This window comes from Onychostoma macrolepis, chromosome 22, assembly GCF_012432095.1.
Source record: "Onychostoma macrolepis isolate SWU-2019 chromosome 22, ASM1243209v1, whole genome shotgun sequence".
In the NCBI taxonomy this organism is placed as follows: Eukaryota; Metazoa; Chordata; class Actinopteri; order Cypriniformes; family Cyprinidae; genus Onychostoma; species Onychostoma macrolepis.
Genome location: NC_081176.1, coordinates 29,251,320 through 29,323,408, shown reverse-complemented (window position 1 = coordinate 29,323,408; position 72,089 = coordinate 29,251,320). Strand labels below are relative to the sequence as shown.

General features: G+C 35.4%; 1 long non-coding RNA gene across 1 annotated transcript; it reads right to left on the bottom strand.

Annotated features, from left to right (window-relative positions):
• Positions 1–45,728: 45,728 nt before the first annotated feature.
• LOC131530668 (uncharacterized) lies at positions 45,729–68,419 on the bottom strand. The gene is made up of 4 exons (XR_009268449.1): positions 67,637–68,419; positions 46,545–46,618; positions 46,341–46,448; positions 45,729–46,241 (listed from the first exon to the last, which is right to left on the bottom strand). It is a non-coding gene; the product is annotated as an uncharacterized LOC131530668 (long non-coding RNA).
• Positions 68,420–72,089: the final 3,670 nt, after the last annotated feature.

Below are 72,089 nucleotides of genomic sequence, written 5' to 3'. Positions count from 1 at the left end.
AAAGAAAAATGTTACATTGATTTTACTGGGGGGGAAAAAAGTTAAATTTTAGGTGTCCGGTCACTTTTGACCATGAAGATCACAAGTGTGACACCCAAATAAGGAGCACCAGAGGGTTAAACAGGTGAAGGAGCCTTTTTCCCTGCACTAGGAAAGAAAAGATCCAAGCTTCAGCAGGTCCAAATATGTTCCAAGCTTCTATCCATAGGCCTACTAAATTCACGCCGTAGATACTTCTAACTGCCGGTGAATCAGAATGTGTTTGTTCGAGAGAGGAACATTGATGTGTGGGTGCTGAATTTATGTCTTTAACATATGGAAGCAAACTTTATATTTGTTTTGTTTTGTCTTGTTTATTTTTTCAGGAAACCGAATGCACGTTGATGTACATAAAAATGATCCATTATACAACTGATGCTCCTCTGCACAGGATATCAGTTTATGAACAGTAAAATGTGAGGGTTTGATTCATGAATATTCATGAGGTGACTAAATGTTCCAGGAAGATTACCTAGCATTGTCAGTGCAAAACGAATTAATATTTATGAGCTCAGTTTTCTATATAAAGTGACATCACGACCCACCACAACACAGCAGAATAATCGAATAGAAACGTTTGCAAGAACATTGAATTTATAACTTATTCAAAATAATAGCAGGTACTCTGTGCAAAGTTTACCTGAGTTTCAGGATTATTGCAGTTACCTAAAACCATACAATGTTATTGCCAGTTGAAATAAACCTATTAAAATAAAATAAACTTATATAACCAAAACAACATTTCTCAGTTCAATTAGTTTAACTTGATGTACTAAAATCACTGAAAAAAATAAAATAAATAATTTAAAATGAAAATGGAAAATACTGTATATTAAATGTAAAACAATATTTCAGAACTTCATATGACAATTTTTCTACATATTTAATTCTTCATTGATTCTTTAAAACTTCCCTTTTGGTTTATTAATGCCACATTTGTTGGCAACAATTTTGTACACATTCACAGGTTCTAAGGACTTTTTTGGGGGGTGGTTGTGATATATACATTTGATCTTCCTACTCGTTTTTGGGACTAGGACTGGTGCCTTAGGAAATATGATTCATTACCCACAATACATTGCAAGTGGGTTATAAGCCTGGCCACCTTCACCACAGCAAACCATGCAGATTCATTCTTGCTTCAGGGTGGATCCAGGATCAGGATTTTCCTTTAATGCATCGCAGAACCTTTATATCACATAACACAAGTGAACCAAGCATGGGTGAGGATGCCTTGAGAGAAAAGCCTTAGGACAGCAGAAGGTCCTTTATGGCAAGTTCTCTGATGCTACACTCAGGTGGCCCTGTCTTGAAACGGAAGACAAGCATTCAGGGAAGTACGTGTGCTATTTTAATATAGTTATCTTCCTCTAGGAGACTTCCAGTGAATGGAAATGTGTGGAAGCTTGTTTCCACCACTGAATAAAAATAAATAAATAAATAAATTAACTATAACTTTTGAATATCACAGTTCTTGTTTTTTCCCCCCACAATTTAAACTTTTATCGCAAATCTGACAATTCTGGAAAAAAAAGAAAAAAAGGGAAATTAAATGAAAACTTGTAACTGCAAGGAAAAATGTCAGAAAATATTTTCTTCTGAAAATCTGAGAAGGAAAGTCTGAATTGTAAGATATAAATTCACAATTTTGAGAAAAGAGTCGTTATTACCTTTTTTCTTCTGTGGTGTAAAAAAACTGAATTGCAAGAAAAAGAAAGTCAGAAGTGTGAAATTTAAACTACAAATCGTGAGATGTAAAGTCAGAATTATGAGTTTATATCTCACAATTTCAACTTTTTCTAGGAAATTCTGAGAGACAAAGTCTGAATTGTGAAATAAAAAGTTGCAATTAAGATTTTATTTATTATTTATTTATTTTTGTGGGGGGGGGGACGGAAATGAACTGAATTGTGAGAAGTAAACTCAGAATTCTCAGAAACTTGCACATTATAAACAGAATTGTGAGGAACAAAAGTCAGAATTATAAATGTATGTCTCAGAATTTAGATTTTGATTTATTTTTTCTCAGAATTGTGAGAGACAAAGTCTGAATTGTGAGATAAAAAGTCGCAAGTATAGCTTAAAATAATTATGAGCTGGGCTTCCCTACAAATTATGAACAAATAAATAAATAAATAACACAAAACAATAACCAAAAAAAAAAAAAAAAAAAAAGTATGTATCTGCAAAGATATCTCATTTGTGAGTTTTCTTTCCTAATTGGCCCAGATGCAACAATTATTCTTTTTGTAAAATAGCTGCGTTTGTCTTTGGTTTGAATTTCTCATGGATTTCCGAAGTGTCACATCTTACTGGTTTTGTCATTTACAGAAATAAAATATCAGAGATTGGACATGCTCAATTTTGCAACTGTTGGCAGGCCTGCGGAATTGTTCACGCCAGTAGCTCTTTTCATCCAAACAATGTTCATGGATCACTGCATTTCAGAAAAAAAGGAGGAGGGAAAAAATATGGAACTGGCACAGAACGTGAAAAAAACCTTGAATGTGCTTAAAGCTATTTGAATTTGAAAATGTTTTTAATCGAATGCATTGACTCATTGACTGTGTGTTTATGCTAAAGCAGCTGCGGCCAGAATGCGAGTGGATCTTAGCATTGTGTGGGTGTTGCTGTGTTTGGCTTTTAAATTTTGCGTTTAAAATGCTGAAAAGTTGTGCCAAGCCTGGGATTCAAGACCTTGTTCCTGCACCAACTGTGTTCACAATGACAGCGACTGAATTGCTAGGTCGCCAATCGTATAATTGGTCACTAGAAGGCGTTCCTGCTAAACGTAATGGACTGGAGTGGTGTGGATTATTGTGATGTTTTTATTAGCTGTTTGGACTCTCATTCTGACGGCACCCATTTACTGCAGAGCATCCATTGGTGAGCAAGTGATGATCATTTTTAGGGATGTTGGATTTAAGAACTGGTTTTACAGTTACATAAATCTGGTTGTACAGTTTGATGGACTTAAAAGCAGTGCAGGATCAGGCCACAGTAAGCGTCTACAGGCTGCCAGTTTAGAGAGCAGAGTTAGAACATTATGTAAGAGAATTTTAAGAGGTTAAATCAAAGTCAAGCGGAAGAGTTTGGAAGTGCTAGAGGAGATGTGCAACAGATGTTCTTTTTTTTTCTTATTTTTGTTGAAACATTCACATTACTCTAACCATGTAATGACCACGGAATAGGGAAGGAAGAAGCTTTCACTCTGTAGATATTGAGGATATCTCGGAATGGATAGAAATAATTCATTCAGCCCAGCCTTTTAACTCCAATCTGAGTGCTGTGGGACTGTGTGGGAAAAACATTTGAGGTCAATTGGGAGAACTGCTTCAAAGAGTCAGCCATGTAGAAATATAGCATATTTTGGAATATTTGTATTATTATTTTATATTATTTAATTATTATTTGAAGTTAAAACATATATATTTGTGAAACAACATAATCATTTAAAATTATGTTTAGAGTCCAGATATATGAAAGTTTGATTTGATCAAATTTATAAAAGTAAACATTTACACTTCCATATATTTTACAAGAATGTGAAAGTCTTTCTACTTCAAAAATGTCATGTTATTCAACATTACTTGCTATTTATTTGTAATTAACTATTCTTTTCTACATTTTTGAAGTAATTCCTGTACTATTTATTTATTTATTTATTTTGTCTGTGTATTATTATTATTAATAATAATAATAATAATAACAATAATATTGTTATTATTAAAGTTTTCATAATATTTTTAAGAAACTACACACACGCATATTATTTATATATACGGTATATATATATATATATATATATATATATATATATATATATATATATATATATATATATATATATATATATATATATATATATATATATATATATGTGTGTATATGTGTATGTATATATATATATAGCCATGGCCAAAAATATCGGCACCCTTGGTAAATATGATCAAAGAAGGCTGTGAAAATTAAACTGCATTGTTAATCCTTTTGATCTTTTATTTAAAAATAAATAAATCACATTAATAATCTCACTACATATTAAATTATATAATTACCATAAATATGAATGAATTTAATCAAAGTAAATATTACTTATATTAAATATTATTTAATTCATATGTAATAATATTATTCATTTAAATTATATAACAAATATATTGATAACCTTTAACAAACATTTTTTGCTCAAATGTTTGAAATTCATTCACAACAATACATTTCCTTAACACAGAGTTTACATGTGTCAGGGTGCATGAGTAATCGGTTACTAAAATTGGTTTATTTTAAAATATATATATATATATATATTTTAAAATATATAATATAGAAATGATAAAATATTTAAATAATTCAACTCACAATTATTACTTTTTTTCTCAGAACTGCGAGACATAAACCCACTATTGCGAGTTATATAGTCAGGATTTAGATTTTTAAATGTTTTTATTATACATGTTATTAATTACTTATTTAAATAATTTTAACTTATTGTAAATTATTGCAATTTAGTTATTTTTTAGTTATTTTAATTATTTTACTAAATTAACAATTACAGTTAGTTAAATTGGCAGCCCTACCATCAGAATTTTTTTCAGTTCTTTAACACATTTCATGAATTCTTTCTACACCTTTACATGGTATTACTATGATGCATTCACTGTACCATGGTGCCAGCACAATGTTTTTGCTGAAATTGCTGACAGTCGTGAAACCTTGTTTCTGACAGTAATTTCTATATGCAATGATGTGAATGTTATTCATGAAACTGGTCTGATGCCACAGACACTTCCTGAGCCATGAAGTGTAGAAATATGCCGCATCATAAACTAACAATGCATGAAAATATCACTTCCAGCTGCATATTTGCACAATCGTGAAGGATTTTTACCACTGTGGCAATGAAGTGTCAACAAGTGTGTCTCTGTATGTGAGAGAGACGTGTGTGAGACTCTGGGAGCTGAAGCCACCTGCCTGGCCCGGAGGCGATGCTGAGCAAAGGACTTGCGCTAATCAATCACAGTGAGCGCAGCTGGGCTTGGCAGGAGTCAAAATGACTGTGGATATTGGATCTGGTCCATATTGCCTGGGAATTTATGGAAATGGTGGATGAGGGAGCTGGCAGGTCACAGGTGTTTAGTGGGTCGAAAGGGGATGCTTGAGTTCTCAGCTCTGGATCTGGCATGTACAGCATCCTAAAATGAAAATTATGTCGTGACAAAAACCTGTATGACTGGCTTTATTCTTTGGGACAGAAAAGTAGAAGTTTGGTGAAAGTATAAAGTGACCAGTGGCTGTCAAGCTACAAAAAAAGCACCATAAGGCCAGTTCACACAGAATGTATTACTGCAGTTTACACATTTATATATACAGTATATATATATATATATATATATATATATATATATATATATATATATATATATATATATATATATATATATATATATATATATATATATATATATTTTTTTTTTTTATTTTTATTTTTTTTTTTTATTGTTATTTTTTCGTGTTTACATAGAGATACCATGGAAGCTTGTTTCTGCCACTGAATTAAAATCAAAAGGCAATTGTGACTTTTTGTCTTGCAATTCTGGCTTTTTTCTCGTAATTGCGAGTTTACATCTTGCAATCCTTTTTTTTTCTCAGAATTGCGTGACAAACTTTTTATTTTTATTTTTTTATTTTTCCTCAGAATTGTGAGATATCAATTTGTGATCGTTTTTTGAGTATTTTCCCTTTAGAATTTAACTTTATAACGCACACTTGCAAGTTTATATCTCACAATTGCGAGTTTATATCAAGTCATGTCAAGTCACTTTTATTTATATAGCGCTTTTAACAATACAGATTGTGTCAAAGAAACTTTCCAATATCAAAATAGAAAAATAGTTTGTCAATAATGTAAAATGACAAGATTAAACACTCAATTGTCAGTTAAAGGCATTTCATTATTGAATTCATGTCATCGTTCCGCTCAGTTCAGTTTAAATAGTATCTGTGCAAACAAGTTGACGATATCGCTGGAAATTAAGTGTCCCCAACTAAGCAAGCCAGAGGCAACAGCGGCAAGGAACCAAAACTCCATCGGTGACAGAATGGAGAAAAAACCTTGCAGGCTCAGTCGGGGGGCCAGTTCTCCTCTGACCAGACGAACCAGCAGTTCAATTCCAACTGCAGCAAAGTCAGATTGTGTGAAGGACTCATCTGGTTCCCGAGGTCTTGTCCCGATGGCCGTTTAGGAGACAAGGTCTTCACTGGGGATCTGTCTCTGGGGCTCATCTAGGTGTCCCGATGTCCGCTGACGTTCAGGGCTGTAGAGGTCGTCTCTAGGTGCTGATCCACCATTTGATCTAGATACGGACATCCGGGTGACTGCAGTAACCAACTGATCTGGATACGTACTGGATCAAATGGCTACAGTGATCTCGGAATAAGAAAGAGACAGGCTAATATTAGCATAGATGCCATTCTTCTTACAATGTAACAAGTACACCGGGTGTTATGGGACGTGTTCCCGGTTCTGGTTGACCTAATTAATGCAGCCTAACAATCCTTTAACGGATTTGAATATTAGAAGCTTATTACTGTATTATGTGTACGCCAGGTTAAAGAGATGGGTCTTTAATTTAGATTTAAACTGACAGAGTGTGTCTGCCTCCTGAACAGTGTTAGATAGATTGTTCCAGAGTTTGGGGGCTATATAGGAAAAGGATCTGCCGCCCGCAGTTGGTGGAGGACTATAATGCGATAAGAACTCGCTCAAGTACTGAGGAGCTAAACCATTCAGGGCTTTATAAGTAATTAACAAGATTTTAAAATATATTTGATGTTTAACAGGGAGCCAGTGCAATGTTGACAGAACCGGGCTAATGTGGTCATACTTCCTGGTTCTAGTAAGAACTCTAGCTGCTGCATTTTGGACCATCTGGAGTTTGTTTATTAACGTGCAGAACATCCACCAATAAAGCATTACAATAATCTAGCCTGCATTTGACTTTTAGAGCATAGGTCTCAATTTAGATATATTTTTAAGATGAAAAAATGCAGTTTTACAAATGCTAGAAACATGGCTGTCAAAAGAAAGATTGCTATCAAATAGCACAACTAGGTTCCTAACTGATGACGAAGAATTTACAGAGCAGCCATCAAGTGTTAGACAGTGTTCTAAGTTATTACATGTGGGGGTTTTAGGAACGATAATAAACACCTCTGTTTTTTCAGAATTAGCAGTAAGAAATTACTCATCCAGTTTTATATCGACTATGCATTCCGTTAGTTTCTCAATTTGTTGTGTTTCGCCGGGCTGCGAAGAAATATAGAGCTGAGTATCATCAGCATAACAGTGAAAGCTAACACCATCTCTCCTGATAATATCTCCCAAGGGTAACATGTAAAGCGTGAAAAGTAATGACCCTAGTACTGAGCCTTGAGGTACTCCATGCTGCACTTGTGATCGATATGATACCTCTTCATTCACTGCTATGAACTGATGGCAGTCAGATAAGTAAGATTTGAACCATGCTAATGCACTTCCACTAATGCCAACAGTGTTTTCTAGTTTATTCAAAAGAATGTTGTGGTCAATAGTGTCGAACGCAGCGCTAAGATCCAGTAGCATTAATAGAGAGATACAACCACGATCAAATGATAAGAGCAGGTAATTTGTAGGGGTGTCCCCGAATAGTCGACGATTCGATGCTTCGATTCGAGGAGGCTGATTCGACTCCAAATCTCACAGTTGAATATTCGCAGGGTGTTATGATCATGCCATTTTGGCTATACAGTTGTGCTCAGTGTCTGATTTCGCATAGAACTACTAGCAGTTTTCTCCCAATAAGTTAATATACAGCCTATTATGATAATGCTGTAAATAAGAATCTTAAAAGAAAAAAGCTTTAAATAAATATTTTAACGTGCGTGAATAAATCCAACTTCCCCTATAGATTAAAGTTTCGCTTTCTAATCCGTCACCGACAGAGGAGCATTTTGGCGGCAGGGATTTAAATTTTTAACAAGACTCAAATTCACACAGGCAGAGTGGAAGAATTCATTTTTTTTCGATCAGTAGCGTACAACAAGTGATTTCAAAACGTTTCAGTCGGTTTATTTATATCATGTATATGTTATTTATCTCGTATAAGATGCATTTGGTTGAGTTACACTACAGTAAAGCGCTTCACTGTAGTACTATACGGTGATCTCTTCAGCGCGCGGTGCAAGCAGAACAACAATGCAGAATATTAATAACTATGACTGTCACATAGCATTATAATGAGAACAGTATTATAATAAAACGCTGTGATTTTTTTTAGTGTTTAGTTGTGTTTCTGCATGTTATTGCGTGAAGAAGAACGCGTCCACAAAAGGAGTTCATTCGGAGCCGCGCAGACGCGTTCATGTGCATTCTGGGCATTTTGTGCAGATAGCCTATAAGTTGTAATATTAACGTTATGTTATATAAATAACGAAGCGTATTCTATGTGAGATAAATTAGTTAAATCCCATTGATTAAAAACCTGCTATCATATGCTTCATTCTACTGGTCATCTTCAGCGCGCGCAGCTCAAAGCAGAAATGCATAACGTTATAACTACAATCATATACATAATGTTATATTGAGAGCACTATTGTAAAAAAAAAAAAAAATGTTGTGAATTTTTAAGGGTTTCGCTGACATTTATTGTTAACTATCTTTTAATCAAAACATAAAACATTATTTACCCCGTTTGTATCTGCAAGGTGTCCATTACACATTTTCCCTGTGTATTTATGATTGTCAAATGACAGACTTGACTCTTGGTAATGTATTTTGCCCCGCTCCCAAATATACGATTCGACTATCAGTCGACTATCGGCATGATTCGAAAATTCCGATTCGACTATGAAAATCCTTAGTCGGGGACACCCCTAGTAATTTGTAACTCTAATGAGAGCAGTGTCAGTACTATGATATGATCTAAATCCTGACTGGAATTCCTCACAGATATCATTTTTCTCTAAGAAGTAATATAATTGTGAGGATACTACCTTTTCTAGTATCTTTGACAGAAAAGGGAGATTTGAGATCGGTCTGTAATTAACTAGATCTTTGAGGTCAAGTTGTGTTTTTTTTTTTGATGAGAGGCTTAATAACAGCCAATTTGAAGGTCTTGGGGACATATCCGAATGGCAATGACAAATTAATAATAGCCAAAAGAGGATCTATGACTTCTGGAAACACCTCTTTTAGTAGTTTAGATGGAATAGGGTCTAACATACATGTTGTTGGTTTAGATGATTTAACAAGTTTTTACAATTCTTCCTCTCCTATAGTAGAGAATAAGTGGAATTGTTCCTCAGGGGATCTATAGTGCACTGATGCAATACTGTAGCTGATGGCTGCAAGGATACAATTTTATCTCTAATAGTATCGATCTTGGAAGTAAAATAGTTAATAAAGTCATTACTGCTGTGCTGTTGGGAAATGTCAACAGCTGCTGATGCTTTATTTTTTGTTAATTTAGCCACTGTATTGAATAAGTTATGTTTGTTTTCTTCTAAAAGAGACGAAAAGTAATCAGATCTAGCCGTTTTTAATGCTTTTCTGTAGGATGGGGTACTTTCCCACCAAGCAATACGAATACCTCTAATTTTGTTTTCCTCCAGCTGCGCTCCATTTTCCGGGCTGCTCTCTTTAGGGCGCGAGTGTGCTCATTATACCACAGTGTTGGACTCTTTTCCTTAATCTTCCTTAAGCGTAAAGGAGCAACCGTATCTAAAGAAAAGAGATTTATCATTAACACTTGTTTCTCTAGATAATGTTATATGAAACACCTTTACTTCAAAGGAGTTATACTTAAAGCCTGCCCTCTGAGAAATACTGAGAATATTTCTATAAATTGTAGGAACACCTCCCCCTTTGCCATTTGGACGCGGTTAATTTTTATAACAGAAATTTTGGCCAGGTTTCTGTCAAACAGAGCACATCTAGGTTATGATCGGTGATCATATCATTTACAAAAAGCACTTTCGTAGAAAGGGACTTAATATTCAGTAAGCCAAGCTTTATCATTTGTTTCTCTGTATTATATATATTTTTTTATTTGTTGAACATCATTTAAATTGTTACTCTTAAATTGGTTTGGACGTTTTTTGTATTTTCTAGTTCGGGGAACAGACACAGTCTCTATAGTGTGATATCTAGGTGAAAGAGTCTCTGTGTGCTGAAAATTAACTGACTTCTGTGATGTGAGGCGGCTAGCAGACGGTTGCTTTAGCCAGTCTGTCTGCTTCCTGACTTGGGCCCCAGTTAGTCAAGTACAAACTCTAAGTCTATGAGAGAAGAGCGGCACCACCCCAGGAGGGATGAACACCATCTTTTTTCAACAGGTGAGGTCTGCCCAAAAAAACTCATCCAACTGTCTATAAAACCCATGTTATTCTGCGGGCACCACTTAGACATCCAGCCATTGAGTGACGACAGTCTGCTATGAATCTCATCACCCCGGTAAGCATTATCTGTTATATCTTGCAGTTCTGACTTTATTTCTCACAATTGCGAGTTAATTTTTTTTGCAATTGCAAATTCTTATCTCACAAATGTCACTATTTCTCACAATTGCAAATTTATATCTCACAATTCTGACTTTGTTTCTCATAATTGCAAGTTTATTTGCAATTCTGACTTTATAACTCACAATTGCAAGTTTATATCCCTCAATTATGACTTTTTCTCGCAATTGCAAGTTTATATCCCACAATTCCAAAATAGTTTCTCGCAATTGCGAGTTTATGTCTCTCAATTCTGAGAGAAAAAATAAAATAAATCAGAATTGCGAGATGTAAAGAAAAAAAAATCAGATTGAGAGAAAAGTCACAATTACCACTTTGTATTTTATTTTTTTTATTCAGTTGTGGAAACTGGCCTCCATAACAAATCAATGGAAAAGTATTGCAGTGGAATGGAACATTCACTTATTGTACCATCCATGTGCAAATTTGTGCGCAAAGTCAGTGTACAGATTTCATTATAATAAGTATAAGCATACTCTGGGTTGCTTTGCTGCATAAACATGTTAATGTAAAATTGTATACATGCATACTGCATCTTAAATGGATTTCAACATATCTTTATATATGTGGGTTATAGCGTGAGAATGCAGGGTTGTGTGGAAAGCCCTTACATGGAGATGGTTTTGGTGTGTTTTACACAAATTACACACATTGGCTTATTTAGAATACTCCAAGTTCATTAACATAAGAATGAAGCTTAGAACAAATCTGTGTGCAAACCTACACAATTTTTTCATGAGAAGTTCTCCTGTGTGTTTCTCCATATGACTATGAATAGGCCAATATTATTATTGAATGAGACCCAATATTTGCTGAAAATCTGTGAAATATACATTTGTGTGAAACTGAAGATGTAACCTTTATCACTGTTATAGGGTATTTCTGCTGGTGAATAAATAAATAAAATATTAGGTTATATTGGATTATACAAAGTAGGCTAATTATCATTTACTGTGAGGCCTGCCCAATTTTTTATATGATTGAGGAAAGAAAATTTTTTTTTACTTTCACCCTGAAAGCAGAAGTCATTGCCACTGCATTGAAGCTCTGCAGCGTCTTGTACGCTTGTCTCTGCCAAGTGAATCAAACTGTCCGGCGCTTCACTTTAGTCAGAAGTTGAATGAGCTCTTTTGGTCAGTCAGCAGATTTCTGGGATGAAATGCCATGTCAAAGCTTTGTCTGTTCAGGAGAAAGAGGTTGACACAAGATAACAGTCTGACCTGATCCCGCTTCAGACATACACGCTTCAGTGAATATCCCGCTCAAGAATACTTTAACCGTTATTGTATTTTTTAAAACACTCTTACCTCATATTAAGTCTCAAGTATTATAGAACATCATATTTCTGAGCTGGAACATGCATGTAAGGTCTCTCTCACATAAATTTTTAGTTTTAATCAAACCAGGCGCCATCGAATTGTCAGATAAAGAAAGGCCACAGATAATGGGATTTTCGGAAGATGGTTTGCATAAATATGCCACCACGTTTCAACCTCGGCACGGATAAGAGCCGTTAATTGGAATGAGAACCAGGCCATTATCATAATATACCTTCCATCTACTCCCAACGGTTCCCGTGGGATCTGTTACAGGGGAGGTCAGTTGATATTTCACCCGGTTGCTCGCTTCCAGGCCTGCCATATTTACAGGTATGCCAGCTTCATGTTTTGTTGCTTGCCGCATTATAAAATCTGAGTAATCAAGATGTGGAGATGCGCGTGCCTGTCTGTCCTTGATAGATGTAGGGGAACCTTTGGGAATGATTGTGTGCGCATAGATGCTGGAGATATGAAAAGATAACACATGGCCTGGACAAAATATACAGTTCTGGTTTTATTGATGCAGGAAAAAGACATTCACAGATTTAAAAAATAAAATAAAATAAAAATGCACCTACATGCAGCTCAACAGAAAGAAATCAGCGTTCAGACATCAGAAGTCCCCGATTAGAGATTCAGCTCACAAAAAGATTTACACATACGTGCAAATCAGTGCTAGAATGCATCAGCGTTTCATAAATGCACGATCGTGAATTTATGAAAATATCTCATAAAAGCCTGTTTGATATCGATTCAGTTGAATTTCAGTTTCATCTTTGTTCATCATTTGCTAGCTTTGCTTAATTGGTAACCTATCGTTATGCAGTTTGGCAATTAACAAATGAAAAAAAAATGAAGAAGAAAAAAAAAAAGACTGGCCTTGAATTAATTCTAATGTGTCATCTGTTAATGCTCAGAATTATCTGCAAATAAGCCTTTATGTCAGTGATGGCATACAGAATGAAATATTCACTGAATTCTCTTTTCAAGCTTTTTAAATTTATTGTGCATATTGACATACTCAAGTATGAAATGTTTCAGCAGTTAGTTTTATGAAAATGTATTAAAATGTCCAGTATAGAACAAACAGTGCCATAAAATAAAATAAAAATATCCAAAAACTTAGTGGCCATACAAAGTGTTAGGCTCGCTTTAAATTCATTAGTTTAATTTTTATTTAAATTTTATGTAAATAAACTCACTTTACTACCAACGTAGTCATGTCAATCCAATTAATAATATTGTTCTGAGCATATGAACATTCAGCAGTCTTTCTGACTTGCACACCAACATGGCATTTAAAGAACTGGCTTTCCATCACATATAAATATAAACAACAGGATTGGCAGGCCTTGCTTCTGTTTGCCCATAGAGGGCATCTTTGGTGTGATTGATCTCTTTTTCATAAATAGTCTCCCTTTATTTTATTTATTTATTTATTATATATATTTTTATTTTTTTCTGGTTTGTGTTATGATTTCTGAATCCTGATGGATGTCCAGCTCAGGAAATGAATGAAATAATTTATCTAGGGAGACAGCTGGACCAGTCAAACATTGATTCCTCATAATAAACCCATCTAAACTCAGAGAATACTGAAAGATAAAATAGAGGAATCACAAAATGTCTGTCATAGAACATTTTAACGAGTCCTCCAGGAAGTGACATTATTTTCAGCCCATTTCTGCCATGGAATTTAAAAAAAAAAAAAATGAATTTGAATTTTTATCTCACAATGCTTACTGTCTTTTTTTTTTTCCTCTCAGTTTATGTCTCACAATTCTGAGAAAATGTCAGAATTGCGAATTTAATTTTCTTTACAATTCAATCTAGTTAGAATTTTGAGAAATTGTAAGGAAAAGGTTGCAATTACTTTTAATTCCATGGCAGAAACTGCATTCAGTATAAGTACTAGCACTGAATTTCACACATTCTGTGATTTTTCTAATATCAGCTGCTTTGTCTCACTCAAAAACATTTTGTCTGTTTGCAGCACTGAGTATGATCACAAACATGTGAAAAGATCGCTAAACTCTCAAAATTAACATTACAATAACAGCTAATCTCAGTCCATCACTGAGTAATTGCTAGATTTATCTCTGCTTATTTCCTGTTAATTTTATAATTAGATTATATTACTGTGTACTTATTAAATCTAAAAATATTATGCTTTCTGAAAGCTTTGATCATGACTGTTATAAAAATGAAACATCTCTGCTCTCTGTGGCTGGAAACAGCCATCTGACCAGACTATAACTACCGGATTGGGAGCAAGAACCTGCTAGATTCATATACTGGCTGCAGTGAGCTACATATGGTGAAGTGCCGACAGCCCAACACATTGCCCTCACAATGTCTTTACAGTGTTTATGATTAAAACTAAACTATTCCTCCTACATAGATGTTGCAAAAAGGTTGGCGGAACTGTGAAAAGATTCAGCAGTCTAGCTGCAAGAAGCACAGATTCAGATGCATTGTGGGATTGATTGCATAAATGAGACGTTTCTAGAACCTTAGCACATTGCAAGACAGTACCTTGCTGTTTTAATCTTTTAAAGTCAGTAGTTAGGTTTCCATCTAAAAGTTGCAAATTTAACTTATCGGCAAAATTGGAATTTTGCATAAAACATTTGCGAATAAGCACAGTTTCCATCCAACGAGACAAAGAGAACAAAATTGTTACTTACTGGTAAACTGGCACTAAATATCAGTAAGATATATCATCTATATATAATAAATTGCGTCTCAGAGTGAACAGACGAAACACCATAAATGCACTGTAAAAAAATTTTTCGTAAAATTTACGTTAAAAAAACGGCAGCTGTGGTTGCCGGAATTCTGCCGTAAAAAATATGGTAGCAACATTTTAGGTTTTAACTTAAATTTACAGTTAAATACCGTAATTTCAGTATTTAACTGTATCTGTTTTGTACCTTTGTAATGCACTGATAACCACCAAATGCAGGTGGTGATGAGAAAGTCACATGATAAACCAAAGCCTATCACAAGCAGCTTTTAAATGATAACATATATAGAAGGTGCACAGTGTCATTCACACAAACACTAAACACCATGATGGTGAGAGTCATTAAACTGAAATATGCAATAAACATTAATTTAACAACATTATATGTAACATACAACCCTAATAAACATAACTGATAAGAAAAAACAAGAAGAAACATAGTTATTTCAAAGAAAAAACATCCAATTTGAAATGCAACGCAGGAAATTCTGGGAACGTCAATTTACGGTTTTTCCCTGTAAATTTTACATTCTTTTTCACTTCCAAAAATAGTATTTCACCCTAGAATTGTCTGAAACGTCTATTACAGTTTTTCACCGTATATATTAGGGGTACTTACCGTTAACCATTTAACAGGTTTTTACTGTTATGAAGAACGTATGGTCACAATATTAGAATACTCTAAATAAAATCACTTGTCGACTTTTTAAATGGTTACAGAAGAAAAAAAGTGGACATCATATGACTAAACGACTGAGGATCACACTCTACTAGTCGTTCAGGTCATTCAGAATACTCAACTGGCTCAAAATATCAAACATGTTTGATATACTCTTACTCAGTAATTCAAAGTCTGTGCCTATCATACATTATGCAATTTTATATGAAATATGTCATCTCGAATCTGCAGGGTGGCTCTTACTTCTCAACTCGTCGACACCATCAGACTGTGAATTAAGGCAAATATCTTGGCAAAAGTCATGTAGTGTATCCTATTCCTTACCTAGTCTTTGATTAGTTGTAAAAATGTCTACTGTAGAGTCAACGAATGATGTGATTGAACTACTTGAACTATAGCCAACCTTAATAACATTAGTCCCATGGTGACTTCATCATTTACATCTTAAGTGTCTCAGCAGACACTTAAAGTGACTTACATGAAGTGCACTAATCAGGTGAATGTCAATTACCATGATAGACTATTGAGAGTACGTCACAGGCTAAAAGTGGGCCCCAAAAGCCTGTTTTTTTTTTTTATCTGAATGTTTGAAAAAGTCGGCACAATTTGAGGAATCGTTCATGTCAATAACACAAATGATGTGGAATGAATTATGCTGTAAAATTGAATGATTATGGACCACTAATACAATTGTGGGGTGGTTTCTAAGAGGGTCTATGTACTTAATAGCTGATTGATGCATTATGGAGCAAAATATGCATAAAAAAATAAAAATAATTCACTGATTTTAGCTGGCAATTATTATCTACAGATAAAATTATCTACAGAGTTTGGTGGTTTCATTTTGGTTTGCTAAAGCTGCAAAACTTGTTCAGAGATCCACTTAAATACTTGTAATAAAAATATGATGGAAAGTGCTTTGAATACCGTTTTAAATAAATATGAGAATAGGAGTGCAGTACATAGCAGTGAAGAATTATTCCTCTGTTTCTCTGAGACCATGAGGGATTAGACTCACATATTAAAAATGTCACACCACTGTAAATCTCGACTTTATTGTACCTGGCTACATGATGTGTATATGAGGGTGCTTATGTAATATAGATATTTTTACTGCTTCAGTGAGCTTTGCAAATACAGTGATGATAATCTGTCTTTATATACAGCGGGAATAGATAACAGACTATGTAGTTGTTTAATCAAACTTTGGAATCAGAATTGAGGACACAACCATGCTCAACTTTAAACATTTTGCTAACTATAAGTAACTTTGCAACTAAACTCTCATTATAGTTTTAGTAGACTGTTAGGCTAGGGTTAGTAGAATAAGGGTTATTTGACATGTACTTGCAAAATTACTTATAGTTGAATGTCCAAAGTAGACTTTCAAAATATCGTAGTAGTGAAGACTGGAATATGGATACAAGGCAGTAACTCTGCAACTCGAGTAACTTCAGTTTAAAATTTTGAATCAAAGGAACCGTGGAAGTACCAAGGCCATGTTGTGTCGGACCAATTACAGTTTGAAGCCGGCACATCTGTGGCAGCACTTGACCAGGAATCGTGTCCTTGTAAGTCTAGTCTGTTCATTTTTCAAAAGACACGGAAAGAAGTAACTCAAGTCCACCAGGACTGTGCTACTCAGTTCCTAAGCTTAAATAGATTATAAACAATCCACACTTTTAGTAAAAATGCCACTATGAAATGTTATATGAACTCACAGAGTGATTGAAAGGGCAAGGAATTGTTAGATGTTGCTCACTGAAATTATGCATTTTACAGCAATTAAAGAAGCTGAAGTTGTAGTTGCATGATAATTCACAAGGATTTTATTTATTTATTTATTTATTTTTGTTCTGTTCTGGAAAAGATACTAGCAACATCAACTACAGGGGAACATGCATTCCAATTGAGGCCTTGATTTGGAGGCAAGAAATGCTTGAGGATGTAAAATCTGTGCAAGACTCAAGCTGTCAAAGCTGTAAATTAAATAAAGTCTTGACCAAAGGAATCACATCTGTTCCACATATAATAAAGTGGACAGTGAACATGTGCAATGCTTGTTACATTATGATGTCAGATGGTTGTCATGGGGAATGTTTTTAATTTCATAAACAACACTCCAAGGTACAGATGATTTTGTGTGTGTGTGTGTGTGTGTGTGTGCAGGTGCTACCCTTGGCAGGTCTGTTTGTAATCCAGCAGACAAAATGAGCCAAGTTGGATGATAAATTCTCACATTCTCATTATAGGGGTCTCTCTTTCACATCTTTGTTGTGCGTGATAAAATTACAGCTGTGAAAAATAAACTTTTTGTCATTGACGCCAAGGCAAGTAACATCTCTGCTTCCTTAAATCCTTCCTGAAAATATATATTGTGCTTGATTCTGCCATCAAAGACACTCAGACACCTTTTGTCGTTAGATGAACTTCAAGACATCAGGTACTTTCTACTAGAGGCCAAACCCAAGGGAAACCCAGACATCTTTGTCTTGATGTAAAATGAAATACCTAAAGATCTTTTTGTTCAACATGAGAAGATGGAAGAGCTATGAGGTTCCTTTTACCAACCTTTGTGAGAAAGGTTTCTCTACTCCCACTGCAGCCAAGAAAGCAGATCTGATATCAAGCCAGATGTTTGAGAGATGCTCTGACCTTGTCCTTGACATTGCACAGCTTTGCTTGGCTAAACAAGTTCCAGACTCTTCCAATGAAATGCAAGGGTGCCCTAACCCTAGCTTTAAGTGGCACCTTCTACTCATTTCAAAGGGAAATTGCTACTTGTTTGAGGACACATTCTTGGAGAAAGGGCACATTAAGATGGCCTGCAAGGAAAAATTGGTTCATCTAAAGATCAATGCTCACAATACAATCAATATTCAGTTTTGGTGAGTAACCTTCAGAGATTTTGATGTGTTTAGTCCTTCACAACAAAGAGCAACTAGACTGGACCAAGGGGTCAATATGTTTTGTAGATGTCGCAACTATACATTCTGTGGCCAAAAGTAGTCATGGCGAATATGGTTTGCGATAGTATTGTGGCTGAATGCATTTTTGTTATCTTCTTCAGGTATTATAGACTGACGTGACTGGGCCTACTGTCACTTGTCACCAACTTACTGAAGCACCATGTCGATTTACACCACTTACTTTCATGAAGGTCCCTAAAGACTTTAATGTGAAACATCTTATGAAAATGTGTTCCTTCTTCACTATTAATGGTAAAGTAAAGGCTTCCATCCCTCATCAACATACTACTTTTACTAGTATAAAAATAAATAAATAAATAAATACAAAAATACATATATATATATGAAAACAATGTTTTGATGCAATTCACTGCAGCTTCAAACTGAAATGAACACTTGAGGCAGTAAAACACAAATTCGTTTTTTTCACAGCTCCTTGTATAAACTGTGTTATGACCTCAAAACACGTACATTTTGATGTTTACATCACACAATCAGCTCATTATGCATTTTTTTTTCTAATGTAGTAAACTTGCTCATTAGCACACCTGGGGTGTGTTTCCCAAAAGCATCGTTAGCTAATTATGGTCGTTAGTTCCATTGAACTCAATTGGTAACGACAGAACTTGCGACCATAGTTTCTTTTGGGAAACGCACCCCTGGTAAGCAAATGCTCATGTATGCTTGTTAATACGGTCCCACTTTATATTAAGTGGCCTTAACTACAATGTACGTACATTTAAATTAATCATTTGATACAATGCACTTATTGTGTACATGTTTTTACATTGTACTTATATTTTTTAAAAATACCTGTATGTAGTTACATCTGTAATTAATTTCTGTAATTACATTTATAATTACTCTGTTGACCCATCCCTTACACCTTAACCCACCCTTAAACCTACCCATACCACCAAACCTGTCCCTAACCTTACCCATATCCCACCTCAATAGCAGCAAAAGTGTTTTGCAATACAAGTACATTGTACTTATTTTTTGATGTAAGTACATAGTAGTTAAGGCCACCTAATATAAAGTGTGACCGTTAATACTATAATTTAGGTTTAGGGTAGGGTGTAGTGTGGGTGGTACATTGTTTTCTAAATGTTATGGAGCATTAACCATTTCATTTCCGAACTGTCAAAATATGTACAAAAACCATTGTAATAAAATGTTGCCAGATTCACCTGTTTCAGGTAAAACTGAACATGTGTTCAGAACCACTCACTGGACATTTGACATGTTGCAAAATGTGCAAGAAGCAATGCAGTATAATTTTTTACAGAAATAGCACCACAGAGAATTGTTTTTTCCCCCCAATTTTGCTCTTTTTGGCTGCAATGGCACTGTTGGTCAAATAGGCTTTTAATGGATTAGTCAAAACTGCAACTAGGACTGAAACAACGAAACTTTATAATGAATGGCTCTAACTGCTAATTAATGCAGCTTCAAAGTTAGTCTTAGAGCTGGTTTGGTGAGCAACTAAAGGATAAGGCTGTGATAACTTGGGTTAGATCAACATAGACTTTGGTCTATAAATTCCTGTGTGGTGATCAATATTGCTTGTGATGTTTTCTCTTCATGCAGCAATACAAACACCGATACTTTCCCAGCACTTAGCCATTTAGTGCACTCTCTGCACAGATGGGCACCTTTATTGCACGATTAAAACTGTACCCATCAATGAGACATTTACAGTGAAAAGATACAATTTTCAATGTGATAATTACTGATTGTTTTCGAAACATCTTTTTTCTCTCCTCCCCATTCGAACCCCAGAACAGCTGGATCTGTAAAAGGACCTCAGGGAAGCCTTCAGTTCTTGGCATCGACACGGAATCTGAGATAAAACCTGCTTAGACAAAGACATCAAATGTACATTTAGATGGTCTTAATGATGGTTCAAAGAAGTCTGCGTCGATTAATGGTTGGATTGAAAATATGGTTGGTTTTTATTTTATGTGCTGGGGGTGATGTCAAGGTTTTATACTCTCGAACAGACGCTTTGTAGACCAGGCAGTGTCTCTTTGTATAGGGCTCTATGGACAAGCCAGATGGGTTATGCGGCGCGCTGCTGCAGATGCAGCCTTCCTGTTTATAGTAAAAGTCCTCCGTGGCATTGCTTGTAAAAGCACAGGGGGTGGAATTATTCAAACAGTTTCATCCTCAAAGGCTGCTCACTGCTTGACTTATTATTCTACAAAAGACATGAAGAAACATGTTGGAGGAAAGTTTGCTTTAAAGCTGCTGTAAGCAGTTTTTTCAATACCATGCATAAAATGTCCCTACTACCTGATAGATAGCTCAGAGTTAGTTGTCCTGAAAAATAACACTTGTGTCGGTGTCAATCCTAGAGCCTGTAAACTGCAGAAAAAAATCTGTTAGCCAATCAGAAAGCTTGGAAATAACTCCAATGGTGTGAGTTTGGGGTAGGGACTACCTATTTCTCATTTGAACAATCAAGACTCATGGGCACTTCTTTAAGTTAGAAATATGTTCTATTATGTTCAGTTTAAAATAATATGTTCTATATAGTATGAATGTGTGAAGTATGAACATAATCCGGACGTGCTACATTCATTTTGTTGTCATTGTCATGTGACCTACCAGCGACAGCGTCAGTTGCGTCACTTCACTGTCATTCACAAATTCTCTCCTGTGGCCTCATGGGATAGTAAAGTGTCTACTGGATGTGCATTTTCATATCTTTCCAGAAATAGTAAGTCACCCTGGCACTTTTTGTCTACTGCTGTATGAATACTGTCAATTCATATATACTACTCTTTTCACATACAGTTTTTCGCCTACTGTACAGTAGGGAATGATGCGATTTTGAACGCAGCCGAAGTTTAGGTTTGTCCATTTAGCCCCTTTTTATGGTGGCCGAGAGAGCTCAACGCACTGCAAATAGAAAAAAAAAAAAAACACCTTCAAAAACAACTTTGTCAATTTTACAACACACGTGCTGCAAATGCTCACAACACAACCAAATAAAGATACGCACTGCGAATAGAAATAAAAACACCTGCAAATTAAGAAAACAACTTCATCAATTTGACAATACGCGCTGCAAATGCTCACAACACAACCAAATAAAGAAACACTCTGCAAATAATATTATTTATTTGGTTGTGTTGTGAGCATTTGTAGCACCTGCTGTCAAACTGATGGAGATATTTTCTTGATTTTCTATTTGCATGTGTTTTCTGAAGTTGCAGCGCTTTGAGCTCTCTCGGCCACCGTACCTTTCTGGTAGATGATAACTACACTTTTAACATTGACTGCCATTCAAAAATAACCATGTATTCAAACAAGATAAAACATATCCATTTTTTGCCACTTTGTTTTTCCACTATGCAAACTACGATGGATGCTAAGATGTATTAATTATAACTCGAACATACAGTTTGGACCTATAGTAAAAGAAAAAACATGTTGCCACAGGAACGTTTCCCCAATGATCCTGGGTTGAAATACAGCTTAATGAAATTTCTTCAAAATATCTCCTTTTGTGTGTTAGCGATTCATATATTGGACACTGATAATTAGATATTTGATAAATAATATATTTTTCATATTTTTTTCTTTTTCTTTTTAATCATTTGTTAATGAATTTAATTTTTATTTAATTAATTATTTATTTTTAATCTACAAAAATCAACTCCAGAGAGACCAACATCTGTCTGGTTAATTTTGGCATCATTAAACCATTATATTATGGTAAATGTTTTACCAGTGCCTAATTGTTTAGAGACTTGGGACTACTAACAAATGTATTTCGGCATGTATATTACAGCTCCTTGATTACAGCAGTTAATCCCACAGACTTTAATGAAATTAATTTTAGTTTGGTGAAAGCACATTTAACACTGAAGGATTTCATTTCCATCTGATTAATTCTCTGTAAAGTCAGAATGCCAAAATGTCCATATGAAAGGCAAAGACTATTAGATTCACAGTACAGAACGTCAAATCAGGTTCTTCTATTTTTAAAATTGGGCACATTTTCATGCAGTTAAATACTTAAATGCTCCATCACACCACAATGATCTAAAATAATGATCTTTCTGTAACAAAGCCCATCTTTTTAAATAGTTTGTCACAGGCACTGATAATTACAGAGGGTGCTATAGTGACGACGGTCACAATTACATTTACTAATGAGATAACAGCAGATGTTGGAAACAATGCAAAAAAACATCTGTGTACCATCTGACCCAAAACTGGAGGCTGACAACACAAAAATAGACATTTTGAGCAATTACAAGTGTATACATTATGCAGTAATGTGTTTGGTTCATTGCAGTACAGCCAACATGATTTACTAACAATTCCTAACAACTATTGTACTGAAATTGCTTATCATACTCGGAAATGCTAAATAGATGAACATTAATTAGTTAACATGGTGTCCAACTCAAGCTCTTTAGGGGATGCTTCACAAGGATCTTGCTTTAAAATCTCTACAACCAGTTACAAGTGACAGCCTTTTCCATCAACCTCAACAGTTATTGGCTCAAGGCCTGTTGTATCAAACAAAATGACTCTTTATGTACCATAAATGTGTAGTGTGTAATTAATTTGATGTTAAAATACTTTACCTCATTTTATAATCCAGAGACAACTACAAGTAAGCCATTTGTTGTTCAACATAGTGTAAACACTGTGGTGCTTTCAAAACATTGCTCTGTTTTCTCTGTTGAGCCTCTTAATTTGCCTGACGACAGCAACACTGGCTCAACCAATGGCTTAATTTGGGGGGCGTGGCTATGTGTTTATTTGACCAATGGTAGATGGGGAGTGTTTGAGGAAACCTGTTTGAAACATGGTGATTATTTTTGCAGTTACTTTTGGTGTTGTGTAATCGCCTTGGCGACAACAAGCAGAGTAAGTTTTGTACATTTTGAAGCAAGTAAATGGGTTAATTTGGATTTTAATATAGACTTTAACTTTTCACCTCAGTCTTTCATCTACTTTTACTCCTGTTTCATGCTTCATGTTTGCTGGACTGTTGTACACTTTCCAATTGATGTGTAATTAATTGCTTTTTGTAGATGCCTTTTTCAGCCCTTCTTCTTTCTAAAACCTCTGAGACACAATTTCACACTCTTCTAGCTAGGCGAAAGGGGATAAAACTCCTAAATAGATAAGGCTCCTAAAGTTTGAGCATATTTCACCACCGATAAGAAGAGTCCACACTTAGTGACTCAGTTTCAGCCATAATGATGCTAGCTGCTCTGCGCACCGCTAACTTTGATGAGAGAATAGCAAATAGCTTGGGGAAAAAAGGCGCTTTTCTTGGAAATTCTTATTTTATAGATTTTAAGTTGTTTATTTGAGTTTCTATGGTATCTTTCTTGTAGTAAGTGTCAGTGAAGTTTAAAATAAAACAACAAGTATTGCGACAATGTCCCTGCTGAAAAAAACAATAGAACCCTGCCCAAAACACAATAGAAAATGTAATGGTTTTAATGGAATTGTATTGGTTTTAATGGAAACTATAATGGTGTCTACTGGTATGTGATGGATTGTATTGGTGGGATGTTAAATCCTATTGGAAAAATGCCCAAAACACACTACAAAAAGGAATTTTGTAATGGTTTTACTGGAAAAAGCTAATGGTTTATAATGGTATTTTAATGGAAACCATTGGAATTTCTGTGATGGTTTCTATTGGACTTCTATTGTTTTTTTTTTTTTTTTTTTTTGTTTTGTTTTAGCAGGGGTGTGCTAATGATTTTAGCATGGTTGTAAAAAAAAACTAATAAAAAAAACTGTGGTAAAATCATGGAAATGAACAGCATTGAGTGGCTTCTTACGCAATATGATGGTCAATTTAAAGTAACAAATTTGAATCATAACTGCATTAAAATAAACCCCATAATTCCAAATATAACACCTAAAATTGCTAAAAAAAAAAAAAAAAACAAGTTACAATAACTAAATTATTATTTTAGCTAAAATATTACTCCAGAATAGCATGTGTTTTTTATTTATTTATTTTTTCATTATTTTTATTAGTCACTGAAGACTTTTAAAAACAAGATGTTGTGTTAACAATGTAAATATTGTAATAATAAATTCTTTGTCTTCAAACCAATAGAGAGTTGGACACATTAATACACTTCTTTGCCAGTCTTAATTAAATTTCTTTTTAATTAAAATCTGCTTCACCTATTTTCTTTCTATCTGCTTCTTGAGATCTCACTGATTACCTCCAAAAAGGTAATTAACTTGGCTGTAAATATCTTTAGCCATGCCTCAACACGGTGCCGTATGTTTCCAATATTTTTGGACATTGATTTTCCTGTCCTGTGTCCTATTGTAATAGCACCGAGAGCTTGGGTTGCTGCACTGTCAAGCAGATACTTCCAACGGTGGATGGGAATCCAAGCGCTTTGATCGCCTTCCTGCGGTACTTGTGGTCCAAGATCAATTGGACAAAGACGAGAGTAAAGTGGACCCTAAGAGGGGCAACCAGACGATGGACGCCACTTCGAGGAGAAAAGCAATTGTTGGTATAGTAATGCATTTCATCTGACCTTTGCTCTTTTTAGATGTGGACTGCAGGGGCTTAAATGTCTGGTATTTGCCATGTTCTCCTCCTCTCCAAGAAATAGCTCATTCCGAAATGAAAGTTCTGTCAGTATTTACTTACCCTCATGTTGTTTCAGACCTGCATATTTTTCCTGATATACATAAAATTAAAGTGCTTAGATAATCTTTATGCATGCTTTTATAGCAGTTTACAGTGAACATGTCTGTTAAGCAACAGAAATTGACGAATATGAAAAAAAAAAAAAAATTAAATAAATATTGTATCATAGATGTAATTCATGGCTTTGTATCTTTATTAATCTAATTTAAAATATAACATATGCAAACCATATTTTTAAAGAATTATGCAGTTTGTATTGCAGTGACAGTCTAATATATGTCAAGCTTCATTATAAATGTAGTTCATGATATTATTTACATCTCTCTCTCTCTCTCTCTCTCTCTCTCTATATATATATATATATATATATATATTTAGTTTTTTGGCAATTTAAGAGTGCTGAAATGTTAAATTTAACATAATTTCATTATTATAATATAATATAATAACCAAATATAAACATTTTTTTTTCATTTTCATTCTCCCTTATGTTGCTAAAACCATATAAGTTTTCAAAGATTTTTTTCTGCATTTTTTTTTTTGTAGTAAATGTTAAAAATGAACATTTGGAACTCCAAAAAGAACAAAATTAACCAATTAACTAAATATATAAATAAATAAAATGAAAATAATAATAATAATAATAAGCATTGTTGTTCCAAAATAAATAAACAAACAAACAAACAAACAAATAACTACATACATACACACATACATACATAAGTAACAAATTTCATGACTTTGTATTGTTTTTCTTTAAATGATCCCCCCTCTAATTTTTAAGAGTGTTGAAACGTTAAATTGGCCAGATTCATATTATATTATATTATATTATATTATATTATATTATATTATATTATATTATATTATATTATATTATATTATATTATATTATATTATATTATATTATATTATATTATATAATTTTGAGAGAATTATGATTATGGCAGTTTGCCAGTCACTTATTTTCATCCCTGCCGGGACAACAAGTGGATGATTTTGTTAATTAAAAATAAATGTACTCAGACAGGCTCTGCCACATTTCATGGCAATATAAACAAACATGGTTGCGTCGTGCTAATGACTTAGATGTTTCATAGTCTAGTGAAGAATTAAAATAAATAAATAAATAAATAAATCTGGTTCCATCTAGTTCATGAACATCTGACATTTCATGCCTTTTTTCCCTTGCTGTTTGGATGAATGTCATACTTGACATTAATAGTTTTTATCCTGAGACTCAGCAAACCAGTGACAGTATTTTTATTTGTTTAAAGCATTTTAAATGGCCTCTTCAACATCCATCAGTGACTTCCCTCATTGTCACTTCTGTCTTTTTCTGAGAAAACACACAAGGAGGTGGAAAGGCTCTCCGGCAGATGCTTAGTTAAATACATATCACATTGCTATAGAGCTGAGGAGACACCAAGGGTATTTAGAAAGTCATTGGTTTTCGTTGAGGCCTGAAATTAAATTGAGAAACAAAAATGACGGAAGCCTTTGGAGTGGAGAAAAAAAGTGCCCTAAAAGTGGAGCATGGCATGCATTCAGCTCAGTCTCTGGAGAAATGAGCGTTCATCTGGAATCCAAAACTGCTACCTTAGGACTGTTTTACATTTCTAAGAACCACGTCCCTTTTATGCTCCCAAAAAAACTTAAACTTTGAATGACAACGCATATGACCTACATATATACAGCACCTTCCCATTTGCTACAAGTTATAATCACTCCATTATATTGACTTTTTTCAGTAATATTATGTAAAACAGGATTTTCCTATTATTCATACCATGTAAGCACACTTGAACTAGAACTTTCTGCTAAGTAAGGCTTAGTCAAATTAGACATATACCTACTATTATAACAAAGATAATTTACATTTAGTACAGGTACAGTAGCAAAAACAGCTGTTTGATTGTAGAGATCAGGAAAAGGGAGCAAATGCTTACATGAAACTAACTGACTGCACAATTTGATGAACAAAATCATATTGCTATTATATATATAAATATGACTATAATATAATAATAATAATAATAATAGTAATAATAATGATAATAATTTAATTGTATAGTACAACTGTAAAATTACTATACTAATATTTATTTCTTAATTTATTCTTTTTTTTTTTTTTTAAAGAGCGTCAGATTTGCCCTGTTTTTATTTATTATTATTATTATTATAAATTAAAATCTATTGTATACTAAAATAAGCAATGTATTTCTGTTGTAAATACTACTATAAAAATATAAAAGACTATAATAATAATAATAATAATATTAAAACATTAAATGTTATTATTATTATTATTATTATTACTATTATTATTTTAAAACATTAAATAAATGGTATTGTAATTATACTATTTTACCGAAAAACAACAACAACCAAAAAAAAAAAAAAAAAAAAAAATATATATATATATATATAATAATAGTTCAGTACAACTGTAAAATTACTTTACTAATATTTCTTAATTTTCAAACATAAAAAAAGTTTTTCTTTTGGTGGAAAACCAACACTATTTAATTGTTTAGTTATGCAAATATCTATGGAAATAATAAATATTTAAATAAATACATTTGAAAAAAATATTAATTTATTTTTCGTTATTCCAAAATAATTGTTTAATTTAAGTCAGCTTAATTTCATTTTCCCCCGCACAGTGGAAGTTAGTGGAGTCCAGTGTTGTTTGGTCCCAATGTTCTTCAAAAATATGATCTTTTGTGCTCCATAAAGTCACACATATTTGAAGTGATTTTAGAGGTGATCTGTCCATTTAATTTAGTAGCACTGCTGCTTTTACTGAGTTGCACCCCAACATTTCTGTGTATTATCTCTTACTAATATATCACTTTAACCTGGTTATAGTGACACATCAAAAATGCTGAAACTGAACATTTCCTAATAGTGTTGAGGGGAGAGACCACCTCCCCACTTCTCTGATGGATAGCCAGTGCTGCTTCAGCACAACTCAGGAAGGAGGCCATCATTTGATTCTTGAACATCAGCCCTAAAGTTCAATCTCTGGATCCTACAGCAGTAATAAAGAGACAGAGTCTTTTCATTTGTTCCGGAGCAGAATAGTCCTGTGAGGGCTTTGGTGCACCTCTCGACACAAACGACACTAAAACCGAAAAGATTATGCCCAAAGATAGCGTTGTTGATTTTCATTAGTTACTACATTTTAGAGTGTTTCATTTAATGGTAACACTTTACAATAAGGTGTCATTTGTTAACATTAGTTAATGTATTAACTACCATGAACAAACAATTAACAATACATGTATTACACTATTTATTAATCTTTGTTAATGTTAGTTAATGAAAATACAGTTGTTCGTTGTTTATTCATGTTAGTTCACAGTGCATTAACTAATGTTAACAAACACAACTTGTGATTTTAATAATGCATTAGTAAATGCTGAAATTAACATTAACTAAGATTAATAAATGCTGTAGAAGTATTGTTCATTCTTAGTTCATGTTTACTAATGTTGTTAACTAATATTAACTAATGAACCTTATTGTAAAGTGTTACCCATTTAATTTATTAGTTCATATGACATGTATTGTATGAAAATATATTTTTTTATTAGAAATAAGTAAGAATGAAAATCTACCCCTGAACATAAACATCACTGCAGCGTAAGTAGATCGAACGGTAATGTGAAAATGAGATTGTACAAATTCATACTAATTAATCACAAGACATAAAATGGTTACAAACTGCCATACAATTGTGTTGTTTATTTCTATTTTATTATTTCTATTCAGTTTAGGTTTATTTTTGTAGTTTTAGTTTTCTAGTTTCAGTTTATTTCATTTTTATTTAGTTTTGTTATTTTAGGGCTGTCAAAGTTAATATGTTAACTAATAGCATTTAAGATATATATATATATATATATATATATATTTTTTTTATGCTTAGCAGACTGGTTGTAATGTTTTATAATGTACTACAAATATACATCATATACACATGTAATTAATTTGTGGACATTTTTGTTACAAAAAAATTATTTTAATTTAGTTTAAATAGCTTAAATAATTATGTTATTTTTTATTTCAACCCAATATCAAAACGTAACTATTCTAAAAGGTGGCAATTTTGTATGATTTTTTTTACAGTGTGAACTGTAAGAAAATGTATGATTTTTCCCGCTAAGTAGTAAGCATGAAGATCCACCATTAAACATAACCATTAGTGGGTCATAAGTAGATCATATGAAAACATACGAATGAAATTGTACAAATTGTTCACTTTTATTTTATCTACATTGTGTTTCTTTTTAATTTTGTTTCATTTTTTTAGTTTTAGTTTGTTTATTTAATTTTCATTCAGTTTCAGTATTTTAGGCCTGCCAAAGTTAATAATGTTAACTGATCTAAACAAATAATTCATAAAAATAAAAAATAAATAAATAATAATAATAATATTTTATATGCTTGCTTCAGATGGGTTGTAAAAATTTATAATATACAATAAATAATATATACTTAAAGTAAATTTGTGGATTTTTTTTTTCATTAAGTTGTATTTTAATTTAGTCAAATGTTTTCCCATTTATGTTAGTTTTTATTTCAGTGCAATCTCATGGGAAAACGTAAGTATTGGCAATTATGTCAAAAAAAATAAATAATTATAAATAAGCATGAAGGTCCATCCTCAAATCTAACCATCAGAGGGTCATAAGCAGATAGTAGAAACATCAAATGATATCGCAGAAACTCATACGAATTAGCTACCAACTCGCCAAAATGAAAAATAGTTACGAATTGCTATAAGTCTGGGTTATTCGATGTTATATATCTATAAGAATGTTTCTTTTAACTTAGTTTATTCTCGTAGTTTTAGTTCTCAAGAGTTTAAATTTCATCTTTATTTCGTTTTAGTATTTTAGGGCTTCCAAAGGTAATGTATTAACTAGTATTATTTAAAAAAAAAAAAATAGTTTTATAATTACTGCGGAGATATTTTAAAGTGTTCACCACTGATTTACCAAAACTAGAGCTGTCAAAGTTAACACGTTAATGCAAATTCATTTTAAGGGCTCTAATTTTATTAATGCGCAATTAATGCAGCGCACATTTTCTGTTTGACCCATGGCCTAGCCCGTAGTTGGAGAAATGGAGATGCACAGTACTGCCAACATAGCGACTTTGCAGACCCCTTTAGTGATTCAACCCCCCCCCCCCCCTTAAAAAACATACAAAAAATTGTTGAGCCAACTTAAAATTTTAAGGCAACCAGCTTCAGCAGATTTTTGAGTTTTTTCAACTTGTCGTTTTAAGTTTATACAACAAAAAATTGAGAATCTCCCACAAAAATAAGTTGAGCAAACTCAAAAATCTGCTGAAGCTGGTAAAAATAACTTTTTTTTTTTTTACAGTGTGAGACTCGCTGGTACTGCTGCACGAGAACAAGGTCTTGCCTTCCCAGCGTGCGCACATACCTCCCTCTCTCTGTGCGTCTGCTCTGTTCAGCGAGCGGTTGAGAGGAGGAGCACTTTACATGTAAGTATAGCCGAAATCACAGCACAGCTATTGTCTTTATCTTATGTGTATTTGATTTCATCAGACGACGACTCGATTGTCAGGATGTTTGTGCAGATTAACATCTTGGAAAGGAGAGCTATGTGTCATGTCTTAATGGGTCACGTTTCAACCACTATTCCATATTAATTCCATTGTCTGACAACAGAAACAGTAAAATATATAAATGAAAACAGTTTTATTGAGAATTTAGCAGCATCAAAATACAGTATGTGGACACAGAGAGGCAAACAAATGTAATAATAAATAATAAATGTACATTTTACATGTTCAGAAGAAGAGCTGCCCTGTCCTGTAAAAATGTAAACAGGTTTGTGCCAGTAAATTGCTCAGTGCAAAGAAAGAGAAGTAATGGGAACCTGGTATTTCTTTTTTCATGTGTCTAATAGACATGAACAAGTTATTTGAAAAACATCTATGACCTTTGAAACATGTCTAGTCTTCATGATCTATGTTGACTATGGTTTCAATAATAATAAACATACATTTGCATGAAGCATCCATATGTATCCATGCCCATGTTGATTAGAGTATTAAAAACATGAAAAGTATTAATTTAAGGTACATTCACAACAAATAAAAATGTGTGGTTGAGTTGCGATTAATCACGAGTTAACTCGTGACAATCATGAGATTAATCGCGATTGAATATTTTTAATCGATTGACAGCCCTAACCAAAACATAAAATAGTTTGCAACTACTCAATTAGATTGTGTTATTATAGTTTCATTTCAGCTTTTTCTTTTTTTTTTCTCTTTTCATTTATTAATTTCATTCACATTTTAAACTTCTTGTTCAAATGAATGGGAATGGAAAGCATAAGTACATTCTTCAAAAAAAAAATCTCCATTTGTGTTTCACAGATGCAAGTAAGTCTTATCAGTTTATATGATATGAGGGTGAGTACATGATGACAGTTTTCATATTTTGGGTAAACTATTTATTTTAGGATTGGATGACTCATCTAAATTTACACATACACACACAAAAAAACAACAACAACAAAAAAATAAAAACTGATAAACTAATGTGCAACAGTATATAACTTTTTATTGCATCTGTCAAGAACCCAAACCACATTCAGAAATCTGACACTGCACTTCAAACGGACCATAACTTCTGTGGTTTCTCAGAAACAAATTAAGCCTCATCCTTGAAAGTGAACCATTTTAGGAGAACCACCATTGATCATAATGACTAAGTCTAAGATAAAACTAATTTGTGTCACTGACTTTCTCATATGTACAGAAAGTTTTGGAGCAGAAAGGAGGTTAATTTGAAGACTGTACGCAGTCAAATATGCACTGAGGGGAATTTAATGAGAGATGCTGCGGTCACAAAAAAAACCAATTGAGCTCTCGCGGGGCCTTCAGGGAACTTCTAGTACTTTTTTTAAATTTGCTTTTTTGCTGTAATCTCAAGAACAGCTGAAGAAGTCTGTTTTCACATTAAATTATATTACTGAAACATGACTATTCTGCTAAATATATACTCTGAACTTAAAGAGGTCATATATATACCTCATCAGTAAATCGTATGAAGTGAAAAGCTGTTGATAGCACTTTATTTTACAGTACGTGTACTTCCCTGGTACATACATGGTAAATATCTTGTACCTGATGGCAAATGAGTGGTAACACAAGGTACTTATCTGAAGTATACGTACATGGTAACAAATACGAAAGACGGCTGTACTTGTTGTACATGCATGGTAATTAGTTTGTACATGCAGACAAGTGTGGCTAAGAACGGTCACTTACAGGTAGTGCCCGTAAATGGTAACTAATTAGATACGTTACTGTACTTACTAATGTATATACATGGTAAATATGCAGTACTTAATACTGTAGTAAATATATGTACATGGTAAATGTGTAGCACCTACGGAAAAATGTGGTAACAAACAAGACACATACTGTACTTGGTAAGTCCTAAAGAGGACTGTTAATACTAAATTGCTCTCCACAACAGTGCTTACAAAGTTTGAAGAACTGGTAATTCCTGTGTAATGTTTATGTAAAATGGTGCACTTTATTTTACAGTCCTATTTCCATATACTTACTATGTATGTACTGGTGTATATACCTATTAGTTAATGTACAGAATAAGTTATGCGGTACTCAAGTTGGGGGGTATACATGGACCAAGGTACTTATTGAGTAATTACTTAATAATGATTTCTCACTAGAAATAACTTCAGACACCATCTTTATTTTGCTCAACCACACATGATTGTGGGTATCAAGGCAGAGAAGGATACTTCTATTCTGCCTTTAATTATCGACCAAGTGAAGGTATCTCAGGAGGCAGGAAGTAAGGCTATAACATTGCATTCGGCATGACTTGATGCCATCCTTCCTCAAAAAAGCAGCATTTTCCAGTTCGGATGCAGCCTTCATTTCAGCGTTGATTCTGCTCCGGTATCAGACACACTTGTTCTGTCTAGTCGTATTGGAAACATGCTTGTTCTTAAGCTCTTGGTTGTATTGGAAACATGCTTGTTCTTAAGCTCTTGGTTGTATTGGGAACATGCTTGTTCTGAAGCTGTAGTCATATTGGGGACATGCTTGTTCTAAAGCTGTAGTCGTATTGGGAATATGCTTGTTCTTAAGTTGCAGCTGTATTGTTGGGAACATGCTTGTTCCAGAGAAATCCGGTCGTTATTTCAGAACGTGCTTGTTCTTAAAGCCGTAGTTGAATTGGAAACATGTTTTTCTTAAGCCTATCTGGTGTTATTGAGAACATGCTGCTTAAGCTTAAAAATATTGGCAATATATTCATTAGGCCATCTGTTGAAGGCAACATGCTTGTTGCTATAGGTTATGTGGGTTTTGCCAAAATATTTGTTTTGGTCATTGGTTAAGGGCATATTTTTTGTTGCTTAAGGCTTTGAGATTTTGCTATCAGTTTGTGTTGGGGGATATCAGCATATGGTTTTGTTTTGGGGGGGTTATCGCTGCTCTCCCTGCTCTCATCCATGCTAGGCTGCATGGATGCGCAGGGAGTTCTTGCCCAGAATGGAACCATACCGCCAATCCAAACTGTATGCTAATTGTCAATCATCTTTGACGATAATGGTCCTGACAGAAATCAAGCGTAGCGTTAGATCTGGCAGGTCACGTTAGTCAAGCTTGCATCAGCTGACTCTCAGCTGATGCCCATCTACCTGTAGGGAAACGGCACCTATCTAATCTTCCATATATAAGGTCCTTCAGTATTATCAGCAGTTTTCACATTGCTCAATAGCTAATTACCCACCTCCATCCCCAACTCCTCCTCTGTCAGTCAGGATCCAGCCTTCTGATTCTCTTTTGAATCAGACTAATTCTAAAATGTGTACATAAAATTACTGAACTTTAACAATATCTGCAAAACTTTTGTTGGTTCTGTTCTGTTTACCCTGGGGGTTATCGCTGCTCTCCCTGCTCTCATCCATGCTAGGCTGCATGGATGCGCAGAGAGTTCTTGCCCAGAACGGAACCATTCCACCAATCCAAACTGTATGCTAATTGTCAATCATCTTTGACAATAGTGGTCCTGACAGAAATGCAGCTTTTCTCTTTACAAGATGTTTACTGATGGACTGGAGTGGTGTGGATTACTTGTGGATTATTGTGATGTTTTTGTCAGCTGTTTGGACTCTCATTCTGATGGCACCCATTCACTGCAGATGATCTGTTGGTGAGCAAGTGATGTAATGCTACATTTCTCCAAATCTGATGAAGAAACAAACACATCTACATCTTAGATGGCCTGAAGATGAGTACATTTTCAGGAAATTTTCATTTATGGGTGAACTATTCCTTTAAGACTCGTATAAACAGTCTCTGTTATGATTGGCTAATGCAACTGCATGCAAAATTACTCATCCTGGGGTGCGTTTCCCAAAAGCATCATTGGTAATTTGCTAAAAATTATGGTCGCAAGTTCCGTCGTTATCAGCATAGTTCAACGATTCGGTGTTTCCCGAAACCATAGTTCAAACGAACGTTCGCAATCAGCGTCACAAACTTACGTGGTTGGAACTGTAGCTCTCGACCTGTGGTTAGAAGCATAGTTTCTTGTTAATAAGATATATGGGTTTAAATAAATATGCTCTTGGGCACAACACGCAAGCTAACATGCAGTACTATCTGTATCTTCCATTCTATCTAAATATAAAATGCATTTTAATTATGTATTTTTGCGCGTCCTTTGTAATCACCATTTCTGAAAAGTGTGCATGTGCATAAATACCTAAGGCAACCCCGGAGTATGACATATGAGGGAACCTGCGATTAATCAAACATCAAATAAAGCACAATGACAGGGAACAAAAAATAGTAAATTAGTCAGTAGGTGCCATGTTCAATACAGCAGCATCTTAGAGATCTTTAATCAGTTAAATAGCAGAAGTTATTCCTCCAACACATGCGTGTGACGTCATTAACAATGGTCCTATGTTGCTGAACCAATGTGGTTCAAACGACGGAGATGCGACTTTGTTCGGGAAACAGTCGTGACTTGCTAGTTCGTTTCCAAAACAATGCATCGTACTATGGTGGTTAATCAGCGAGTTACCGCGTTGTTCGGGAAATGCACCCCAGTATAGTTTGTACTGCTTCATCCCTCAATAAAAGCCTGTATGTGACATTATTTTGTGGCAGGATCAAAAAACAATCTTTTTCTTTTTAATTTTAAACATTAATATTACTTGAAAAGATCAAGGACATTTTTTAAATTATTTTTTCCCCCCATGGATGACCCCTTTTAATGCTGATTAGTTAGTGCTTCCTTGCAAGTGAGACTTTATTTGCATCTTGAAGAATTGTGTCCTGCCATTTAGAGCAGATAGGAGTACTAATCAATTTGCTAATTAAGCACGTCTTGGTTTAATCACAAGGGCCTACCTTGAAATACCTTCAAGCACTCCTTAAAAAATTTGTCATGTTCAGATGAAGACTGATGGAGGACAAAAGAGAAAAAAAAGAGAATTTCTAGAGAGAATACAGTGCATACTTCTAGTGTGTGTCTAGTGTATGTCACCTCATTTTTCAAATGAAACTTTGCTACAAAACTATAAACTACCATTCAAAAGTTTGGGGTCTTTAAGATATATATATATATATATATATATATATATATATATATTTATATTTATTGTATTTTTATAATTTGTTTGCTCACCAAGGCTGCATCTATTTGATTAAAAATACAGTAAAAACAGTAATATTGGGAAATATTTTTTACAATTTAAAATGACTGTTCTCTATTTATAATATATTTTACATTATAATTTACTCCTGTGATGTAAAGCTGAATTTTCAGCATCATTACTCCAGTCTTCAGCGTCACATGATCCTTTTTCCTGATGGTGATCTTAGCAGGTCATTACTAACTCTGTCATGTTTTACAAATGACTTTTCTCCTTTGACCCGCAACAGAGGCTTTCAAGGTAATCTATATGAATGAAGGTCTGGATATCCAGGCATCACAGGGGACCCTGTTGCAGATCTGTCGCTAGCTCATTAGCAGTGCTACCCTTTTTGCTAGCACACCACCTGCAGGATTACTGTCAGTGATGAATGTTGTTATTGCTTTTTGCTGGGGAACTTGAGCTTTTCTGGTTTGCCATGTTGAATGTAAATTTTGCCCTATAAACATGCAGTTTGAGGAGGCATATGGTTTGACATGGTTTTCATATTCAAGAGAAATTGCTTTTTACGGTTTAAACCACTTGTCTCATGTCTCACGCATGTCTCAACAGGATTTGTCTTTCTGATGTCATTATCAGCTGTTTGGACTCTCATTCTGACGGCACCCATTCACTGCAGATGATCTGTTGGTGAGCAAGTGATGTAATGCTACATTTCTCCAAATCTGATGAAGAAACAAACTCATCTACATCTTGGATGGCTTCAGGGTGAGAATTTTCAGCAAACATTATTTTTTGTGCCAATTTTTTTTTTTTTTTTTTCAAAAAAAGACTTCTCTGTGACTTATTTTCGGTTGTGGAACAAAACATTTAGATGTTTAGTTGAATGCCTGAGCTTCTCTTTTCCATACAATGATTATCAACAGAAGCTATAAACACCAAAAGCACCAAAAAAAAAAAAAAAAAAAAACAACAACAAACAAACACCTTAAATGTATCATAAAATTGGTCTATACTTGTGCACTATTTTCCAAGTCATCTGAAGTCATAAAATATATATTTATATTTTGTTGCACTGTATTTGAAGCTGTCCTTGTTCCATTGTACTTATAAATTTAAGTACTGAGTAATATTACTACGTAATATGTACTTACTATATGGTTAGGTTGAGGATTAGGGTTACTTTATGTAATTATGCAAAATTTATTGTTATTATAATAGTAAGTTCATGTCATTTGTGTAACAAGGACACCTTAAAATAAACTGTTACCTGCTTTTTTTATTATTTGTCTTTCTCTTAGTACTCAACTCTAGGGATCTGTAATTTAGCAAATCATATCTTAAATTTACTTGTAATACAACCGATTTTATTTTTTAGTGTTTAGGTTAAACTTTATTTTAAGGTGTTATTACATTGTAATTACACAAGTGATGAGAAATATTAACTAACAACATGAACTTCCTATAGGTTTAGTTTTTTTGAGAAAAGCAACGCCTTCCCCTGGACACTCTCCCACAGCTTTTCTGGTTTGAGTCAGCAAAAGGATGCAGAAATGCACTGGCTGACACATGTTTTGGATGGGGCTGTTCCACTTATATTCATGGGTTATTATTAGTAGGGTTGAATTAAGCCTTAATACTCTGTTAGGGTTAGGTTTTAGGTTTAAGATTAGGTACAGGGCTAGAGTTCCTTATATTTGCCCCTGTTGGGGTTAGGTTTAGATTTAGGATTAGGTACAGGGCTAGACTTCCCTTTATCAGAGCTATTATTTAAGCTTTACTCCCTTGTCTGGGCCTTGGTTCAAGGCTAAACTTTGCTATTCTCCCAAAGAAATCTTTTATTTTTATTTTTACAATTTTTTTCCAGAGAAATGCCTAAGACACACATCGTCAGTAGTGTTCCTCAAATGCATCAAATAAGGACTATACACCCTCCTCCGAGGTGGCCCACTTAGGGAGATCAATCTTAGGTGTCTGTCTCACTCCCTATAGACCCGCAAATGCAATGTCATTGCGGTCCAATTCCTGCCATCCTTCCTTTAATAAAAAAAAAAAAAAGCATAACGTATAACACCAACATTCTCTTTATTATATACCATTTTTGAATCCACATGAACTCTTTTCTTTTAATCCTCTTGGGAAAATCATCCCTAGCTTTTTAATCCAGTACCACTCCCTCTTTTATCTTTCACCTTTTCCCCAACTTAGATTATGCTGCAATCCACATACCCTTATACTTTGTACTCCTTGTCTGTGAAAATGTGGTACCAAATGTCCCTTTTCTGCAATTTCCCTCTAATTGCATACCTATGAGCTGACATTATTGTTTGAATTGTATTTCCCATTTCCCCCACAAATCTCCTTCCACATCTTGCACACTTTATAAGGTAAACACAGTTCTTCCTATTCAAAGGTACTCTTGGCTTTATTCCATACACCTTCACTCCTTCTCCTGTCATCATGCTCTCATAAAATCCATGAGATTTTTTCAGATTTGTAGGCCTAAGACCACTGTGTACTACCATGTCTTTAAGGTTTTTGTCCCTCTTAAATGCTGCTTTGTTCCCTCAGTTTATCCCCCCATGTCCATTTCTCAAAATTCCTCTGAACATCATTTATTATTCGTTTCGTCATTTCAGAATATTTCATTATCAAGGGTAAGACCTTCCTCTTCACCATCGCTCTCCCCAAATTCTTTTTGACCCCTCTTTCCTCCTTCTCCACCAGTCTCAATAATCTTCTGGAGTACCCCCTTTTTTTAAGGCCTGGAAAAGTATTCTTATTGCCTCTTCCCTGGTAAATTGTTCCCTTTAAATTCGTCTGAACCTCAATAACTGTGCCTTAACTATCCCCCTGAACACATTTATCATGATAGCGTCTATGATGCAACAGCACACGGGTATCCGTAGTTTAAAAAAAAAAAAACAACAACTTCACATCTAGTTTTCCTGTTTTCCCAAATCCTGGCCCCTTATACGTGATCGTATCCAAGAAGCTAATTTCATGCTCCTTCAGTTCCCATTTTACCCTCATCGAGGAACAGTGCTGATTCAAGTCTTTCAACTCCCTCAACTCCTTCTCTGTACCTTCCCATATTCCCCACACATCATCCAAATACCTCCAATATTGCATTGGTAACTTCCTACATTTTGGAAATACTGTCTCTTCCCAATACACTCTATATATGTTTGCATAGGCCAGAGCGAAACTCTTGCCCATGGCTGTGCCCTTAACTTGTAGGTAGAATTTTCCATCAAACTCAAAGTCATTATTGGTAAGACTCAATTCCAATAGCCTTAAAACTGCCTTCTCTGGTCTATCTTTATCCAGGTATTTTTTCAAAACACTTCATTACTGCCGCTAGACCCCTTTCTGTTTCAATATTAGTATACAGACTTTCAATATGCATAGAAACAAAAAAAGCTTTGCTTCCTTTAACTTTATCCCTTTCACTTTTTCCAAGAAATCATATGTAGACAAGAGTGGGTTTAGATAAAAGTCAATAAACTAGTTTTTAAAATCTCCAAGCCCCCAAACAACCAATTTCTGACATTACCATGTAACTTCCAACTGCCATAGTCGGGGCTGCTGGCATCATCACAGAACCCAGCCATCTCGCCACTTGTTGCAGAGACCTCGGCCCTGGATTCTCCTCCCTGTTCCTAAGGTTTCTAAGAAGATGGACTACCTTGATATATTTGTGCATCAATCTGATCATTGTCTTAAATTCTGTATCCTTCACCATTTTGTAACCTATAATAACAAATAAGTTTATATTAGTTACCTATACCTCTCCAATCGATTAACCTCTGGAAATCAACAGTTACCTTAGCTAATCCACCCACCAATTCCATACCCCATGATTAGATTGAACCCAGTGAGAAGAGTGACACAAGGGAGGGCGGCGGGAGTTTGTCGGCCTCCCCCAGGTGCCTAGCTTGGCTTCCTTTTCACTCTCTCACTCGATTCCCACCCGGTCCAAAAACAGAGTGCAGCAGTAATTAAAGAAATTCAACACTCAAATTTTTCACAGCTCTCCCAGGTTTGAAGGCATGTTAACTTTTTTTTTTTTTTTTTTTTTTCATTTAATTTTGCAACCTATATTAACATAGAAACTTCCATTAGTCAGGTTTTTTTAAAAGAAAAGAAACGCCTTCCCTGGACAGCCTCCCACAGCTATTAGGATTTACGTTGAAACTATTCTTACTCAGAAATTACTAGTAAAAAAAAAAAACCTCAGGTAACACACTGAATTAAACGTGAAATTTTGAAGTCGAAAGACTGAAAAAAGTATTTTCTTGCAAAACGTATCTCACAGCTTTGTAACTTCGGAAAATCTTCTTTTTTTTTTTCTTTTTTTTTTACAATGTATTTCTTTACCTACAATTACACTTGATCAGTTATCAGGATGGTTTCACACTTTTCCTTCTAAAACATTTTTTTCCACACCAGAGCCTTATTATGTGGACTGAACCAAGGAACCATCTTCCATCTGCTTCCAATCTGTCCTCCTGGAAGATCAAAGCCTGGTCCGACTGTACTTTTCAACCCAACAGGAAAATCAACAATATCCGTCTCTTATCACAGCCTTTGTTCTATTTTGTATAGGCGCCTGTGACGCTTTGCAGAATGTATCTGCCGCCTCCGAAACCTGGAGTCTGAGAGAGAAAAGAGGGGATTGTAGAGTAAGACCACGGTGAAGATTAAAAGCTGAAGCAAACAGCTATTGAAGCGAAAGACGGACAAAGAAGACGCTTGGCAGAGGCTGAAGAAAAGCCAGTCTTTCATCAACAGCAATGATGAGGCCAAATGACATTTCTAATGATTGTGCACTTCAAAGTCCTTCCTCTGAGAGCAGGGAGCATGACTGCAGAGGAAACTCAAGTAAAGTATATGTCAGACATCTCTATTTCAATTGATTTCTTTTATATAAAGGATTGTGGGATTTCACCAAAGGAATCCAAACTTTTTCAATAGATTATTTGATGTAGTAAACCTCGCCTTTTATCACCGCCACATTATGTTTTTAATTGGTAATCAAGAGACGGGTAATGCTTATTAGCTGTGTTTACTAAGGCAAGCGACTGATTATTACACATACTTAAGGTTAAAGTTGGCACGAAATGAAAATTTTAAATGCATGTTATAGATTGGTGAAAATGAAAACTGCTCTCTCGTAACATATGCAGGATTTCTCTATTCATTTAGTTGCAATACTAACTTTTTCCTCAGAATTGTGATTTAGAGTTTATATCTCTGCAAGTTAACCTTGCAATTCTGAGTTTACAGAATTATGAGGAACAATAGTCAGAATTGGCCACTTCATTAGGTGCACCTTGCTAGTACAGGGTTGGACCCCCTTTTGCCTTAAGAACTGCCTCAATTCTTCATGTCATTGATTCAGCAAGGTGCTGGAAACAAACTTCAGAGATTTTGGTCCATATTGACATGATAGCATCATGCAGTTGCTGCAGATTTGTCGGCTGCACATTCATGATGTGAATCTCTCGTCCCACCACATCCCAAAGGGGATCTATTGGATTGAGATCTGGTGACTGTGGAGGCCATTTGAGGATAGTGAACTCATTGTCATGTTTAGGAAGCCGGTATGAGATGATTTGAGCTTTGTGAATGATGCTCAATTGGTACTAAGGGGCCCAAAGTTTCGCAAGAAAATACCCCCATGTCATTACACCACCGCATTCTAAACTGTTGATACAAGGCAGGATGGATCCATGCTTTCATGTTGTTTACGCCAAATTCTGAGCCTACCTTCCAAATGTCGCAACAGAAATCGAGACTCATCAGACCAGGTAACCTTTTTCTATTCTTTAATTGTCCAATTTTGGTGAGCCTGTGTGAATTACAGCCTCAGTTTCCTGTTCTTAGCTGACAAGAGTGGCACCCGGTGTGGTCTTCTGCTGCTGTAGCTGTGCTTTAAGGTTTGACATGTTGTGTGTTCAAAGATGCTCTTCTGCATACAGTATCTGGATTGTAACGAGTGGTTATTTGAGTTACTGTTTCCTTTCTATCAGTTCTAACAGAACTAGTCTGGCGATTATCATCTGACCATTTTCAAGGCATTTTCGCCCACAGAACTGCTGCTGGTTATTTTCTATTTTTCTGACATTTTCTGTAAATCCTAGACATGGTTGTGTGTGAAGATCCCAATAGATCAGCAGTTTTTTAGTTTTTTTTAAAATACTCAGACCAGCCCGTCTGGCACCAACAACAATTTCACATTAAAGTCGCTTAAATCACCTTTTTACCCTATTCTGATGCTTGGTTTGAAATTCAGCAGATCGTCTTGAACACATTGTCTCGTCTTGCTGCCATGTGATTGGTTGATTAAATATTTGCATTAACAAGCAGTTGAACAGGTGTACCTATAAAGCAACCAGTGAATGCATACATTCTAAATTGCAAGAAACAAGTCTAAATTGCATGAAAAGTCCCAATTACCTTTGCTATTTTATTTAATTTTTTTTATCCCATGGCGGAAACAAGCTTCCATAGAAAACAAAGGGAAGTATACTTTCAGCTTAAGCATGGCATTAGACAAAAAGCCAGCTCACTAGGTTTTGGAAAATAGCCATCAAGTTCATTTAGGAAACACTGAGAGCAGAAACAAGTTGAAACTTCATTATTATCACACAGAGGTGTAGGATTCTTGTAGTTTGACAGTTAGCGTGGGAACTGTGTTGTCAAAAAAAAGTCAAATGCGATACCAGTCAATTTAGAAACACTGTCTAACTAATTATTTGGCAGATCTCAGAAATTATTCAAGACTATTTAAATCATCATTCCTCAAGGCTTTTGCAGACATGATTTGTTTCTCAAGCTGTTTTTTTTTCTGCACGACTTAGTAGTGCCACACACTTTAATCGTGGGGTTGGGATTTCAGACCCTTTATGCTGTAATTACATGTTGTTGTTTTTTTGTTTTTGTCATTTTAAATAGGTCTTTTAGAGAAAATCAGTGGGACAGGTCAGATGACAAGAGTTTTTTTTATCCCTGAATGAATCGCTTGTGGAGAGGGAGGATACGTTTAAACAATACAACGCCATTTGTTATATTGGAAAGTGTTGAAAAGCGCTGTGGGACATTGTCTCCTGTGATGCCTGGGCTCTGGGCCAAGCTGAAAACTGGCAAAATTTCTTAGATGGCCATTGAGAAATATACATCTGCTCATTGCGCTCCAATTGAGAGAGAGAGAGAAAGATAAAATTCATTTAACTGAGTTTCTCTTGCTTGGAACAACAATTGGTGATTGCAGTGCATCTGTTATGAGTGACCCGATTTTGTTTTTGTGAGTGGCTGGGTTTCATAAAATAAACAAAACAAAACAAAAAAGGAAAAAAAGAAAATGTCATGTGTATGGTGGTTACACTCCTTAAACAAGAATGCAGATGCTTTCTTGCACAAATTCAGATTCACACAATTCATTCAGCAATGAAACACTAAGTTAGCTGTTTTCATTCACATAAGACATAAACGACGTGAAAGACAAATCATTTTCGCGCACTGTCTGAAACGCGTCTGTCGGTGTGTTCCAAACGGGATATATCGCCCTCTGAAGGGCACTTCGGAGTGAAAACAATCATGGCCGCCTTATTGAAGGGTCGTTCCAAACCAGAGTGCTCAAAACTTGCCACTTCAAAGGGGCCCTTCGGAATGAAGGATTTTGAAGGGTACAACTGATGGACACTTCGGACCCCCATGATCCTTTGCACAGATTCTTTCCATGATGACGGCGCCTCTGTGTGGGCACAGGATGAAGACGCAGAAGGGCACTTCAAGAAACAGTTGTTTGGTCCCCTACACCCTTCAACCCTTCAAAGCTCTCACTCCGGAGAGTAAACCCTTTGAAGGGATTAGGGCATAGGGATGAGTCCTTCTGAATGGAACACAGGGTGTGTGTATGTGTGTGAATGAGACTGTGTGCGGCTGTGCGCACAGAAAACAGTGCGCAAGTAATGTTACCGAATTATTTCACCTCTTCTCATAATGGAATTGTTTAAAATTGCTTGAGTGTGTGTAAACTAGCAAGACAAAACGCATACAACTGATAAACTTTCACTCTGTGATGGTTAAGTTTTATAACTAATCTGCGAACCACATGCGTGGGGAATCATGGAACAAATACGATTAATTTGACCCCTATTAACAAGGTTAAGTACGAGCTTATCAGACAACGTTTGCTGAAAACATTCAAGCACTTTATTCCTAGAACCTGCAACCGCCAACACAAGACAGCATCACTACGTCCCTGAACAGAGCGCTTTCTGTTACTAACGTTAATTGTATCAGACCATTTGTAAACTGTTCTTCAATGATCAAGAACATTCAAATAATTTTCCAGGACAACAAGATTTTTCCAGGACAAATTATGTTTTCTCTCATTTTCCATGTGTTTTCCAGGACTGTAAAATTGGTCATTGATTTTCCGGGATTTCCAAGTTTTCCAGGACGCGTGGGAACCCTGATTTTGTAAAGACCAAAGTGTAATTATTGTAATAAACTATTATGTTGATCGAGAGGTGTCATGACCAATATGTCTAAGCATCTTGGTTCACCGCGTCGAATTAAAAGAATGTGCACCGTGTTTGATTCATCTCAACATTAGCCGGCACTTGTACAGCGACAACGGCGCAAAATGTTGCGTGTGAGATACCGTTCTTCATCGCTTCGAAAGGAAAGCTCACACAAGAAAAAACTGAGGAGTGTCACAGGTCGATCACAGCGTTCGTAGTCATATGATTGCATCCCTTTTCTGTAGTCGAGTTGTGTTTAGGTAGGTGCTACATTACAGGGAAATTATTTTCAATATTAAATTTGAGCAAGCCTAGCGATGTTTATTTATTCCCAGGGAGATGACCAGAGTGCTCAACCTAAAGTACACACCCCCTTCTAGGGATAGCTTGTCCAATGTCTTAATACCTGCATGGTACAAGGTAGAAAAGGCAAACTTAATAACGGAACTAACTACTGTCGGAAAAGTTGCTCTGACCAGCGATAGCTGGACAAGCCTCTCCCAAGATCATTATCTCACAGTGACGGAACACTACATTCTTGATGGGGAAAATGAGACAGAAAGTTCTAACAACAAAAGCAGTATATGAAGCACAGACAGGGCCAATTGTTGCTGAAGAAATAAGTGATGTTTTGCAAGTATTTGGCATAATGGATAAAATAGGGGCTGTCACCATTGATAATGCTTCTAACATGGAGGTGGCAATAAAAAGGCTACAATTCATAAAGCTAGGTTGCTTTGCCCAAACACTTAATCTTGGAGCTCAGAGTGTCCATTCAGTGGCATCAGTGGCAAAATGGACAGCAAAGATCTGGAACATTGTTGAATGAAGAGGTCATCTATGGCGAAGACTGTGCTCTGGGAAAAAAAAACAACAAGTCCTAAATAAGAATGTCTCACTTTACCGGCACTGTATTATGTATATTATGAAAATGTAGTTTATATATAGTATGCATACAGCATTTAAAAGTGTATAAAGTTTAACATTTGTTTAAAAAAATGTGAACCTACATTTCATCTCACTCATGCTTCTGTCCTAGATTTGCCTCAACGCTCACTTATTCTTGACGTAAGAACCCGCTGGAATTCCCTCTACTTGATGATAGAACAATTTCTTGAACAGTACCCTGCTATTCAGGAAGCCAGCTTGGATCAGCATTTGAGAAAACCAATAGAGAGGGACCAGTAAGCGATGAGTGATTTGACTGTAAAGGTAAGAACTTCCTTAAGCTTCTTTGCCTTCTTTATGTAACATATTAAATGTATATTTGAATTCAGTCATATACTGCTATTATTATTGTCTTTTATTAAAAAAATAAAAGCCTTTCCATTCAGTGAATCACTCTCTCATAACTAGGGTTGGGTCTCATTTGAATTTTGTCAATTCCGATTCTTTTCGATTCCAATGTAGTAAAAAAAAAAAAAAACGAGGATAAAAGTGAAACATTTATATATCAAACATGTTTATTATGTGCCGTTAGTTTTAGATCAATTACATAAACATAACCAGCTCTAGGCTACATAAGAGCTGAGCTGCTTGGCTACACATGTTCAAAAAATAAAATTAAATAAACTGTTACATTTAAAATTGTAATACAATAACCCTTGTTGGCTGCCCTGCAACCAAATAAAGTGTGGACTTGTTTGTAAGCATGCAAATGTAGGGGTTTGCTACTGTTATCACCAGTGCTTAACAGTTTTTATTTAGAAAAAATCAACACATTCGCCTTTTCTTAGATTATACGAGATCTTTCGGGGCAAATAGTGTCTCCAGCAGTGGAAAAAACCCTTTCACTTGGGGTTGAAGAGGCCTGCACACATAAATATGAAGAGGTAATGTCTAACAGGAAAGGAGAAGTTTTTTTTTTTTCTTTCCACCACCAATCGGATGTCAATGTAGGTGGCATGTCTTGGTACATCTTTAGCTCTGCATCCACTTTGTTCTCAATAGACAATGTCGTGCTCTCTGTGGATTTCATTTTCAATTCATCATCTGCTGCAAAAAGTTCCTCCAGTGGGGATATTATGGCCCTTTTGCAGGAGGTGGCTACAGAGAGAGTAGGCTTATTACTTATCACGATAAGATACTGAAGTAAAATTCATAAATACACAGATAAAACATTGATAATTTTTATTGCATACTTACGTGATCATCCTCTTCCTCACTCCACTCTGTCTGTGATGTCATTCTCTGTTTTCTTCTCTCCTCATTTGACTGCATTGTAATCCCTTCTTCTTTACAATCCACTCTTGGCTAGAGACAGTGCAATTAATATTTAGACAGGTAGGTATTTTGTCATAAATGAGGATATTACACTGATATATTGGGTGTGTATATTTCAATTTTCACCTGTGTAGACTCTGGTAGATTTGCTGCCATCAGCTTCTCTTTTATCCGGACTCTGACAGTGCTACCGTCTTCAACTTTGCGTTTAAATTTGTTCAAAAGTACAGATTCAGTCACAAAAACAAACAAATAAATAAATAAATAAATAGACAAACACTACTAACCACGTTTAATCATTGCCTCAATTTTCTAGGCTGTATGCAAAACCAATGTAGCGTTTTGTTGTGTCAATTGCTAATTGCTGAAGAAAGTAGCTCACATTGAAAAACTACATTGCTAAGAACAGCTGAACTATTGTCACACTACTGCAAAATGTAGTTAAGTTAGAGTTCCTACTTTTTGTTAGTTACTCCCCAAGACTCCTGGGGACTGGCATTCACAACACATTTGCTGTGTTTCAGCTGGGTAATGCTTACTAAGAATCGATCTAGAGAACAGTCACGTCCAACGGCCACGAAAGATGCAGTGACTAAACCTAAAGGCGAGAGTCAGGGTCTTTCTCTTGCATCAGCGCTCATGTGGATGTTCCTCCTCTTCAGTCTGCCTCCACACTGCAGCCACACGACTCACACCTCGTCTTCCTTCCCAGCATCCCGTGGGCTTTCTTTCCTTCAGCTACTTTAATTGAGTGGGTGATATGTGTGACCAGCAGCCAACCAGCTAAAAATCCCCAGTGGGTTCTATAACCATTACCACTTCTTGTTTTGACTTGAATTCGCCACCTTCCAAAAAAATAAATAAAAAAATCGGAACGGAAAATCTGCCTGTTTTCATTAATCCATCTTTTTGGTTCATCTTTATATAACTTTGATTCATCCGCCGAGTAACGGCGGCCAAAATACAAAGCCATTGAGCTAAAAAATACAAAAATAAAAAATGAGGCATGAAAATGTCCTCAGCTCTTTTGATTTTGAATACTGAATAAACACCACTCAGAAGCAGGAGATTGGAGAGTGGTTTGGGATGAAATTGGCTTTACGTAAATGTGGAATGAGTTTGGACCATATTTGTGTTTGGCCCTGTCGTCCGAAGCAGATATAGGACGGTAGCAACCAGGCAGGGCTCTCGTGAGCATGACTGTTAGAGCAAGCGTCTGTTTGACGTGATCGCCGCCAGATAAGCAGATGGATCTACTGTCGGGAGATTATTCAGATGCCAGTTTTCCAAATTCACAATGGTCGAGACCTCTAAAACTCTAAAATGTCATTATTGTTACAGTGGTCATTTTCAGTCAACATTGAAAAGCAATGTATTTGCCATTAAGTCACGATTAAATAGAGATATCGAAAAATGTTATCTTGTAGGGTGAGAACGTGGTTCTATCTGAGTAAAAAATACAAGGTCAAAAGTATAAATGTATTCATGGATAAATTAAATAATCAATAAGATCTACAACGTGCAATTAGAAAAAAATAAATAAAGCATAACTTTCATTTCATGCTGAATTTAAGACTTCAATGATCAATTGGTCTTTTTGTCATTCGATTCATAAACTGACTGAATTTGAACTTTGCTATACAACAAAAAACATGAATATTTCAGTCAATCCAAAGAATCAAGAGCACTTAAGGCTCCAAATCAACTCCTTTGACTAAAAGACATTTGAATTGATACCCTGTTGAGTGCCTGATTAGTAATCCTACAAAATCACTTTTAGATGTCGTCTGAATTGTTATTATGACCTTTTAAATTGTTAAATTTTAAATATACTGTATATAAACAATATATAATGAGATTAAACACTCATTCTTTTCACTTAAGTTACCTTGCACTTAGCATACCACTAGAAAAGCACAGTGAACTGTTATTACGACCTTTATTACCAATTTAATTACCTAGATTTCATGTGAATGTTTTAAGAAGGTCATACTATTTTTTTATTTTTTTTATTTTTTTTTTTTCTGTGAGTGTTTATGTATGTAATCTGTTTTGTGTGAAACTTTTTGTGCTGCCATTTTGGCCAGGACTCCCTGGAAGAAGAGATTTTATATCTCTATTTTACCAGGATAGTCCCATTAAGGAAAAAATGAAATGAATAAAATAGATATTGTCATGCCCCTGAACTGTTTTGTTGTGTTTTTACTCCCCATGTGTTCCCAGTGACACAGTTTCTCCCTCATGTTGTTGATTTGATTCCAGGTGTGTCTCGTCTTCCTCCCTGATTGTCCTGTGTATTTAAGGTCTTGTCCTTTCAGTTAGTTTTGTAGGTTCTTGAATGTCTTCCTTGTGCTCTATGTTACTCATTTGGATTATTAAAGACACTCGTTTTGTGAATTCATCATCTCCTTGTTCCTGGCTTCCTTGACTCCTTGTAAATCGTGACATATATCAATACGGGTTATGCGCAACATACTTCCGTATTCTGCTAACCAGGACTTGTTGCACGCACGTTTTGCAAGTGCCCGTTAAATATGAAGCTTTTTTTACTCAAGATGCCTTCAAAGTAGACACTAAAGATAATCATAACCAATGTCCATCACATATGTGGATTGATATATAAAAGTTTAAAATTTTTATTCTTTTCAATAACATTTATATATAAAAGTCGAATAAAACGTCAACAATAAAAACAGCTAGCTAATTTAACTGATTACCTTAAAACTCCATTGATATCACCATTTTTTTAATACTGCTATTAATACGTTCTCTGACGAGCGGAAGCGATGAGACCTGTTTTCCGGGTTTGGTCAGGTGACGTTCGACATAATCAATTGTGAGATTAAACATTTGTCATTCTTTTTATTAAGTTACCTTGCATTTATCAAGTTAACCATTTAGCAAAAACTAGTTTAGCATACCACTAGCATAACATAGTGAACTGTTATTAATGTCTTTTAAATATATACGTTTAACTGACTATGACCAAGATCCTGATAGTGAGATTAAATGTTCCTCATTATTTTTAAATTACCCCACACTTAGCAAGCTAACCATTTGGCAAACTAGCTTTGCATACTACTTAATGCAACCTTTATCACCAGTTGAATAAGATTATATATATATATATATATTGTGAGAAATGTCTCATTCTTTACGTTTTTTTGTTAAGCTACTTTGCATTTAGCAAGCTAATTGTTTAACAAACTATCTTAGCACATCACTAAACTGTTACTATGACTTTTTAAATGTTACATTTATGACCAATATTTTAACTGTGATATTAAACATTGCTCACTCTTTTCTTTTTAAGTTGCTTTGCCTTTAGCAAGTTAACCATTTAGCAAAATAGTTTAGCATACAACTAGCATAGCATATTGAACTGTTAGAACAACCTTGCAGTTACATACAAGTTAATACATTTGATTGCATATGACCATGATATTGATTGCGAGATTAAATAATTCAATATTTTTGTTTGTTACCTTACACTTTGCAAGCTAACCGTTTAGCAAACTAGCTAGCAAAACACAGTGAACTGTTTTTACGTCCTTTTTAAATAATTACATGTAATTATATGACCAAGATATTGATTGTGAGATTAAACCTTTCTCATTCTTTTCCTTTTTTTTTTTTCTTTGTTAGCTTACATTTTGCATGCATTTAACAAACAACTTAACATACCACAGGAATAACATATCATGCTTGCTCAACGTATTGTCACGTGTCTACCCTTCTAAGTTCCTGTTTTCCCTTATTTGGTTTAGTTCCGGTTCTTATTAGTTAATCATCTTTCATTGTCCCCACCTGATTTGCATCATCTTGTTTGCTCTTTTGTTCTCGTTATGTTATAAGTCCTCAGTTTTCCCCTTTTTCTTGGTCTGAGCTTAATGTTAATAACCCCCGAGAACCCTGCTCCGCCTTGGGCGCCCAAGCTCCCTGCTAATAAACCCGCTTTCCGCGAAGAAAGCCGGCCATCAGAGAGTACGGCAAGCCCGCCAGTGCCTGCTCCTCGCAAGAGCCCTCCTTCATCTCTTTTGTTCTTATGTTATAAGTCCTCAGTTTTCCCCTTTTTCTTGGTCTGAGCTTAATGTTAATAAATGGAAAGTGAGTTGATGCTACTTCGTTCTCCTGACCTTCATTTAATCTTACCACAACCACGTACCCGTAACACATATCTAACCGTTACTTATACCCTACTTTAATGTACACTTATATTTGAGTCAGAAATATTGTAATTATGAGTTCTAAGAACATGAATGAATGCGCAAAGTCATATTTATGAGTCAGAATACTAGAAGTCACCGAATCATCATCATCATCATCATCATCATTATTATTATTATTATTATTATTATTTAGTTAATTAGTAATCAAAACAGTTTTGAGACCATGTATAGATAAGTGATGGAAATTAACGGTCAGCATTTAATGTAGTTTATGATACTTATGCTTCTGACTTGAACATGACATCTGAATAAGGATCATGAGTTCCCCAAGTGTACTTGAAGGCAGCATCAATCATATCAATTCTTAAAGTGCTTGATTAAGCATTGCAAAATTTCAACTCGTCAGATGGACAAACTGAACTTCTTTGCATGTTCTTATTTCCTCTCCCCATCGGATCACAAGTCTACTGTAACCACACTTTTACCTGCTTGTTGGTGAATTTTGCCTCTTTCCCATTTTTGCTAAACACACTGCTGGAACAATTGGATCCAGCATTGTTGGGAACAAACAGACAAAATGTCTTGTGTCTGATGTCAAAAACTGTATTGCATCTGAAGCAATTATGTTCCTGCAAGCTCACCTTCCTTGGTTTGTCTTGTCAAAGCTTTTATCTCTAAATTGCCTTCGATTTGTGCGGCTTCTTGCAGTCATTAGTTTTATTTCAGTCCTCCCCTGAGTGCCACAGCATGATGCAGCGTCGTTATAATGCACTTTCCTTTGCCACATTTAAATCAATGTCATGAAATCATCTTCGTTTTTAGACATTCTGAAAGATGACTCAATGTTCTGTTGGTCTCTAATGAAGTATAAAAAAATCTATCTGTCAATTATTTGTTTAGCATTAATTTAAATTCTGTTCATAATTTAGACTGCACACACAAACTGTTTTCAAAGCCTCTGCTACTGTACATAATACTATGTGCTGCCTTCAGGTCATGTTGGAATTGTTTTTATGAGACGAGTGCGCCACCGTAATGTTATAATTATGTGGGAAACACTTTTAGCCTCAACTTTACTAGTTGGGGGCATCTCAGTTAAAATGAATAAAGCTTTGATGGAGAATAGTGATAAAGCTGGCCAGAAACATTAATCATTTGGCCATTTTATTAGCTGTCAGGCTTGCGCAAGTTTTCCGAATGTGTTGGAACTATGTAGACTTGCTAGCTCTATGAAGTGTCACAAACAAACTAACAATGCCTTGTGTAAAAGAATGGTGTCTACTTTAATGACATGTTCATGAAATCCAGTGGTGTCTTTTAAAATAACAATTAGCATTAATGAGATATGCTACAAAGCTATTACAAGGCCTTAGCTATTCTCAGTCATGCTTGTACATTAATGTCTCTCAATCTGTTTTATCATCAATAGTTTTCCATTACATATCTTATTTTGAAGAGTGTGTCCTTTTCTAGCTGGTCCTAACATTTCTAGCTAGTCGGCTAACTTACCATGCTCTAAAAACAACATAGATTAGCTAAGCTTAAACATGCTATATTGATTAGCCACCATGCTAACAATACACGGCTACCAGCTTTTTTAGCAGAAGTGCCAAGATAACAGCTGTTCATTAGCATTAGTAGCAAAAATTAGCATAGCTTTGCCTATTGCAATCACAATAACATCTTACTTACGGCACTTTGAATGTTGTTGCTAACCACAACACGGCAAGAATTATGTTGGGCCCAGGAAGCATATAGTGAACTCCACAGAGATCCACCTAAAGATGATGCATCGTTTTGCCGCTTTAAACTCTGAAACAACTCGCGAGCAGATGTTCATTACTCTTATTTCTCAGAATCTCTCTCTTCGGCAGGATGGGTGAATTATTAATCATATTTAATTAAGTCAGAGTCGTTTTAATATGGTCTGCTGAAAGCACTCTAAGATTTAATTAAGTGCTGTATTAGCTTAGAGGAGGCATATTGTCCTTCTCTGATGTTCAGATGTTGATTCGCAGAAGGATAAGCCAGAGGATTTAAATAATTAGTCATATTTGTCATATTCAACTCTGCGTCTCACTCATTTTTATTGCTAATCACAGGGTAAAAAGGGGGAAAACATGTAACCCCTGTACAATTCTGTGCCATGATAAACCTAATTTAGCTTCTTATTCAGATATTAAACACATTAATGGCATAATAACCGTTTTAAATATTCATTGATCCTATGTTTTTGTTGTTAAAATCTCTGTGAGTTCTAAGGCATCTTTATAAAAGCTGTTTATATAATGATAATAATAATACATTTTATTTATAACACACTTTATATTCACACAGAATCCCAAAGTGCTACAGATTAAAACAAGAAGAAATATTACAAAATAGATACAAAATTAAATCAAAGGCTTTGCTAAAAAGGTAGGTTTTGAGACCACGTTTAAAAACATCGACAGATTGCGGAGTCCGTAAATGATCAGGGAGAGCATTCCACAGACTTGGAGCAGCTGAGCAGAAAGCCCGATCTCCCATAGTGCGAAGCTTAGTCCTAGGGATTTTTAATAGATATGTTGAAGCAGAACGGAGTGTACGTTTGGAAGTTTGTGGAGTAAGGAGTTCCTTAAGATATAATGGGGCGTCGCCATGGATGCACTGATAGGTAAGAAGAGAGACCTTGTAAACAATCCTGAATGAAACAGGAAGCCAATGTAGTGATTTTAAAATGTGTATTTATATCGTATTTGTGCACCCTCATCAGGATCCCAGCAGCACTATTCTGGATGTACTGCAATTTCTGTAGGCTTTTGCCAGGGATCCTAATGAGGAGCGCATTACAGTAGTCCAGCCTGGAGGAAACAAAGAAACAAATATATCTTAATTTAACTAAGGCCTAGTTCTGGCTAAAGCTAAGCCCTGTCTGTGAAGCCAGGCCTAAAGTGCTGAAGAGTAACAGTAAAGACATGTTTAAAAAAAAAATATATATATATTATTTCTTTATTTTCTTTTACATTTTATTTATTTAAAATAAATTGTTCTTTTGAATATTCAAGTATTTAAGTAAAGAAAAAAAAAGTACCCATCCATTGCAAAACTACTCCACAAGGCTCCGGGGTGTTAATAAAGGACTTCTGAAGCGAACCGATGCGAAAGGCGCAACATAAGCTCCAGGGAGAAGCGTGTAGTCTCACGAGACTTACGTTGCGCCTTTCGTGGTGCCTACGTCATGCTCAACCACCTTGTCGGGAACGTGCCTGCTTGAGAGACCGGAAGCTGGACTAATTGGTTTATAAAGTTTTAAGAATCGACATTTTTCTTAAACTAATTAAGAGCCACAAAACCGTATTTATTTCTTGAATTTCTTAAAAAAAGACCAAATTTGAAAGCTGAGACCTTATGTCATACCAGAATTAACCTGCTCGGTCTTGTCTGTCGGCACGTTGTCAGTTTCTTCTTAGTCTCAGCTTCAGAAGTCACGCCCCAGACCGCTGGCTGAACGTCTGATGCATACAGCACACTTAGCTGGAAACACTTCAGGAGTTTTGAAGTCGTCATCGGATTAGTTAAATTATACAGGATTTCAGGGTGACCTGTGTGTCGTATTCTTTCTTCCAAACCCCCTCATGAAAGTTTACAGCTGTGACGATGAGCACTTATCAGGATCAACTAAATGCTGGATTTTCACAAGTATGTGAAAAACGTAAAGTTTGCGGCATAGAATCTTTAAAATATGTCCAAGAGTTTCACTCACCAATCTGTTATTGTGGCAACATTTCCACGCTCATAAACATGACGTGGCACAAAACAAAACGTAATTGGTTGCTTTACCTGTCAGCTATATGGCCTCTTGGGCAGGCCTTGACCATTCAAAGCGCCCAAGGTTCCCAGACCTTCTGCCATCACTCTGAAGGTCTGGCTACACGAGACTAGTTTCCTCTTTGCTCCACAATGCTTTTTTTTTTTTTTTACTGCGTGGGAACTGCAGGTTTTTGCGAAGTGTCAGTTGTGACCACAGTCTGTTTACAATTTCTACCATTGTAACATGTTTACATCTACCAATGTCTTTTATACAGTGTGTGCATAGAGAGAGTGCATCTTATAATTATAGATTATATTATATATAACTTGTACTCTCTGCATAAGTCTGTATATATTGGATTGATTTTAATAACTAATGTACTTGAATTGTGCATGAAACACTAGAAATATACAAGTATCGGAAGGGAACTAGGTATCAGCAGATACTCAGTATTCAGTGACTCGGATCAGATCGGGGGCACAAAAAACCATATTCATTTTGTAATAAAAAACGTTTTCAAACAAACTTCTTTCACGTTGTCATTATGGGGTATTGTTTGTAGAATTTTGAGGAAAATAATGAATTTAATTAATTTTGTAATAAGGCTGTAACATAACAAAATGTGGAAAAAGTGAAACGCTGTGAATACTTTCCGGATGCACTGTGTGTATGTGTGTATATATATATATATATATATATATATATATAATATAATGTTAGTCGTACATTTTTTTTTTTTTTCCTGAGCAGTGAAGCTTCTCACCGTTCTTGACAAAAATCCTCCAGGTACTGTTTTTTTTTTGGTTTTCCCACATCCTCTGCACATTTGAGTTCATCCCCACCGGGACTATATGATGTGGAGATCCAGCTTTGTATTTCTGGACAACTGATGAACTCATAACTAACACCAAAGACGTTTTTATGATCTTATTTCTAAGATTCTATCTCTCTTTTTTAGTTTTCTTATTGATTTTGCAAAAGGTACATAAACTTATGAACTGTAAATGAGTATGCACAAACAGTAAATGTGCTTTATTGAATATACACCAGTGCTCACATCACTGTAAACCTGACTCTCCTAGTTCATTTACCTTGAAAGCTCAATAGCTTAGCACAGAGAGAGGGAATTGTGGGATATGCCCCTTCATCTGTCTGTCTTTTAGGATGCGTTACGTGGAAATATGTCTCTCTCCCACGTACTCGCACACACACAGACACCTTGCTGAGGTAAAGGGCATGCTTTTGTGTTCGCAATTTTTTATGTTTCAGAACTCAGAGGCTTTTTATCCATCGAGACCTCATGGTCTACACTGTGTTGCCATGACAACCGCTGCTCTAACAGGGTGTTGTTTGCGGGGCTCGGCTCTCATAACTGGATGTGTTCATGCACCATAGACGGCACTTAAATCAAACAAACACTATATGTGAGACCTGGAGGCCAGAGGGTTGTTCAGTATAAATTATAGACATTCCAGCATCGGCATCATGCTGCCATTCACTGCGCTCTCTGGGTATAGTACATACACATCAGAGTGGAATGCTGTGACTCGTATGGTCTGGAAGTGAACTGAATATTTGATGTTTTCATAATGTTCGTTACCTGAAATGTAATGAAAGGCTGTCTGAGGCCAAAGTCCTCTGGGATTCAGATGATGTATCCCATAGACAAAATTTGTTTGCAATCTCAATGTCTGAGGTGGAAAAGCAAAAGATCAGTATAGATGGAATGACAGACAGACAATTGAAAAAGGACAGAATGATGTTACAAAGCATAAATGAGATAGATATACATTCAAACATACTCAGATGATAGATAGATAGACAGACAGATAAACAGACAGACAGACATTCAAACATACTCTGATGATATAGATAGATAGATAGACGGACAGACGGACAGACAGACAGACATTCAAACATACTCGGATGATATAGATAGATAGATAGATAGACGGACAGACAGACAGACATTCAAACATACTCAGATGATAGATAGATAGACAGACAGACAGCAATTCAAACATACCCAGATGATAGATAGATAGACAGACAGATAAACAGACAGACAGACATTCAAACATACTCGGATGATATAGATAGATAGATAGACGGACAGACAGACATTTAAACATACTCAGATGATTGATGATATCTGCGTCTACATTCTTATTCTCTGGTACTTGTCACACATTTTTTGATCATTTGCTCCAGAGCAGCTAAGAGACATGTTGACAAGCATCTAAGAGATGACGCAACTACTGTATAGTGCACTGTGACTGTTTAATGCTTAGCAGACAGGGTTGCTCTCGGTGATGTCTGTAAAACATAAAATGCTGAAGTCTTGCTTTCATTGTCATCCCAGTACGTCTGCTGTCAAGAATCAAGTCACTATGACTGAAGTGCAAAGCAGAACAAGACATTCCGCACCACATGACAACATTCCCAATCACAATGGAGAAACAGAATATGAGCAAAATCTCAGACTTTGTGTTTTTTTTTTTTTTATAGCACTCTTGATTGCGCAGTCAGTTGAGATGGTCATCAAGACTGTCACAACTCCAGTTCTCTGACTCCCTGTGGTGATAGAGACCCTGATCAATAATATCATCAACTGATGGAGAGCTTGATAGCGGGAACACAAGACCCATCATGGGAATAATTGATTGAAGGTGTTTTGGTCTGTGAGGCAATTAACAAACAAGCTCCCACATTAAAAAGGAGTGTGATGTTTGCTAAAAGTACACATTCATATTGAGTGTAAGCTCATGGCGTCACGGTTTTGTGATTGCCATGGACTTTACTTTGTTTTGAAATGTGGTGGGCACAGTTGGGGTGGGATTTGGTCGAGTGGTTATAATATAATGGAAAGGCTTGGCTTGTGAATACTAATAAGGTTAGCAAACACATTTTAAGATACTTTTTTTATTATTGTTTTGATAAGTCAAAAGTCTATGCAAGGGATTCACAAACTTTTTGACACCCATGACATCCAAATATGATAATCCTTTTGTGAGGGACCCCATTCAGAAAATAAAAGGGTAGCAACATTTGTATTCTATTATAAAGATCCATTTATACTGTGTGAAAAAAAAAAAAAAAAAAGCATAATTAAACAATAATATCAAGTTAGGCAAATATGTTACAACTATTGGTAACACTTTAGAATAGGGAACACTTATTCACTATTAACTACAACTTTTCCCTCAATAATTTCCTAATTTGCTGCTTATTAATAGTTAGTACGGTAGTTGTTAACTTCAGGTACTGGGTAGGATTAGGGATGTAGAATGAGGTCATGTAGAATAAGGCATTAATATGTTCTTAATTAGTACTAATTAATGGCTAATATTCTAGTAATACGCATGCTAATAAGCAACTAGTTACGAGACCCTAAAATAAAGTGTTACCTATATTATATATACAGTATATATCTTCTTCATTATTATTGTTATTTTTAAAGCTTGGTTTTACTTTTGTGAATTTTATAGCTTAAGTTAACGTTGGCAACCCTAAAATACATTTTCCCTTAAAAACATTAGTGTTTATTTATATTTTTGTTTACCCCTTTACTTCAGTTTGAAAACCATCTAGTTGACATATTGATACAGAGATCAAAATTTGCCCATTTAAAAGACAAAATGTAAATGTAAACAATAACAGCAAGCATTAACATCTCCAGTCATATAAATGTCAGTTGCTTAGATGGTGCAGGACTTTATATCAATGGTAGTTGCTTAGCTCATTCTGTAAATGTTCACATGTCAATATCCACATTTTATTGATGACATGAACTCTTTCCATGCTAGTGTTTAAAAAAAATAATAATAATAGTAGCAGCCACCGCCAGTATTTTTGATAATTTTTACAAATTTTCATAGCCCCCAGAATATTTTGCTGTATGAATATGTCAAAAAAAAAAAACATTAATAAAAGAAAAATGAGTCTCTGCATTAAAAAAATTAAATTAATTTATATATATCTATATATATCAAGCAAAGACAGAAAATTCTGTTAATGGCGGGGGAAGAGATAAAAATAATGTTATTATTAACATCACAGTACTGCATTGCACCATAATTGAAGCATTTTTGTTTGAGATAAATAAATAAATAAAAAAACCACAAAGAGAGAAAAAAAAACTCTTTCCTATCCAGTGAAAACCTCAATCATAAACCATTTTTAGGTTTTGACATCAGAAAGGAGTCAAATACTGCATCTTAGACATACTATTCATGATTGCAACATCATAACCTTCACCAAGCTCCAGCAAAAGTTTTCTGTTCTATTTGATACATGCAGTATCTCCAACTCAAAGGCTCTATCACCGAAGCCAATTACACCTCCACAGTACCAACTTCTAAAAGAACTAGATTTTGACACTTTCCAAAGAAAATATGAATGGTACTTGGCTGCATAGGCCTGGCTGTTATGATGCTAGGTGTTGTAGGCAATTGCCAGGGGTATTGGTATTGGTTTTTCTTTTGTAGGTGTTTAGAAGACTTGGACTATAGTGTACGCAAGGGATAAATAAGCAAGAAAGGTCCTTGGGTTGTTCCTTGTCATTGCACGGAAAGGAGGTTTGAAAAGATGTGTCAAAAATTATCAGCTGAGAAAATAAGAGCAGGCAGGACTGAAATAATATTGAATTAGTATGGCTTTTCTGAAGTTGGCCTTTAGAAACACAACCCTAAACCTAAACTGACAGGGATGGCTAGTGCATAACACTGAACGGATGGTTTTGCTTGAGCACAGAATGCCTAACTAAGTCCTTGACATTTTAAGTTAATTCTACATGAAGAACGGTATTTTGAGGGTCCATAACTAAGAACTGTGCAAGAAAATTGTTGAACCATTGTTGGTAAATTTAAGCAACGCTCAGACACACTGACCTTTTCTAAAGCTGCAAGCTTCTGAAGCGATAAGCTGCTACTCTCTCAGGTATACTGTAATGAGGAATGTGGTGGGAGAAGTCACTTTCCCATAAAGCTCTAGTCTTGAAGCTGAAGTTGTTTAAAAGAGTCCATTGATTCAAGCTAGCACTTTCATCATAGCTTTGTTCTGCTTTATGAATATGAAATGAATATATTCTCAATTCCAAAGACACATTTCTGAAACCTAAAACACATTTTCAATTGTATAACAACACCAAAAGTCAAACAAAGAGGCATTTGTTCTAAATGTTTCAAATTATAAAGCAACAAGTATTTGAACATTTTGTGGTTGTCAAATGTGACTGCTTTGCTACTTGAAGGAACTTTAACTTCCAGTCCTTACTGTAAAGCTAAGAGTTCTTCATGAAGGAGCAACGTATAACCTCCATTCGTATGTTGATGTGTTTCTCCGGGATGTCTGGACATACCTGCAGATGATGGACAAGGCATGCAAAGAGATTCTTTACCCATATTGCCTGAGAGAAAATACTGAGCTTACTGAGAATTTATGGCCAAGTAAAGGTCGAGCTGACTAAATTCTAGCATTGCATCTTTGCCAAGGATAGGCAACGTCAATTCTGGAGTGCCGCTATCCTGCAGAGTTTATCTCCAACCCTAATCAAACCCTAATCTATAGGCTTGTTCGAGATACATCGGCACTGTGCAATCCGATCGGTGTATGACATCAAAGTACTGCGAGAGCAACTGGATAACAGACAACTCTTTATGCTTTTTAAGTGTTATCATGGAACTTTGATGTCATACGCCGATTGGTCTGCGCAGTGCTGATGCACCTCGGACATGCCTAATGTCTTCAGGATTAGGATTAGAATTAGGATTACAGGTAGGTGAGTTTTTTTTTTTTTTTTAAGGGTTGGCACTAAACTCTGCAGGACAGCTGCACTCCAGGACCGACATTGCCTATCCCTGATCTACAGGGATGTACTGAATGTACTGTACATGTACCAGGGAGGTCCAGTCCTACTCCTACTACTGGAGGAACACCTTCTAGCAGAATTTAGATCCAACCCCAATTAATCAAACCAGAATCAGTTTATCCAGGTCTTCAGGCAGGTGTTTGGGCCAAGCTGGAGCTAAACTTTCCAAGACATTGGCCCTTCTGTAGCAGGACTGGACACCCCTGATGGAAGTTGTATGGATATGTGTAGACCAGTGCTTCTCAAACTTGTCTTGGCGAGCCCCTGCCACTGAATAATTTGTATGTCTCCATCATCTAAAACACCTGACTTAACTCACCAGATCAATAGTAGAGACAGGAAGATCAGGGAGACATATAAAATGTGCAGTGGTGAGAGTCCACAGGACAAGTTTAAGAAGCACTGGTGTAGACCAGAAATCCTGTTCCTGGAGAGTTTTGGAGCAAGGTTGGAGCTAAACTCTGCAGGATGTCCAGGCCCAGGATCGGGCACCCCTGGTGTAGACATGTTTTTATTGTACTGTATTAGTTTTTGAGGTTTAGGTTTAGGTTTTTGAGGTTTTAGGTTTAGGCCCAACTGCTTGGACATGAAAAACTTGTGTTTCTCCACTCGGAACTCATATAAATATGAGTTTCTTCTTTGTACTCATCTTGGCATTAATTTTGTTCTCAGTAGGAATACAATCAAGTAAAGGTTAGCAAGTAGTACATTAAACCAAAGAAACCAAAAAAATCATGAGTGATCTTTATACATGAAAAGAGTAGAGATGTATTTATGCTGCATGAAACTTTTTGTTTCAAAGATTTGCAAAATGAGTCTGGATCATTTCCCTAAGACTGCAAAACATCACAAGGAGTGAACAAGCACTGAAGCTGCATATCAGTGTCTTTTGTTGAGTAAAACATTGCTGACAAGGTAAAAAAAAAAAAGGTTGTCTGTAAAAAAAAAAAAAATTCATGGTGCCTCAAGTCAATATATTTTAGTAACAACTTCCACATATTTTAAAGGCAACAAAAACTGTTAAAATTTAACTTAAAATACTAAGACAGTAGACATTGACAAGATGGTGAAACAGCAGTAACAATTTCAGGCCATTATCCAAGTCTGGTTTGAGCCTGGGTTCACATGAGTACAACAGATATGAGCAAGATATGAGCTGTGCCACTGCTGGGCAATGATTGTGTTGCAAAACACTTAATATACTACTTAAATTATTTGAAAACACCAATATTAATGAAAGTTTTCATGTTTGATAAACTTGGGGGAAGGGCGGGGCTAAGCATCATGTGATTAAACTGAGCGTGCTCAATATATTGTTTTGTTGCTTCAACAAAACGTAGCATTTGATGTTTCTCTGCTGAAATTGCTCAAACTAAATGGATTAAAAATGTTGACCACATTCATTTTCATTTCTACAATAGATTATCAAGCTTTCAAATGGAGTTTGTTGAAACTTATCATTTGATTCATTTTACTGTATAAAGGGAGTCGTACACTAGATGAGAAGTACCATGGCTTGTCGTGTTAACAGGTAAGATGTGTTGTTCTGTACTGTTCAAGTTAAAGTTGATGGGGTTGAGCTTTAATTTTACATCGTCTTTAGTAACACTAAAATGTGATGAGCTATTAAATCATTTTTGAATGTTAACCAATTAATTTATTACACTGTTCATATAAATAATGACTTTATAATTGTTTGGGTCTAAAATAATGGAAAATTATGTGAGTGGTATTTATTGGTTAATTCTGACCGTACACCAAAGTCATAGTTTAGCGTTGTTGATGCCGATTGGCAGCAGTGTTATTTGCTGTGTTCATGAGCAAAGGACTCGTAGGTTTTTCATGTTCAGTTGGAGATTTAGAAGAGTTTTATGTTGTTGTGTTTTTTGGATACCTGAGGAGTGAAGTTGAGGACTGTTATGTGTAAAGATTGTGGTGTATGGAGCTTTACTGAGCAATTCCTGTGCTGATGCAGTGACTAATATGCAATATTGCTAGCTAGTAACTAGGGGTGGCACAGTACGCGTACCGAACCGTATTCCAAATGGAAGTGATCATCCCTATCCCCTTGGAGTGGGGACTTTGGAGTGAACAGGGCACGTGCATGCCATTATTTCATCATTTGAAATGCACTTGGCAAAGGGAGCGATCAATTTCCTCAGAAATCTTCAGGTGGGATGTTCCCGTGACAACGCAGCAAGGCACGCAGCACAGAAGATTCGCTGACCGACACTGGCATAAAAGAAATATACATTTTATATTTTAAAAAGTTGTATACATATTAGTTTTTATATATTATATAGCGAAAAACGTTTTAAAATATAAAATGTATATTCATTTGAAACAGTTTTGCTAACAACAATAAAAGACATAAGACATTAAAACAGCGACATCTGCTGACGCACACCGTGCTACGTTATCACGGGAACATCCCAGCTGAAGATTATGATGAAATTAGATCGCTCCCTTTGCCAAGTGCATTTCAAATGACTAAATAATGGCACGCACGTGCCCTGTTCACTCCAAAGTCCCCACTCCAAGGGGATAGGGATGATCACTTCCATTTGGAATTTGCCCCGTGACCCGTACGGTTCTGTAAGTGTACCGTGCCACCCCTACTAGTATCTAACTCAAAATTGATTCAGTAAACAGACAAACCCAAATAGCATTATTGTTTTGTGGAATAGATTCACGAATTATATCATAAACATATATATATCAGTATAGACAACAAATACATTTACTATAACTCCTCTTGGTGAAATGGTGCCTTGAGCAGATCAATTCATTTAATATGTAGTGTAGTATCAATATTGCGTAAGCAAAATGACAATGCAGTTTAATGTTGTAAACTTTTTCACTGCTTAATAAGAGACATCTGTAAGTAAATTATTCATAGGTTGATTCCTCTTCAAAATGTAAATGTTTTGCATCATTTCTTGTTGGAGCATTTGGACCAGCACAGCATAGCAACACTGGCTCAGCCAGTGGTGTATGTTTGGGGGCAGGGCTATCTGTTCCTCTAACCAATGGCAGATGGGGGGAGGGGTGTTCAGGAAACTTTTTTTTCTTTTCAAAGTACAGTCTTTATTTTTACAATTCCATTGTGCCTGGAAGTGCGGAAATTGCATTAGATCTTACCTTGATTTGACATAATGAGACTAGTAATTAATTAATTTGGTTTGCTGTTATTGTGAGATAAAACGGTTCTTTATGAAATCCATGAAAGTATTAGGCTGTTTCATTCATTATAAGGTCACTCACAAATGCATTTAAATGTCCTTTTATTAAGCATAGATTATAAATGTATCAGCATTCAATGCTCTTTTTGAATGCAGTAACATTATGGCATTAAAGACATGGAAGCCTTTTAACAAAACAGACAAAATCTATGTGCATTGATAGCATGACATTTTTTCACCTGTGAAGCACAATGCCTTTTAAACTAGACCATTCACGTCAAACTGATAAAACGTTCATGAATAGAACTTTTAATGGGGGCTAAAATGTCTTTTCCTCCCTCTAGATGAACCACATTGGAATAAAAGCTTTTAAATATGTATTATCTGCATTTGGCTGGAAGATAAAATTGACAAACCAGTATTGCTTTCTCCAAAACCTTAAAACTGGGAAATTATACTGTTTACCCATGAATCATACAAGATTTCATAGTTGCTAGGTACATTGTTGAGTCAGACCTTAAAAAAGCTGCATACTTTGGTCACCTGGCAGCCTATGTGGACAGTGTTGGTCTGTCGTCCTGCAACCTACCCACAATAACACGCTTAGCAACCAATGACCCTTAAATATGCTTGCCGTAGGAGGGAAATGACAACACGGCATCACGAAAGCTACTTCAGCTAATGACACACTGAGATGCTAAGCAGTGATTTGTAATCAATCTTGGATCTCCACAAGCTGAAGTTTTCACTCCCACAATAACTGAGAGAGGTAGAAACAAAGGGAATTTAAAGTAGCCGTAGCTCCTAAGTCAGTATTGTTCGCAGAAGAACGTCTTATTGTTTGCCATTGTTAAAAAAGGAATTGTTCTGTGTTAACAATACAAGGCTTAGTTGGTATCAGAATTCCTGCGTGACTTGGATCCGGGAGGGATTACAGATTTCTCAAACGGTGATCTGAGGGAGCTCACGCAATTCAGGGTGTTTTTCAGAAAGCTGCTGTGTGTTTCAGGTCAGCAGGTGTTAAATTGATATTTAATGGTGTTTTTGGATTTGCAGCCCTATGTTTTTCAACTTTGTGAAATTAAATCTGGAATTTTTTTTTTTCCCCATATGTGCTAAAAGTAGATTAGGAAAACTGATTGGGACAACATGTGATGTCGATTGTTGTTTATGCAGTTGCTTTCTGGCATCGATTTCTGGTTTTTGCTTGGGGTGTAAACAAATTTTGAACCCATTTTCAAGGGAATGGAGGAATTCATCAGTACTTCAAAACGGGATCCTTTTAAGATAATCTCTTGTGTTTTATAAATGCTTGAGGTGATTCCTTCCAAGTTCACATGTTCCCCCGTCTTCCCTCTAATGCTTTATTTGGTATTCCAAGTGTGTGTGCGAGAGCACAGAAGCCGCTCTGTGGAGGTGACAATTCGTGCATTTCTCAGTTAATTGCTATTTACTCACCCCAGGCTAGCTGGAGTAAACCGCAAACTCCCGACACTTTGCTTCTTTTTCTTGCCTGGCCTTATGCTGTTGTCACGAATTGATTTGTGTTTTGAAATTACGCACTCTAAAATTCAATTACGACATGTTTATCTTCACTTGGGGTATGATGCTATAATCAATTTGAATCGTGAAACTCCTCAAATGGATGCGGCCAATTGTATTGTTGTTTGACAGGCAACGCAGTCAGTCTTAGTGCGATATAATTAGGATTTAACAAGACATTATTCATTTAATCTAAAATCGATTCATCTTTTGGGTGCCATCATGAGATTTCAAATGACTTCAGATACTTTGATTTCATGTTAAAACGCCAGTGCTTATAAGCTTGATTTGATGTTAAAATGGCATTTTATGGCTTAGCGTGAACCACTGAGTCTTCAATAATCCATTTTTTTTTTAAATATCACAGTCAATTCTGCTTATGTTTAGCCTTCAGCCATGCAGGGTTTTTGATTCTGAACTAATTAAGAAGTTGGTGTTAGTCTAACAAAACTGTACTGCACTTTACTTTAGTAAATATTTAACCTAAAATGCAAATTTTGTCACAACTTACTCATCCTTGTATTCCAAATCCATACAACTTCCTTTCTTTAGTGGAAAGCAATGTCCTGGATTTCCATAATGGGGACTGATGTCATAAGTTGTCATTTCTAATTTGCGATTGTGTTGGATTTAAATATGATGTGTCAAAACATGTCAAGTTTGACCTCTTTAAGTGCCAATGACGTCAAACCTAGAGTGACACGTTTTGACACACTATATTTGAATTTAATGAGATCTGAGTGTGGAGCATTTTCAGCAAATAACAAATTATATTTTGGTCTGTTCATTACTTGAAATAAACTTGGATTAATGGACATTTCATTATTGTTTTTGCTACTTTCGACTACAAGAAATTTAATTTTGGGGTTAACAAACCCTTGCGATAAAATAAGTAATAATATCTCTCACCCTCACACTGAAAGAAGGACCAAAGCTGCAACCAAGGGCTGGATATATGAAACATTAAGAATAAAGTTAAGAATATTTTGTATTCTTATACAAATATACACACACACACATGGTTCGAGTGGTAAATCCAGCCTCTTGTTTTCGTGCAAGCTCTCAGCCCGAACGAAGAAAGTAATGCCGTTATTGACTGATTATAATGCAATTAAACAACTCACTTAGATATCACTGCTTTGAGTCACTTCAAAATAAAACTTGAAATGGCCTGAAAATGTGATGACTGTGACAGACACGAAGATAAATCTTTAATTTCATAAAGCTGAATGCTCACTAAAAACTGACACAGTGTTTAGAGGTTTTATTACGATGACCCCGAAAATAAGTTGACTGTTAAAAAGAACAGCTGAACGTCAGTTCACAAATAAAAAAAAATAATTCGTAATGCTTTACAATAAGGTGTCATTTGTTAACATTAGTTTGTATTTCCTAACATGAACAAACAATGAACATTTATTACAGTATTTATTAATCTTTGTTAACGTTAGTTAATAAACACACAGTTGTTCATTGTTAGTTAATGTTAGTTCACAGTGTATTAACTAATGTTAACAAACAAAACTATTGATTTTAATAATGCATTAGTAAATGTTGAAAGTAATATTAACTAAGATTAATAAAGGCTGTAGAAGTATTGCTAACATGAACAAACAATGAACAACTCTATTTTTATTAACTAACATTAATAAAGAGTGTAATACATGTAGTGTTCAATGTCCGTTCATGTTAATTAATACATTAACTAATGTTAACAAATGGCACCTTATTGTAAAGTGTTACCAAAATAACTATTTAAAATACACAACGCATTAAAACAAAACTCCCTAAAAGGTGAACTCCCTTCAAGCCAGTCTCGACAAAACGTTCTTTTTCTCGAACATTTTGAGAATTGAACTTTAAGAGCTCCTTAGAATTTGATCTTCAATTGTTTTTTAGAAGAAATTTCTTATCTTCTTTCTTAAGAAGATTTTTGAGAATGGAAGGTTCTAGAACACCCTAGCAACTAATTCCAGCGCGACCCTGAACACTTTTGCCTACTGCAAAGCAACCACACAGAAACACACGATAAACTACACAGCAATGCACTATAAACTACTTAAAACATCATATCAACCACAAAGAAATGCCGCAGCATCCACACAATATTGCACTAACCACTAACACTCAGAACACCTCAGCAACTGCACTGACAACCACTCAGAACGGTTTGGCAACTGCATAGCAATGCATTGACAACAATTTCAGAGCACTGCTGCTATATGAACCACTCTAAACAACATTACAGCCACACTGAAACCACTCTATAAATGACTAAAAACATCTTGGCAGCTTCTATAGCAACAGTCTGGTGCACCATACCAAGGTGGTGACACACATTTTCGTCAGGAAAATGTAGTTACTATTTTAATATAACGTTTTCAGGGACATCTAATGTTAATTAGATGAAGCTAAACTTTAAACAGAAATCAAGCTGTAAACTTGAAGGCGGGATTTCTTTACTGCGTATGGAAGAGAGAGAGAGAGAGAAAGATAAAAAAAAAAAAAAAGATGTGCACCTGGCGTACAAGCTTAAAGACATTACCGAGTGCTATTTGTGCTAATCAGAGGCTGTACATTCTAGCAGAGACAGCACTGCCGGCCCCGTCTGGGTGAAAAGACAAAGCAAAGCCGTTATCGGAAACAGTGTGAGGGAACATTACTCAGAGAGCGTCGTCGTGGGCTTTCGAGACCAGCACCATCTGCTCCAGTGTCACCGCCGTAGGAAGGATAGGATGAGTCAACTCGCGGCGCAGGCGGGGACACCGTTCCTCCTGTAAGAGCCCGCCGAAATGACAGGAGACGCGGGAAAGTGGAGGTGTGCAACGCGCGAAGATGCGCTGTGCGCTCGCGGCCGTGACTGCGGTCGAGATATAATGAGGGTGTTTCTTTTCTTTATGTGAAAGTGTCAGGGGTGTTACAGTGAACCGTAACGTAGGAGTTAGCATACGACCGCCATTAATAATTGTTATGGTAGATACATGTGAAGATGTTGCATTATTCAGTAGTTTGAAATAATATGTGGGAATACACCGCTGCTTATTTTTATAGCCAGCACTGGATAAATTAATGGCTTTGACTTTGACTGTAAATGCAAATGTATGGGTGATATGAAGTGCAATTCCTCACCTAAAGTAGGCTAGTTATTTCTATTGCTCATGCTCAGTTTAAAATAGCAGACTATAGCCAAGTTGGTAGATAGACGAGGTAGATACCACCAAATTATTTATAATTATTAATGAAAATATGCATACTGTACCTTGTTCACCTCCCATATATGTTATTAATTAGCAGTGCAAGTATACTTATTAGGCACGGCAAGTTTATTTATATAGCACATTTCATACACAGTGGTAATTCAAAGTGCTTTACACAAAATGAAGTAAAATAGTCATTAAAAATAATAATAATAATCACAACAATAAAAACAAGGAATTAAAATAATAATAAATCACAACAATAAAAACAAGGAATTTAAAAACAATCAAACATTCTCGAGCTTTGTTCAAACTCTTCCGCACTAAGTTAAAAAAAACCCTTCCAAAACACCTAACTATTCCACAGCTTCTAGTTACTTTGACCATCATAAACTAAACAAATAGAACTCAGAGGTCCTACTTTCAACTGGTTAACAAACACACTTGTCTTTCTTTGCCCACATTCTCTTTACCATCACAGCACTTACTTTAGGCTTCTGTTTAAACTTTTAAAATTATATAAAAATTTATTTAGAATTAAAACAGTTAAGAATATAAAATGATTATACATAAAATACAGTACAATCAGTTAGTAATGCACTGTACTAAATATCACAAAAAAATAGTATTATTTAAAGCATGTGTGTATATAATACTTTTTGCCCCACTGTGTATAATATATATATATATATATATATATATATATATATATATATTATTATTATTATTATTATTATACACAGTGGGGCAAAAAGTATTTAGTCAGCCACCAATTGTGCAAGTTTTCCTACTTAAAAAGATGAGAGGCCTGTAATTTTCATCATAGGTATACCTCAACTATGAGAGACAAAATGAGAAAAAAATCCAGAAAATCACATTGTAGGATTTTTAAAGAATTTATTTGCAAATTATGGTGGAAAATAAGTATTTGGTCAATAACAAAATTTCATCTCAATACTTTGTTATATACCCTTTGTTGGCAATGACAGAGGTCAAACGTTTTCTGTAAGTCTTCACAAGGTTTTCACACACTGTTGCTGGTATTTTGGCCCATTCCTCCATGCAGATCTCCTCTAGAGCAGTAATGTTTTGGGGATGTCGCTGGGCAACACGGACTCCAAAGATTTTCGATGGGGTTGAGATCTGGAGACTGGCTAGGCCACTCCAGGACCTTGAAATGCTTCTTATGAAGCCACTCCTTCGTTGCCCGGGCGGTGTGTTTGGGATCATTGTCATGCTGAAAGACCCAGCCACGTTTCATCTTTAATGCCCTTGCTGATGGAAGGAGGTTTTCACTCAAAATCTCACGATACATGGCCCCATTCATTCTTTCGTTTACATGGATCAGTCTCCCAATCCTCTTCTGGATCATCCAAATGCTCTCTAGCAAACTTCAGACGGGCCCGGACATGTACTGGCTTAAGCAGGGGGACACGTCTGGCACTGCAGGATTTGAGGCCTTTGTTACTTTGGTCCCAGCTCTCTGCAGGTCATTCACTAGGTCCCCCGTGTGGTTCTGGGATTTTTGCTCACAGTTCTTGTGATCATTTTGACCCCACGGGGTGAGATCTTGCGTGGAGCCCCAGATCGAGGGAGATTATCAGTGGTCTTGTATGTCTTCCATTTTCTAATAATTGCTCCCACAGTTGATTTCTTCACACCAAGCTGCTTACCTATTGCAGATTCAGTCTTCCCAGCCTGGTGCAGGTCTACAATTTTGTTTCTGGTGTCCTTTGGCAGCTCTTTGGTCTTGGCCATGGTGGAGTTTGGAGTTGGACTGTTTGAGGTTGTGGACAGGTGTCTTTTATACTGATAACGAGTTCAAACAGATGCCATTAATACAGGTAACGTGTGGAGGACAGAGGAGCCTCTTAAAGAAGAAGTTACAGGTCTGTGAGAGTCAGAAATCTTGCTTGTTTGTAGGTGACCAAATACTTATTTTACCGAGGAATTTACCAATTAATTCTTTAAAAATCCTACAATGTGATTTTCTGGATTTATTATTTTTTCTCATTTTGTGTCTCATAGTTGAGGTATACCTATGATGAAAATTACAGGCCTCTCTCATATTTTTAAGTGTGAGAACTTGCACAATTGGTGGCTGACTAAATAATTTTTTGCCCCACTGTATATATATATAATAAATTACTAATGGGCCAGTGTACGCTACTGTAAGTATGCAGGTACAGTAGATGTATCCAAGTTTTATTGTATATTGCTATAATGTAGTTACATTATTATTATTATTTTTTTACATTTCCAATAATTAAGCCAGATGATATAGATATATATCCCATATAATATTTAAAACTAAATTTGCAAGTCTCTAAAAATGTCATGTGGTGTCACCATCAAGTAAACAATTCCTTTGAATAGTGTACAGTAATAATTTTCAAAAACATTATTAATATATTTTTAACAGGTATGAAGAAGTTTTGGGCAACTATTTATTTATTTTATTTCCCCTGTGCACACGCATACCTGAGAAGGAAATAAATCAAGTATTAAAAGAATGGTTCACCCAAAATTAAAATTTGCTGAAAATTGACTCGTCCTCAGGCCATCCAAGCTTTGCATCACTTGCTCAGCAATGGATCCTCTGCAGTGAATGGGTGCCATCAGAATGAGAATCCAAACAGCCAGAGGCGGACCAAGTACACAACTTCCTTACTTGAGTGAAAGTACAGATACCACTGGTCAAATACTACTCCACTACAAGTGAAAGTTGTAAAGACAAATTTTTACTTAAGTAAAAGTACGGAAGTACATGTTTTTAAAAGTACTTAAGTATCAAAAGTAAAAAGCAAATGCATTGTTTTATTGCCTCATTGTTGTATACTTACAATACCTTATGCCACTAATGCAACCTACTGAATACACTGATTAGCGTGTATTATCTTTGGAATTAAGAGCTTTTGTGTTACCAAGCCTATAGAAATTGAACAACTGAATGAAGATAATCATCTTTATTTTTTTATTTAACACTCCTACAACTACATTGAACTCATTTGAATACTTGTTTAAAAGTTACAAAGTTCTTTTTCAAAGAGATTTTGAAGTCTATGATATGGTTCATTTTAGGCAAACAAAGCAAACATTGAAAAGAAAACAAACCTTTAGTCTTTTCAGAAAACTGGATCATACTCTCTCAGTATGGCCATGGGTGTGCAGGTTGCGCCAAAGAACCGTCTTTTTGAATTTTGCCATCAACTGATCAGTGTTCATAAAATGCTCAGAAATCAGTGAACTTCACAACATGTGGCTACGGTTGGGCATTGTTTGAATTTTATCCATTCAGATTCTGATTCTGCTTATTGATTCCAATTCTTATTGATTCCCAGGTTAGATTCCAAAGTTTTCATTTAGCGTACTTTTTGATCATTTGTTTGCAAAAAAAAATAACAATAATAATAATTATTTATTTATATATATATATATATATATATATATATATATATATATATATATATATATATGTATGTATGTATTTATGTGCAGTGTTTTGACAATAAAATAATGTTCAGATTTATATACTTCCCTGAACAGTTTTTAGCAGCAATTTACCAGTAGGCCTAAGTTTATATATATATATATATATATATATATATATAGTAAAGTGAGGGCAGCGATTTTTGACATATATATTAGTCTACCATTTGTATTGCCATAGTTTAAATCAAACTATAGTTAATATAATGAAACTATGGTAAATTTGTGGTTACTGAAGTTTTACTACAAATACCATAGTTATGGTTACTATAGTAAAAACATGGTTAATTTTCCAAAGGGCTTTAATGAGTTAACACATGCCTTTTTAGAGCGCTTTTAGCTGTACAGTAGCGCGGACGTTTACATTAGTTTAGTGGGGAAGATCCCGAGGTTGCCAGATTTGCATAAAAAAATCAGCCAAATGTCCATT